This window comes from Haemaphysalis longicornis, unplaced genomic scaffold (assembly GCF_048455015.1).
Source record: "Haemaphysalis longicornis isolate Haplotype H1 unplaced genomic scaffold, Haemaphysalis longicornis Haplotype H1 scaffold_9, whole genome shotgun sequence".
NCBI classification, from domain to species: domain Eukaryota; kingdom Metazoa; phylum Arthropoda; class Arachnida; order Ixodida; family Ixodidae; genus Haemaphysalis; species Haemaphysalis longicornis.
Genome location: NW_027526460.1, coordinates 82,421,917 through 82,494,005, shown reverse-complemented (window position 1 = coordinate 82,494,005; position 72,089 = coordinate 82,421,917). Strand labels below are relative to the sequence as shown.

Genomic DNA, 72,089 nt, shown 5'->3' with positions numbered 1-72,089 from the left:
GTCTCTACACTTTTAAATGTAACACGCATAATAATGCATCAATGAGGCTCGCTTCTTGATCGTTCGTTTTGGTGTTAAATCTGATCTGCGAAAAGTTGCGTCTTATAAGTGCGTTCGACCGGCAATGTATTGTGCAAAGACTTCGCGGGAGAGGTATGTTACATGAGTCGCTCTGTTCTTCCACTAAGTCTGTCTGATTTCGCAGTTAACTAATATTAATCATGAGCCTTCTTTGCCAAAAATTATAGCCGCAAAAAGCATACCTTGTATATGAAAGATAATGCGCAAATGGCGAAGCGAGGACACTCAGTTGTTCTAGTAGTGTATGTAGTTGTTTCTCCAAGGGGAAGACAAAAGCTAAAAGTGAATGAACGAAATACCAGAGGCTTATCTAAAGCACCGCGGTTAACACGTAAAGAAAAAAAAGAAGAATCTGCCATGAAGCCCCAAATATATAGCGCTTTGTAACTGAACAAAAATACCTAATCGGCGAAGCCAATTAATAGGTACAGTAAATAATGGCGCAGCGGGCAGAAGTTATTTTGGGTGAGGGGGTGGACCTACCTCCAAAAATGGAGGAGGGGATCTTGAAAGTAAACTATCAGAGAAAAGGAAGATCAATTCACAATCGATTCATAATTAAAAGTAAAAGAATTGGGGATCATTTGGTAAAAAGTTACAAACAAACACAACCAAACAAAGCGAGAAGTCATGAAATATAATTCAAGGGGAACTGATTACGACAGGAAGTCTCCCAGTTTGCTACACACAGCCACATCTCGTTATAATACTCAAAATGATGCAATAAAATCCTCAAAGTACGTGTCTGGTTCAAGACCTTCACTTCATCAATAAAAATATTGCACAAGATACCACCACAAAAACATGGGGTTTGTTAAACAATGAAGCGGCAAGTATACAGTGCCCAGTTGTGGGCAGTGCAGCCTGCGATACAAAACCAAAACAACCATTCCGACGAAGCAAAACGAGCTTCTGGACACGTTTATTACCAGCACGTGTGCGCTGTGTCGCAGCCTGACAGCAGAACCATCGTTTGTAGCATGAATTGTTGAATGCAGACACGAACACAATAATTAAAAGGAAATCAAAGAGACCGTGAAATACTTAAAGGGTACATATATATACGCAAAACTGTACAACACACAACTTTACAGTTTTCTAGTTACAATATCAAGCTAGAAGTCTAGAAAGTTCAGGGCAAGTTCACTTCTGCGCACGTCTTGCTTGCATTGCCATCCACTACTCTTTCAAGTTTGCAGTCCACTACAGTCTCCTTTTCGGCTCTGTTGGAAACTTAAACATTCGCCAACTATTCCTGCAGTGGCTTGTGCACTGAGGCACGCAGCATCCAGGCATTTTGAGCCGCTAATCGCGGTCGGACAGCTACAGCACGTCGGCCGCTGCACAATTAAGCGGTTTCGCCGCAGGAGCGGGGTTCGTAATGGCGGTAGGTGGTTCCGAAAACCGGTCGAGGCAGCGAGGGACCCTGCAAAGGATGTCTCCACCCTTCACGGAGGGGCGGGCGAGGAGGAACATCCAGGCACCATAATGTGATCAAGCTTGGGAGCAGGGGTACTCCGCAGGGCTCAGTTCTTTCCCCGTTTCTTTTCAACGTAGCCACGATGGGGCTTCCCGAAACACTAGAAAAGATCGATGATCTCCAACACAGCCTCTATGCGGGCGATGTCACGCTTGGGGTCAGAGGAGGCAGTTATGGCCAAATTCAGGACATCTTACCACAGGGTATTGAAGCATTGGAATGGTACTTAAGTCCCACGGGCCTCAGTTGCTCCTCACAAAATTAAAAATTGTTGCTCTACAGACCCACTTGTAGGGGTATACGTAAAAACACCAACCTCCCGGTTGTGTAGATTTTCGCGTATGGAACGCAGCCCATTCCCACAGTGTCCAGTGTACGGGTTTTCAGTCTCCGAATACAAGCCAATGGACACAACGCAGAAACCGTCCTCATGCTCCAAAAAGTGTGCATCACACTGCTCCATTCATGTAACGAATCGTTACCCGGCCTCACGGTATGAAGGCGTACAATCTTGTTCTATTAGTTGAAGCCTTCGTCCTCAGTAACATAACCTACATCACGCCTTTTCTACACCTCATAAAGGACGAAGAACGAACTCACAATTGACGCCCTTATTACACGGGCCTACAAGCAGGCCCTCAACATCCCGATCACTGCTCCGACTTAATGTTTCGAAGCGCTGCGGCTTCACAATACCCTCAGAGAACTAATAGAGGAGCAATGGTTAGCTCAATGAGAACGGCTTAGCTACAGCCAGACTGGTCGGCATAATCTTGGCTCCCTGGGCATCAACCACCAGCTAACAGTCTTGGCTCCGTTGGCTCCCTTCCCTCCCAAAGGTCGTCAACAAATTCACATCCCACCAATCCCTAAAAACATGCACCAGGTTTGTAATCTGGAACGCAGGCAGGCAAGGGCGGGAGCCCAGCACAAATTATTTGGAAATTCGGAGGACGCGGTGTACGTGGGCGTGGCTGATTACCTGGGTCCCATGGTCCTTGAAATAGTCAATCACCAGGGCAATTCCATTAGCTCCGGGTCGGTCCGCACGAGCTAACCGTAGGCAGGCTGAGAGGCGGCCGTTGTCCTGGCAATGACGGCCTCCACAATAATCAAATATGTGGCGAGCGATTCGAAATCTGCTATTACAAATTACAGCAGGGGGCGCACCTTGGCCGGGGCGTCTGAAATTCTGCTGACTGGGCTCAACATCATTCAGCGTTCGGGAAGGATATGTGTAATATTGGCACCTGGGCGCTCTGGCCTGGCTGGGAATTAATGCGGGCACGACGCCGCTAGAGGATTTTCTGACCGAGCTGGGGACGAATCAAACGTTAATCGCTTCACTGTTCGGACAGGGATCGCCTCGTGTCCAACAGGGACATCACTAATTGCTACAGGCTGGAGCGGGCCCACTTCCCCTCCGCTCATCCTACCTACCCTCTGTAAATGGCAATCCGTTGCATGGCAACTTGTGCAGACGAACTCGTATCTCAACGCGGTTGCGTACAGTCACTGTTACCCTGGGCAATATTCTGACAAGTGCTACCGGTGTAAGCACAACGCAGACTTAGCGCACATGCTGTGGGCCTGTCCACAGATGACAACGCTATATCGCAACATCGCTAGCGTAGAGCAATGGGAGACCGTATTGCTCAGCTCCGACCCAGCGGGTCAAGTACGGGCCACTCAGCTGGCCGAAGATGCTGCTAGAGCTGAAGGGCCCTTGGCCAAATCAAGGATTACTGGCTGTTATGCAATAAAGTTTTTTCTCTCTCTCTTAAGCCGCGGTCACTAAGGGGTGGTGGCCGCTGGACAAAAGCCAGCCGCCACTTCCGTAGATCTGCGGACCAGGGCCTCCAGAAACTCCTGGTTAGATTTAACCATCACCTCTCGCCATTGCTCGCTACTGGATATTTGGGGGAAGAGGTCATAAAAGAAAGGGCACAAGGAAGGTTCTAGAGTGGCAAGTTGGGTGCACTGGGGCCAGTTGGGAGCCGGGAACGAAGATGACTTAATGGGGTGTAGACAAGCTCTCCATGAAAAAAAATCCGTTTGCAAAAGGCGCAAGCAATGGGGTTTCTGAAGGTTGAAGGAGGAATCGGAGGGAAAGTGCGACGGGAGAGTCGGTGGGGCGTTACGATGTTCTTGAACATGATAAGACGGACTGTGGAGGAGCGCGCGTTATGTCTGAGGACGATGCTGACACCAGCTGAGATTGCGGTCAATGGCATGGACAAGTGGGATTCTCGGCAGGGGAGTTCGAGCCGGGGTCCACACGAACTCCACCATCTTTCGAGGTGGGTTATAGTGAAAGATGTGGAGGGCTTCAAATGAGAGATTGTGCAGCTTGTGAAATTCCTCACGGCCACCTTCAGGTTCCTGATGAGCCTAGGTGGTGTTGGTCGCTCTGTGAGGGCCAGCATAATGACCGCTTCATCTGCAGCCGTGTGAGTGATGATGATGAATGTGCGGGGTGAGTCGAGTTCCACGTGACCGCCAGAGGGTGAGCGTGTGACGGCGGTACTCTGCCGCATCCCAGTACACCGCTTGCGGGCATTTCGCCAGGTGCCGGTTCAAAGGTCGTGTACCGGTTTGGCGGCCGTTGAGTTGTAGCGGGACAGAATGTGTCAGGGGAGGGGTCTTGTGAACACCTTTTCTCGAATATTAACGTGGTGGTCTTGATAAGGAGATTGTTGTGGTAACTCGGGCGAGTCAATTGCGGTATTCTTACACGCTGCGAGACGCTGCCGCTCTTCCCATCAATTGCCCAACAAGACAATGGGAGATGTTGCTGCACAGCGCCTCTCTGCCTACCCAGATTCAGCTGGTAGACAGAGCACAAGCAGAGCGGACTGACTGCGCGGTGCGCACTGGCAGGCGGAGCGGACTGAAGGAACCAGGCCCCTGGGCCACCCTCTCCGCCGATCGGAAAGCTCCATAAAAGTATTTCCTGCTGCTCCTCCTCGCCTTTTCACTTTGTTTAGTGGAGCCGCCCTGCGCAGCCCTTTTTCTGAAAAAAAACCGGACCCTTGGCGGCCTTCTGTCCACTTCGTTTTATTTTTAGTACTCATAAATACTTGTTTTCTGTTGAACCGTTGGGCAATAGGCAACGTCAGCGTCGCGAGTTCTACTGCAGGTGGTGTGGTGTTTCTGATTTGACTTCCACACAGCCAGCTTATTGTGCCTACAGAGCGCAGGCAGCGCAACTTTCTATTTACGTCACGGCGAAACGCGGAAGTTGCGTACAGTGCATTGGTTTTTCACATAGGCCTATACCAGACACCACATGTAGGCCAGGATAATATAATCAGTTCTCGGGTCAGTGGCAAAAACAGTCCGTACGACCTTTGACGTTCTCACCTGACCTGCCCACAAGACAGCCCTCTTTAATAGGCTGTCAAAGGTTCCAGTTTGGGAAATGCCTGCTGGCACTCGTCTGATGACTCTACAGGCGAAGATGTACACTGGTGCGACGACAATGCAAAGTGGCGAACTCATCAGCTAATGTGGCCTACAGAGGGTTTTTGGAAAAGGCCTTACGGACGTTATATTTTCATAATCAACTGCCGCCCTGTCCCCAAGAATGGTTTCCCATTATTGCTTTTGTTCGTAGTAGCGAAGCCAGTTTTAAAGGAGCTCTTAAGGAATTATCACCTTGTTCAGGTATTTTGCAAGGCGAAGGCCTCTCCCATAATACTCCAGAGATTCCAGTATTGCAATGACCGAGTCTATTCTTTGCCATCAATTTTTCTACTTTCCTATCTCTATCAAAATAATGGGGTTTCTTGGCTTCTAGAATAGTTTTCGGTAACCCTCTGTTAGGTTGATAATCCACCAGTTGTCAATTTTCCGCATTATATAGGCGCGGACGAAGTCCTCTTATTTTTGTTACTTTCAGTATAATATTGTTGCGCTGAGCCGGGACCATAACTGCAATGGCCCCGGCGTATATTTAGGTCCGTGACCTTCAATGTGCATAGCTTTTTATTCTTTAAATATCTTCATCGTCAATCCTCTCTGAGTACATGGAAAGCCGCAAAACAGTGTGTTCTACCGGGGCTTTTTCACTGGTTCAGAACACTCTGAACACAAATGACCCGAAAAGTTAGGACGTGGCTTGCCGCATAACTACATCCCAAGTCGAAGTATCCTATACTCCTTCTAGTGGGAGTATCACCTTACTCTCATTACTTCCGGTGTCTATTTAAAGGTATATAGGAGTAAATGTTTACTGTCACGAATGTCGGACTTTTCAAGGGGAGCATTGGGAATTTATAATTTCCTCCCACTAGGAGTTTTAAGGAGGCGCGTTCGGAGTACTTGTGCTTTTTATGCGCTTTATAGAAGCCTTGCAGCGGAATTATTGAGCGCATTTTGTGGTCGTTATAGATGCATAGCCAGTATTTTAGTTTCTTTTAGAGTGTCCAGGAATTCTATTGGGCATAATTTCTACTTTTTTCGTACATTTCTATGCAAAGCGTGAAAGGTATCTATTCTACGCACACACAATTTATTGCAGACCAACCGAATAAATACAAAAAATGCATTTGAACGCCTAGATAACAACACCATAAAACGCTTAATAAACAGAAAACGTGCATCTAGAGTACAAGGTATCTTCGTAAGAACGTTATCTACTACAACTCACTACAACGAAAACTTTCAGCCACTTGCCTACAATGTGGTCAGCCAGGCAATCATAGCTGCGCTGTTCGCTTGCACTTGCTTTTTAAACACTGACGTTTCCGCCACGTCTTGGTACGTTGTCCACGAACCACGGAAACAGCGGCATTACAGTGAGAACAGAACTGTTTAAGTATAAAGCAACAAAGGCAGGCCCATGTTGTACAGCCGACGTACAAAAAGCAACAGCATTGTATTGAGACGGCACTTGTCACTCTGTGCTTAACTTTCCGTAATTTCGGAATTTGTTTTGAAGGCTATGCAAAGTTGCACTGTCATCCAAGATACTTCCACTCACTAGATGCTCAAGACCACGGAGGTAAAGAGAACGAGTTGTTCGAAACGTACTGTGAGCCTTGTTGCGACACACTTCTTAAAATACTTCTACATCTCCCTCTTTCCGTTTGTAGAGTGTTGTGCTAGCGGGCTTTAGGTTTTACCCCCCGCACTTCCCCCTTTCCCCCTAAAGTTTCAGAAAAAGATTCGTACTGCATTGACGCGTCCTTTAAAGATGGTTTCCAGCGCTCTCAAACAAAACATACGTCCGTCGACCGTACAGGAATGCTTAAACAAATGGCAATCGCTGGTTCAATTCGCACCCACCTAGCGAAAGGAGAGGGCTCTGTTTTGACCTCCCGCCACGGCGCCCCGATTCTCTACCTCCACAGTGAGAGAGAAAGAAAATAAACTTTATTTAGTGACAGGAGTCAAGCGGGCGGTTTCCTCAGTTCAGGACCCCGTTGGTGCGTCCAGCCGCCTCAGCCCGGTGGATCAGCCGAAGCTGCTCTTCGAGGCTAGAGCTGGCCAGCACTTCCCCCACTGCTCAATCGAGGGATTAGATATCGGGGAAGTGAGGGGTTAAGCTGGCACTCCCACACCATGTGATACAGGGTGCAGGGCGCGTTGCAGAATTGGCACTGTGAGTAGTATATTGTTGGCCAGAATAAGTGGAGTTTGGTCGGGTGGGAGAACGTGTTAGTTTGGAGGAGACGCCAGGAGCGCTCCTCTGCCTGGCTGAGGGAGGGGTGACCAGCGGGTAGCATAAGCCTAGTGAGCCTGTAGAATTGGGTCACCTCCTGGTATGAAGTTACGGGGTCGCTGTCTCTAGCGAACTTTCTCGCTGCGCTTGGCTGGTTAGACCTCGAGCAGTCTCATGAACAAAGACATTACCGCAGAGGGAAGCGTGAGCTGGTGTCGAGACAATCGACACCCTTTTCTTCGGAGGGTTCTGGCTGAGGATCTTCATAGCGATGCACGAGATGCGGCCTTGGAGGTAGCTCTATAAACGCTAACTGTGAATCCGTGATTATCACTTCCACTGGAGTCTGCGTTATAGCCAGCGTAATAGCTACCTCTTCGGCCTGTAGCGTCGCGACTTTGTTGAGAGTGAGGCTCGTGACGTGGCTATCCTTCTTCGTCACAGTCGCTACCATGGATGCTCGTCTTGCATAATCTGCGGCGTCCGTATAATAAACCATATCGTTTGAGCCGTAGTTTTTCTCCAGGGCTCTAACTCGCGCCTCTCTCCGATCCTCGTGGAACTGCAGGTGCATGTTTCTGGGCAACGGGGCCACTCTGATGTTTCAGCGTAGTTCGCGAGGGATGTCTACTGTGGTTTCAAGAGGGCGATCAGAGATGTTTATGCCCAGTCTTAGCAGAAGGGCCCTGCCTGCATCCGTCCCTGCTAGCCGGTAGCGCTGACTGCGCAGGTGGCCCTCAACCAGTTCGTTCACAGTATTGTGCACCCCAAGCTTGAGGAGACGATCCGTGGAGGTGAAGGGGGGCAGACCTAGGGAGTGTTTATACGCCTTTCGCAAGAGCGTATCTAACTTGTTCTTCTCTGCCTTGTTTAGTAGTGCATAGGGCGTCACATACCAGATTTTCGACACGACAAACGCCTGGACGAGGCGAAGCGTATCCGCCTCCTTCATACCTCTTCCCTTGGTCGTGATCCGACGGAGCATGTGGGCAATCTGACAAGTCATGTGTTCCAATTTACTTATCATCGTGGTTTTAGCGCGATCTGCTTGAATTATCATACATAGAATCTTCACTTGCGGAGACGGGGTGATGGTAGCACCGTCCAGCGTGATCTCCATCGAAGGGACATCTGTTTGCCTACCGCCCTTTCTGCGCACTAGAAGCAGCTCAGATTTTTCTGGGGCGCACGAGAGTCCACAGTTCTTAGCATACTCGTTCATGGTATCAGCCGCCATTTGAAGACGGTCCTGCATCTCCCCAACCAAGCTCATACCGGTCCACACCGTGATAGCGTCGGCGTAAAGACCGTGGTGTAAGCCCGGAATCGACGCCAGTTGTTTAGGCAGGCCGATGAGGGCAATGTTGAATAGGAGGGGGGACAGAACCGCTCCTTGTGGCGTGCCGCGTCCGCCGGTGCGAGTCGGTTGTGTCTGAGTGTCTCCAATATTGAGGGTGGCTTGGCGCCCGGAGAGAGTCTCTGACATAGGTGTATGTGCGACTGCCACACCCGAGCTCGTTCAGATGAGTGAGTATGGCTTCATGGCTGACGTTGTCAAAGGCCCCTTTTAAATCTAGAGCCAGAATGGCCTTAGGTGTGTGGGTGTTGGCCCGTTCTATGATGTTCTCCTTCAGTTGCAGCAACACATCTTGCGTCGACAGGTGCTGTCGGAACCCATACATGGTCGGTGGGAACTGCTTTGTGTCTTCGAGGAAATTCTGCAGGCGGTTGTGCACGACGTGTTCGAGCAGCTTCCCGATACACGACGTGAGGGATATTGGCCGGAGGTTTTCGGTGCCGAGATGTTTGTTTGGTTTAGGTATTAGGCGCACCTCAGCGGATTTCCATTCAAGTGGGATCGCTCCTCTCTCCCAGCACTGATTGTAGTAGCCTGTGAGGGATGCTATAGAGGGTACGTCTAGGTTGGCCAATGCTTTGTTTGTGATTTGTTCCTGACCTGGCGCGGTATTTCGGCGGATCTTCTGAAGCGCAGCTTTCACCTCAGCCATGGTAATGGGTGCATCCAATTGCGGGTTTGGATCTCCCTTGTAGTCAGGGGCCGCATAAGGTGGGTGCATGGGCATGTATTTCTGCTGCAGTTTTCTGAGCAGATCCTCTTGGGATCCCTCAAACCTGTGAATAATGGTGTTAATTTTCTTGCAGGCTGCGCTTTTGTAATTTGTTGGATAAATGAGGTATCTGAGCAGTTTCCGTATTTTGGATGCGCTGAGGGTACCGCGGAGCCCGTCGCAGAGCTGGAGCCAGTTCTTACTGCAGAGCTCTGCTGCGTATTTTGCGGCCTGCTCAGAGAGTTTGGCTATTCTCTTCTTGAGTTTTCTGTTGTGGCTCTGACGCTTCCACTTCCTGATGAGGCTGCGGCGAGCCTCCTACAGGTGTAACAGCTTGGGATCGACACTTGGAGTCTGAACAATGGTCTTGACTTCTTGTGTTGCCGACTTTATGTCTGTTAGTATCGAGGAAGCCCAGTCACTGATGTCGTTAATTTCTGAGGCGGATTGGATCTCTCGCTGCTCTCGGAACTTAGCCCAGTCCACGATGCGGGCTACGCCAGTATGTGCTCTGTACTCCTCCCCAACGATAGTGGTAGCTATAATAGCGTGGTCGCTACCTAGGTGTTCCCCGGTGTTTTCCTCCGCCGCTGTTGGCGTCCGCACCTAGTCCGGACCGGTAGCTGGGTCTGGAGCGGGACCTGGAACGAGCTCGGGTTTCGCATTTGGCTTCCACTTCGGAGCCATTAGGCCTCAGGTCGGTTTGCGATCTTGAGCGGGACCTGGATCGCCTCTCAGCTTCCCCCGTACATCTCTGTAGAGACGGCCAGCGGCTGCAGGAATTGGAGCGGGATAATCGTTTTCGTCTTGACCCGTCGTCCCACGAGACCAAGTGTTCAGCCGAGCGGTTCAATCTGTCCTTGGATGGTTCTCTTCGGCCACTTCAGTGTTCTTTACTTTTCTCCCGAGCCTTGCGGAGGATGATGTACGGTTCCCGAAAACGTTTTGGGCATTCTCTACATGCCGTGATGTGCTTCCCATTGCAGAGATCGCATTTTGGCTCGCATGGGTGGTCCGGCGCTGGGTCTCTCACGCCGCACCTCTCACAGGCGCGGATTCCGACGTTCACGCAGACGTCCGCCCTGTGTACCGTACATTGGCTGTTGGTGCAGTATGGGATGGTCTTCTTATAGATGAAACATTTCATCTCAAAGCCCTTATAATAAATGTAGAAGGGTACCTTGTGACCTTGTATCGTAACGAGAACAGAGCCTGACATTCCCAGGCGGCGGCAGCTTAGGAATTCATATCCTTGGCGCCAAATGTCCTCCAACACTTGCCCCATCGTGAAATGCGTCGGGATGCCATGAATAATATAACGTGAAGAGAGAACGACATCCGCGTCTTAGTGCATGGAATCTCAACGAACACTACTTTATTCTCTTCTTCTGCTCCCTCGGTCGCCTCGCGCGTCTCCCCGCGTGCCACCTCCTCTTCCTCTTCCCCTGCTGTCCGGGAGGTGTGCCGGTTCCCGTCAGGGAGATTCAACAAATAACTCCTTTGCACGAGTCGTAAGGTGACAGTCCGTAGAGACTCACCGGGTGGACGTTTCCTTGGACGTTAAGCTGAGTAATTTGGCTGAGGGCTCTCACTGCTTGTTCGTGTGGCGTGCTGACGGTGAGGATGTTCTGCGTCGCGTCAATACGGACACGGATTTCAGCGTGCCTTCATGACAGGCGGGCCGCGTTGAGGAGGCTCTCGGCCAGAAGTGCCGGACTGACCGCGCTGAGTCCGAGTCCATTCTTTGGTCGCATCACCAGCTTGTAGGCTTCCTCCGACAGTGGCGGCGGTTTAGGTCTAGACTCTTCCCGCCGTAGTTTCAAGGTTGACTTCTTTGGGATTGAGTCCAGTGGTTGCTGAGCAGCCGAAGTGTTCGCCTTGTTTCGTCGTCTCGCCGACTTGCTCATCACTTGCATCCACTTCTCCCACCTTTCATCGTAATTGGAATTCTCTCCTCCGTCGCAGCGGCCTTGCATCTCCATCTCGTCGTCTTGGGCCCTGGCCTCGCCGGGGATGGAGCTAACAGCTTCTGCTGCCGCGCCCGTCGCCGCTACGCGCTTCATACCCGTGGTAGGCGCTGACCACGGGGGTTAGGGTTAGCGAGGCGGCGTCCGCTTCGGATTTTTAAATCGTTGTTAAACAGCAATTAATGCACTCACGAACTTCAGAATTGGTTCTGCGTGATCCTTGCCGCTTCGGAAAAACCTTCTTCTTGTCTTCGCTGCCGAAAACTGGGAATTTCCGTCTACTTTGGAAGAAATCCGAGGAGCTCATATGGGACACGCCTGTTCTCTTGAAGCTTAAACCAATGTGGCCGCCAGGCGCATGCCGGGATGATCTGCCACGTACCAGTTGCGGTAGGCACCGCTCGTTCTTCTCAAGCAAATCAATTCTGAAACGATCGCTTGGACAATTTCAGCTGCTCTTGAAATGATGAGGCACGGATACAGCTTAACAAAAAGATCGGCTGCAATCCACGCAGGGAAGGTGGTTGGAAAGCGAAGCTTTAAAGGACACCCACAACAATTGCCCAAGCGACATCACTTGAATTCACACACGTTACTCTACAATGAGTGATACCAGAGATTCTGCCAGCCGTTACCTGTAATTTGCGGGGGCGTTGACCCGAACGCAGCAGCGTCGGTCACGGCCGGGCTATAGCGGCGGACGCCGCTGCCATAACCCAGCCGTGCGTCGGCGGAAAGAAAACCGAGCGGAGCGTCTTTCGAAGGGTGAGACAGCGCAACCTAGACATCCTGATGTGCTAGCTCGGTGCTACACCACCGCAGGACACCAGCGCAGACAACGAAAAAATTTGGCATGTGAGCTTAGTGATTCCCATTTATCCCTATTTAAACTAGCTAGTTCAGTAAGTTTGAGAATTGCGAGAAAGCTGAGAGCTTTTATAATAGCTATTTATAGGATCCAGTTGTTCCTGTCGCATTTCGTAATACCTCTTAAAGCACAACCGAGGTGGTATTCACTAATGTAGAAAATGGAGTCCCATTTGTGGCAAGCAGTGCGGGAAAGCTAGCATTTCCCTGGCGGCCAGATGCCTGTATGTGGTCTCTACATTTTGTTTTCCCGCCCGCCCTGCAAACCGATCATTAACGTATATATGCCGTATGCTCACCTAATTCCGTCGGATCGGAGTTACCCAGAAAGTGCTGTCGAAAACGTTATTGAAGGCGTGCGTTGGAAGCGCGCAATGTACGCGAAGCAGAGCCAAAACAAGCGCAAAAGCACTGTCGCTAAAGCAGATGACAAAGCCGTCCCGCTGACCCGCCCGCCGTGTACGAGCAGTCACCTGCGTGCGGGGAACACTGGATAACAGCGCCCTATGGCCGCGCCATCTTCACTCTGCTCCGTGAGTGAAAAGCGCCTTCCCCATCCTCAGCCGCGTAGTGAGTTTTTTGTCCCGTGCGCCACGAAAGAAACGTTTACAGGTAATGGTACAAAGCTTTGCTTTAAAGCCCCTACTAACCTTACTACAGCAGACTCTCGATGAACGGAACTTCAAGGGACTGGAAAAATTACTTCCGTTTAACAGGAGTTCTGTTTACTAGAGAGATGTTCTAAGGTGCAAATTTATGTGCGTACCCACTTCTAAAGGCATTTAATGGAACTCTAACCACTAGAAAGTGACTGTAGCTGATAGTTTTCAGAAAGCAAGAAAAGTACAAGAAGCGTAGGCACAAAATTCACAAAGTTGATTTGGCAACAATGAGTCGCTGTGCACTACAAAATGCGTAAATTATTTTTGTTTGAGTCCTTGCAACTGCATCTTCACGGAGGCTAGAGGCCTCAATTTCGCGAGTGCTTACGAGCCACCGAATTTAGACGACGGCAACGTGGTAATGAAGGACGAATAGCACAACGACGACAGGAACGAGGTGACAGGAGGTGAGCCCTGTAGCGTCGGCGTCTCGAATCGAGACCGAACGACCGGAACAAGAACTGCGATGTTGCATTCGTTGCGCTAACACGGCTAACCACTTACGAGACGAGGCTTACGAGGCCAACAAGGCTAAATAAGCATGGAGGAAGAAAAAAAAACAAGAACGAAACAGCCGGAACCGTAAAAAGCTGATTCTCATGCCAGTGGATTTCACAAGGAGTTCCATTTCTGGTTCCGTTTACACGGTGATGCGGAAATTTTAGTTACGATTACCGAGAGTTTTTTTACGTTATCTGAATACAAAACCAACCAAATTCCAGGCAACTGTTCCGTTTAAGCGGCGATTCCCCCATGAAGCCCCCATTGTACCAGATGTATTGGCTGCCTGCGTAAGCCGTATCCGGTCATTGCCGTTCAACTGGTTAGTGCGTACTTTCCTTCTTGCTCTAAACGCACCGGCACAAAATCGGCAACAACGTATGTGCGACACGTTCGATGCCTGATTTGTGACGCCCGGACGAATTCGCCAGCGATAGGGACGTTAAAATATGACCTCCATGATACATTTCTTGTTCATGCAGCTTTTGCCGATTGCAGCACCCAAAAGCATGCCCTTCGACATTAGCGTTCAGGTAACTCGAAGAAGCTGGCGGTAGGGTTGCGAATCCGCTGTCGCCCTCGAATCCAGTCGAATCCAGTTCAAGAAGTAACCGAACAGAAAACAATGTTCTTAGGGGCGAAGCCTCGTAGTGGCTTCTTCTGTGGTTGTGTAATGTCTTCGTCGTAACCGTCGTGTTATGTAGTCACGGTACTAAAACACCGGAACACTCGTTTACGCCTCGCGATGGAACGCCTCGTAACGCGCCCAGAAGAGCATTTTGACAATCGTTTACGCCTCGCGCTAGAACGCTTCGTGGGTCAAAGACGCGAAACTTACAGCCAAGCTGTATACCTCTAGGCACCAGCGGTTTCTTTTCCGAATGGCAAAAAGGCGAAGGCACTAAGAATACATTGATACACTTCATGCTTCCCCCTTCCCAATTTCCCGTTAGTGGAGATGACGCGGAATTTTTTCTTCATTCGGCCAGTGTATTTGCTGTCGAGGTGGGGGTGTAGAGTTCACTGTCTCTGCTGCAGTGTGTCGTGGGGCATCAAGGACAAACTGGCTCGCGGCCTAACAGAGTTCAAAGATGCCGTCGTTGCGGTAAGGCCACCGCCACAGAAAGTGAAGATGACGGGTTTTTTGCAGGCTCCCCGCAAATAGAGCAACGTGTTGAAGTTTTTTCGGGCATGCAAGTAGCCACTAAGCTGGCAATGGCGAATAATCTGTACACTGTTTACTTGTGTACCTAATGTGGTTCCAGACCGGCTCCGTATTAAAGGAGTTTCACTGTAGCTTGCTTTCTCTATTTCTGTTCACAGTGCGGATACTTTTCATTCGGTTCGCTGCCGGTACGCGAAACACTGAAGCTGAATCTGCCCGCATGGTTTTTACACTGTTCGGAGGGGCATGGAGCCCTCTCTCACGCAACTGTAAAAAGAAGCGGTACATGGTAGTGAAGCCAGCACTGCTGTGACTTGGTGTTGGAAATATTGGTTTCCCATATGAATATAGCGTATTCCCGCGAATTCTTATTACAATAAACGAACCACGTAACAAAGCCTAGGAAAACTCTGCGAAAGTGCGACGGATGTTTCTTAAATGCGTACATACGATCGGTGAATTCTTAACAGGAGTTTCTTGAAGAATATTGGCCTTTCTAGTGAAAACAATGCAGAATTATATGACGACAATCATACGTCGTACCATTTAGAGACTGCTTTTCTGGTCCTATTTCTTTCCGCAGTATTTTGGATGAGAAATCAAGCATCTGCGTCACATAATTTATACCGTGCGCCCAGTGTTCTTTGCACCCAAGCAGACAAGAAAGGTTTAGTTCATATATTTTGGGAGTATGAAACCCGAGAAGCATACATTTTTCAAGTTACTTTTTTCACTCTGGTGGAATAGAATACGATCGTACACCTTCGGCAAAAATGTTTGCCCGTTTACGTATACTGCTGAAATAAACACCTCTATCGTCAATACCCTCTCAATAAAGGCGACGTAACTGGATTGCTTTCAGAGTCCTAAAAAATTAACCATCTCATCGTCAACACACTTAGCTCGTACGTCTTAATAACCGACTAGGATGTCTAAATTGTAAGCGGTACGCGGAATTTTGACATACCACGTGGCCTTTCTTTGGTGAATGCGACCATCCATACGTGAGGTGCACGACATTTAGAGAAGAAAAGGTCATCGCAAGCACAAAAAAAGTAAATGCACCTGGAAAACAAACGCCAAAACAAAAAAATCCCGGGTCCGTGGCGTATATATTAGTTCCATACAACCAAAAAGGACGTACGACTGTCTCCTAGAGATTTCTTTACAGCGTATAGTGAACACAATGAGGGGCGTCACTTTGGCCCTTTTTGTGGCACTGGCAGCAGCCGCATCTAACGAACGGAAAGTGCCGAACTTTAAGGATCTTTTGGAGGTAAGAAAGTTGTTTTATCGCATGCGCGTTTTGTGTCAAGCTTATGGTGCACAGAGAGAAAACGTATTCTTTGTTGCACTGCTCACATTATTTTTTATCATACTTCTGCTTGGACCATGTCTAAATAAAGCTCTGCATTTTGCTGTTCAGTAAGAGTTCCTGACGCCGAATTCTCACACTCACATAACTCTCACCTCCGGTAATCATACAAAAGCCGTGACCTTGTTTTAAGTTGCAAAGTACCATGCACTGGACCCACAAAGCATAGGAAAATGTAAAAAGATAAATATTAAGTGCGATCTGTTGCAGATCGGTCGCTCAAAAGCGGAAGTTGAAGCTTTGTGTGGCAACAGTTTGTAAAAGGTTGACTGCAAAAACTCTCGCTGCTGTTGGTTGAGAGCTGAACCTTGCAATCAGAACCCAGCCCGACAAGAACTGAGTTAGCTGCGCATCACTCGCAGCGGTGGCTCAGTTGCTAAAGCGTCGTGCTGCTGAGCCCAAGGACGCGCGTTCGATTCCCGACCCCGGTGGCCGCATTTCTGATGTATGCGAAAAGCGTAAACGCCCGTGTGTTTGAGATCTCGGCGCACTTTAAAGATCCCCAGGTGTTTTAAATGAATTCGGAGCCCTCCACTACGGAGCGTCTCATCGCCTGTGTAGAGTCGACGCGTTAAACCTCATAATGAATCAATCAAAACTGCGCATCACTGAGAGAAAAGCGAACGGACGTGGCGATATCCACCAAGGCTCATTTTCTCGCGTGAGCGTGCAGATGGCGAGAGCGAAGGGCATTCTCAAAAGCGCAATTCGGGTAGGCTAGGCATTTTTTAGGCTTTGTTCAGACGCTTTGATTTCAGTATTAAGCCTTGTTTTACGCCATTGTACGTTCATCGTCTGGATTCATCCTTGGTGGTGCAGGTTACTTTACCGGTTGAAAAGCGAGCACGCAAAAAGTGTGGCGGGAATATTACTGTATGTTTAAAGGAGCCATGAAGACAAAATACAAGTTGGGTTTATTAGAAAGACTGCTTAGTCCCGATAACAATGATACCAATACAATCGCAATCTTCGAACAAATAATGGAGATATTAAAGAAAACGTGTGAAGCAGTCGCGACCCCCTAGCCAATTTCCCGCAACTTTCCTATGACGTCACGGAACTTTGTTTATGCGATTTGCGGCCGCCTAACTGACCTGTCGCGACGACACATGCCTGGGCGTCTGTAATGGGGCCTCTAGTTCCATTTGACCGCATCACTTGTGCTAACGTGCCGTTAACGCACTAAAAATAATGTTTTTTTGTTGGCCCGTATGACGTCATTCTTACTCAAAACACGTCACTGTGGCGCAAAATTTGAAATTTTTAAATACTTCTTGCTTTTTTTTCGGCAAAAAAACATCTTTTGTGGCTCTAATGGAGCTGAGGGAGATACTGAATCCTAGTTCTTTCAAATTAAACGAAGTTGTATTTTCTCATCATGGCTCCTTTAAGAGTGGGAAAACGAAAGCTTTTCAGGCCTTCTGGGGGCCACCAGGTGCTGGAGAGAGACCCATCACTGAATAGGAGGAAATTGTGAAATATCGTTCGTCCAAGTCCTTCCTACATCGCGTTTTTGCAAAAAAATGGTTGTACAAGAAGGATATTTCTGTAAATGCGATTGTAACCCGCAAGTGCCGCAGCCCACCGTAGGAAATGCGAAGTGGTAGGGCATCTTTCTAGGAACGCCCTAGCAGTCCACAGCAATGACACGAATGACACAATTGCGATGCATTGCGTTAAATAGGCAACAACGCAAGTTGGGATTTGAGTTTGCGTTCTGGTGTTCGTATAACTTGACAGCCATTGAGCATGTGTAATTGTGGCCGAATGCACGATAAGCGCTGTCCTTTGTCAATGCAGTGGTGGATGGCGCCACGGGAAGTGCGTTTTAACAGCGGAGCTGTTTAAGCTTCTGCTTTGTCCGTTTGGGTTACAAAAAAGTTACAACAAAAAAATTCTCTCCATCTTCCCGCGAGGGGAACCCTAGAGTGATGCAAGGCATCTCACGGGGTTCAATTCGCTGGAGCCGGTTGCGTCAGCCAACGCGGTAGCAGGCATGTTAGTGTCCAATTCAACTCATCGGAGCAGCAGGTGGAGCAGCAGTCGGAGCAGTAGCAGCGAGAGGAACTGACGGAGCGACTGAGGCAGCGGAGTGAAACTTCCTATACCTTGCATGGGACGCGATATTCGCTCGCAGCGCCGGACAAACCCCTGGTGTTTGGGGGCGGTACTAAAAACATGGCGGCGCGTTGCAGACATGCACTTGGAGACGCCATCTTAATGAGGACTGAAAAGCCGAGGGGGTGGGGGGGATTTAGCACCAAATTCAATTGGGATGCACATGCAAGGTAAATTGAGCGAGTGGAATATATTCAGATGGCCAGCGCACGACCTCGTTCCTGTTGCGCAACCCGCCACATTATCTAAAGGGTAATTGTTTTGTTCTGATTGACGAAGTTTTGCGCGTCCACTTTTTTTTGCACCACTTATTCTAAGTACGACTTTGTTTTGGTTTGTTAGTACACACAGTATAGACAAGAATAAAGAGTACAGGTATTTTTAATTTTTATTGCCTAAATGTAACATTCATACAGTAAAAACACAACTTGGATATTTTGCGCTTTTAGTCGCAAACAAAAGTGTATGGCACATGGCCGCATGCTAATAACTAGGTATCCAGCCAGTGCATATGTGTCCAGTGCGTTGTTTGTCCAAGGTCCACATAGTATCTGCTAATGAAATGGGCAGGACAGCCGGTAGCTGCAGTAGATCTGCCTTGGTGGTAAAGGAACCAGGTCCTGCCTTCTTGCACACTGCAGCCAAACGCGAGATCTGGAACATAAAGAAGCACGTTTGTATATTTGGGTCAGAATGAATACTAGCTTTAATGCTGCTTTCAGGCACACATAGTTTTGAGCGAGAACTGGCATCTGTATTCGAAATAAACGTGATCTGATATATTTGGAATCGTTCTTTCTTAAATAATTTTGGCTACAAAGCCGACTTGTGACAACACCAATCATAAAGGCACATTTTAAATTATAATTAGCCTTTATTATTAAAAGACGCGGATACGTTTTTTTTATTTGTGCGATCGTAATTTTCGGTGGCAACGATCCACCTTTGCTCCTAATCTAAAATACATTTCTGCAGACAAAAGAAGCCACCCCACACTAGAATCGCTGATAAAATATTCATGCATATATACTTTCGCGCACTGTGTATTCCTCAAGTATTTCTAGGGCCGTGCAGTAAACCGGTTATAAATACCTTATTTAAGAACCTCTAATAAATTACCAGCAAAGGTTAAGCCTGCATTGTTGGCTTTTTTTATCGGCTTATAGCTGTAACAGCGTTTTTCTGAATATATCGTTCTTGTACTTAAAGTTGAAACTCGATGCACGGATCTGAAGTGTATATTACAAATTATAAGTGGCGGAATTATAGTTATGATTGTATTATATAAACATATACAGTAATTGCTTAGTTTGTATATTTATTGCTATAAATTCATTCTTCTATGTTCCGTTGATTCATGTGAAGAGGAGATGCAGAAGACACAATTGAAAGGTAATAAAATAATGTATGTAGTCACTACTGAGTTAACATAGTGCTAACAACACGATATGAACCTATGGACCCACCCTTTGAGCCCAAAGTGTAGGAAGATGTCTTCATCCCACTGTAGACATGCATAGGCTGATAATAATAACGAGAACAATAATACTGGTAATATTTATAATATTGACAATATATATAATAATAATAATATAATAACAAGAACGCAGGCAATCAAAAGCTAATAAAAATTGCAGATAGACTCACACTGTTCCTTTAGTTATTGTATATGTTGCCTCGTATAAATTTTCCTCATACCGTGCATTTACTTGCGCTAAAATGCAAAACACACAATCTAAACACATTAAATCAATAACGCGCGTATAAACAAACGTTTGTAGTTAATGTAGACACTGGATTAGTTACCAGACGCTCTGCCACGCATTTTATGCGTAATTAAAAGGTCAAAGAAGACAACCTGAGTGTAATAAATAAATAGTGCACGTGTATGCTCTCTTAAATTATAAAGCTACTGCTGCAACCGCATCCTGCTATCTCGTGCAAGCGTAGAAAAGCAAAACGAGCAGCATGCAGATCGTACCTTTCGTCCACCAGCATCCAAAATAATTTTATGCGGCCTGGCGTGAAGAATTTTGACACCACTCAGTACAGCACGATCTGTGATGACGGCGCGAATCTATTCATGCGTCTGGTTCGATGAAACGAACTTTACGGTTGTAAAAACGGCCCTCGGAACACCGTGGATCGTAGCATACCCGTGGGCGCTACAAGAAACGCCCCTTTTCAGCGGTGCGAAATAGAAAGGCGCTGTTCCCGTTTTCCACTCCGGGTGGCACTCGTATTTTCGCAATCTTGAACTGCACCTTTTAAGTTCACTTGCATATTAAAAACCCCGTAATTAATAAATAACCTGATAATGAATATAAAATGCCACAACAACGTTCATTTATGCTCGTATGTAGTACAGCCCCAAACGTTACGATTGCGGCAGTCACCGGACAGAAAAACGGCGGAGTTTCATCCCCCTGACTGAAGTGCGCGCCGCAGATACCGCGGTTATATAGCCACTCCGCGAAAGGGAGAGTGATGAGAGAGAGACGCGCATGCGCGCTAACGCACATCTGGCATGGCGAGGAGGACGAAAGAGAGTGTAGCATACGCGCGTTAACGGCGTGCTGACTCACAGCTGGCATGGCGAGGAGAACACGGTAACGCAGCTGGCAGTCGAGGGGAAAGGAGGAGGGTTGCGGACGCATGCACGCCGGATGGAAGGACAGGCCGAGTGTAAGAGATGCCTTGCATCTAAAAAAAAATTCGTGGATCTGCATAAGCGCGGCAAACCCTGGCCCACTTTAGACGTAGCCCCGGGCGCCGGCACCGCTCCAATTTGGGGAATCCTCTTCCAAGCGTTCGTGGCGTAATCTCTCGCGTGCTCTGCTCCTCGCAGTTTACGTGCGTTCGCTCGTAAAATGGGAAGTACAAAACAGCTCGCGCTACAACCGCCGAGTTCGCGAAGCCGGTCGTTGCCGGTTCTGGTGTGCGCTAACGCGATACATCTTGGGGAGTTGTAAAAGCTTGTGGCCAAAATGATCCGGGCCGGATAGTATGGAGAACCTTTAGCGGCAAGTTTAGAAATACATTTGAGGTGCAGCAGCCGGTTCGGCGATGAAGGAAGAGCGTCACTCCTGAAGAAGTGGAAGCGCAGGGGTGAATGCTACCCACCACTACTCGTAAACGGGTGCTACTAGTTTGGTCGAAACCCGCATATCGATTCGGTTAAGCGGCGGCGAAATGTCAGTGAGTTGCAGAACATCCGGAGTTACGAGCACGCGTATATTGTTCATACTTTATTTAGTAGTGTTCATTGCTCCTTGGAGGGCTAACTACGACACCACGCAGAAAACGTAAAACGGTCTTAAAGCATAACCGCGTATAATATTAACCAAACAAAAAGTAAGCTAGTTGGCGATGCCAGCTCTGCGGTTTATTCAGCCTTGCACTGCTAGTGCAAACTCAGATAGCCTTTTTGGGCTAATCAAACCCAAAAATTTCGACCCATTCACCCTCTTGTCTATTCCATGATTCAGTTACGGACCCAAACGATCTAAGAATTGTTTTGCGGCAAGTTTATGCTGGCAGAATTTTTCCAAACCACTAAAAGTGCTATCATTCTTCATACTTATCGACACTGTTGAGCAAAAGGAAGATATTAGGCATAATTTAGGCAATACAGTAGCCGACCGCATTTAGGACTCCGAAAATGTGGACTTGCTGTATATTTTTGAGTTTCCATAGTAACCGCTAGTGGTCCAATAGGAGTAATGACCCACAAGTTTTAGGGACTGCTGAGGTATTCGTTCTATTTTTCGTTTCCCTCCAGGTGCGAAAAATCGGTCGGCTACTGTACATGAATACATAACTGGTATTCGAAGTATTCTTCTGATTAAAAATAAGCGTGAGCTTATTCGCGATAGAAAATACAAAATCCCCACTGAACACTATATTTCTACCCAAAAATGCAGAAACACCTCAGGCGAGCCTGAACTTCTTGTAGTGTACCTAATTGATCGGTAACAAGAAAGGAAGGTCCGCTCATCTTCAGCACACCTCTACCGTGTTAATCGTGGGAGGGGCAGAACAGGAGGGGAAGAGCGGGAGGGGAAAGAAAAGAACGGCATTTAGTTGACAGGGGCGGCCGACGACTCTAGTCATTCGAAAAGATTTGCATCGAAGTGAACTGATACGTGGCCATTTCTTCATCCTCAGATGGGGTATACGACAAATATGGAGGATGTGGGTCCTTCGTGATGATTGACCTTGGTCTGTGCGAAGGATCTAAATTGACGTGAAGCGACACAGTGAGCGTGAAGGAGTGGGAAGGGACACGGTTGAGGTTTCATGCTGCTAGAAAGGGGCACAAATTTGTCGTTTGAGTCTCCTTTGCAGATTGCGCGGGGGTGACCAATTTCTTACAGTAAATGTTTGATGATCGAGAGTACCTCGCGGTCGCTTACTTGTACGTTCACAGACTCGCATACACTCGTAGTATAGGTTGGGGGAAGCGGGGGATGCCAAAGAAGAGAAAACACCAGTAATTAAGCAGCTATTTAATGAAGTGGCTTCACCTGTGCCCGAACTTATTACCACCCGGAAAGTATTGTCTTTGCATCATATAGATACTTTACGCCTACTAACCACGAAAATGTGTGGCCGGACGGACAGAAACACTAACACCGCGATGGCTGCTCAATAAATGTAATTGCTTTTCTTTTTTTTTAGTGTTCACCAAAACTGTGGTTAGGAAGTGGCCTGCTCAGCTCTCTAAGTGCTTTCGTGATGTCATCGGTAGACTGGGCAGCAGGCAACCGGCCGATATTTATAAATGTGGATGCTTATACAGGCCGTCGTTTGAAGCAGAGCAGCAGACGAACAGTTTCCTTCATAATTTGGTGTCTACTTCACGTTGCCCTGTTGCAAAAAAATGTTTTTTTGTGTGTCAAAAGTTTTACCATGCAATGTAAAAATAAAAAATTCCGGTAAAACAATGTTATTTATGTTTGCAATGGCATTTCGCTAGTTTAATGAGGGTAATTGTTCATACCACCCTTTATAATAGCAGTAGCTGATGATTGAACTTTTGCCTAATGAAGAGGTACTCAATTTACTACATATTTTCTATAATATGAATAACCACTTCCTAATTTTTGCAGTCGCTGAACACTACCGAGCCATTTTGGAAAAAGAAACAGAACTATACTCCAGAGTACAACTGCACCTTTGCTATGAAAGTTGACCTGAATGACACAATGTACATATTTAATCAGACTTACAGAAATTATAGCGAAGAGTAAGTTTTTGCATGGCCTATAGCATGATCAAATAGGAGCGTGAAGGGAGCGAGTTAGCGGGCATATAATTCCCTAAGAAACACAGCAAATAACCCAAAATATTGATCTTGTCGGAAAGTCATGCGAAATATCTAAAATTTACAATGGTAAAAGATAAATGACTTTTTGAGAGAGTGCTGTACCAAGTACAAAACAATGCCGTAAACATGCAAAGTGTGTAGGCAACGGAGCTATTTATTAAGAAATTATTACACAAGCGCCAAGTAAGCAAATAATTTAAAGAAAGTTTTGTTAAGGTATACCAAAAACACTTCAGAGCGCTAAAATTGTCACGGTCTACCTGAGAAACGATCAATCAGGTGATAGAGAAGTGCGCTGAGTATACTAAACCCCTATATATAGCCTTCATAGATTATGAGAAAGCATTTGACTCGGTCGAAACCCTAGCAGTCATTCAGGCATTACGGAACCAGGGGGTAGATGAGCATTATGTAAGAATACTAGAGGATATCTACAATGGGTCCACAGCTACCATCATCCTCCATAGGGAGAGCAGTAAAATACCCATAAGAAAGGGTGTCAGACAAGGAGACACAATCTCTCCAATGTTATTCAGAGCATGCTTACAAGAAGTATTCAGAACGTTGGATTGGGAACAGGTGGGAGTAAATGTTAATGGAGAATACCTCAGTAACCTCAGATTTGCTGATGACGTTGCCTTGCTAAGTAACTCGGGGGACGAATGGCAAAGCATGCTTTCCGCACTGGGCAAACAGAGTAGAACCGTGGGCCTGAAAATTAATATGCAGAAAATAAAGTAATGATCAATAACCTCGGGACAGCACAGCAGTTTGAGATAGGTGGCGAGGCAGTGGAAGTGCTAAGCGAATATATCTACTTAGGCCAAGATGTGACCCCAGATCCCAACCATGAGGCAGAGATAATTAGAAGGATCAGAATGGGGTGGGGTGCATATGGCAGACATTCTCAGATAATGAATAGCAGCCTACCATTGTCGCTGAAGAAGAAAGTGTATGACAGCTGCATCTTACCGGTACTCACCTACGGGGCAGAAACTTGGAGGCTTACTAAGAGGGTTCAACTTAAATTGAGAACGACTCAGCGGGCAATGGAGTGGAAAATGATAGGTGTAACATTAAGGGACAAGAAGAGAGGGGAGTGGGTCAGGGAGCAAACTGGTGTTAAAGACATATTTGTAGAAATTAAGACGAATAAATGGACGTGGGCAGAGCATGTAATGCGAAGGCAAGATAACCGCTGGTCATTAAGGGTAACAGAGTGGATCCCTAGAGAAGGCAAGCGCTGCAGGGGGCGGCAGAAAGTTAGAGGGGCAGATGAGATCAAGAAGTTTGCGGGGATAAATTGGTCACAGTTGGCACAGGACCGAGGTAATTGGAGAATAATGGAGAGGCCTTTCCCCTGCAGTGGGCGTTGATAGCATGGTGATGATGATGATGATGACCTGAGAAATTCGAGGAAAAAGCAGTAAGCGTTCTCTCGCGTGCAAGAAACAGCATCGGTTCATATGACAAGAATTGCGAAAAAATGTACTTTCCCAACCTGAGAGTTCAGATTTTTTTCCGGGGGCATGTTTCCTTAGCCAGCAGCGTGTGTACTTTGAACCACGCAATATAATTTCTATTTGACCAAGTGAAGTACGGGCATTAAACTTGTTCGATATCTTTTTAGGATAAAAAAGACCTTATTTGCCAGCCTTAAGAATGGCCCGCCACCAGTCATGAACGTCAGCATGACCCCAGGTAACGTGCTCATTTCGTACATGTTTGCGACTGTCTGGGCACACTCATTCGACTTTTCTTTTTACTCTCACTAAAACACTGCTCTGTCATCGCGATATGAAATGAATATTTGAGCATGATCTAAGCGAGGATTTGTCATTTGCGTCCGGCTTCCGTGCCGTAAATCGGTCAACGAATGTTTCGCGGAAGACTGCAAGACGGAAGAGTAGAGCGAACGTTCATTTGTTCAGCACTCATGGCATGACACAGAAAACCCTGTACTTTTACTACTTCATAAGAGTGATAAACTAAAAAATGTAAAAAAAAACCTTAGGTTTGTTGTGGCCACACAAAAGCGTAGCTGCTCATACTTAGCAATAAGGAACAATTAATTTCGCGAAATAAAACCGTGAATTCACCGTGGATGTTCGATACACATTACTTCTTATATTCCCAAATTACGTGATTGAGATAGGTCTGTCTGATATAGTCGCTCGCTGGTTTCCCAACTGAGTACGTGGCGAGACTACCAAGCGGCACCCTAAGCGTAACTCTTGAATCATGCAAACCACTCGGTCTTTCTAAAATTTAGTAAGATCGGCTATGTTGGGAAAGCGCGAAATATACTTGGACATGGAAGAAGACAGGATGGCGCGTTTATAATTTATTAACTATTTACTAGAGCACTCGGTCCTGTCTTATTTCTTGCCCAAGTATGGTTCGCGCTTTTCCCAAAATGAACCTTTATCAACACACTGAACTCGCAGTTCCTAAGGTGGGGAGCTTGTGCATTATTCTGTTTGAACAAAAAGAGCTAAAATGAGACGGATGGAGAACAAGACAATTTTAATTTCGTAGGAAAACGTACACAAATTTGTATGACAAAAGGGAGAGTACAATAAACTTGAATGCAATGATGATTTATTGAATGCAATAAACTTGAATGCAATGATGACCTTTTGTGCATCGAGGCTGCTCAGCGACATGGGGTGGGGTCACTAGTAGATGGATCACGAACTCCAAAGATGCCTCAAGAACTATGCGAATTTTCCGGCAAAAGCGTCGAGGACGTGCTTGCGAGATTACGCATTCATGGGGCCAAATGTATGTGTTGCCTACGGGCCATTGCATCAGCGATTCATGCATCGGCTGAAGGCACACGCAGTCTTTCCAAAATAGGCACAAACAAGCATTTTAGTGGCTGCCTCTGCTAGTCGGCCTTTCATGGCACCATTATATAGGAACCTTGCCACTGTTGTACGGCAACACAATTGCTTCAGCGAACAACGCCGCCCGTGGGAGTTGCTAGTTAGTGGAATGCCGGTGGAAGTCGGTGGGGCGCGCTGGTGCATGGCACTCTGCCATCGTACTGCGGTGCGACTTCCAATACCCGAGATAACCACGAGAACTTTTAACAGCGAAGATGATTAGCCAATCGTTAGAGTTTCGTGTCAGCCGTTAAAAACACAAAGAAAATGCCGAGAAGCGCGTTTCTCGCGGCAACGACCAGGAGGAAAAAAAACACGAAAATGGCGACCGCTCTTGCGTGCGCGCCCCACGGCGACAGCCTATCGTCCCCGGGACACGTTTGTCAAGCCAAGAATACCCCCTCAGGGAGATTGGCCAAGATTGGCCAAAATAACTCCAGGCTTTGCCGCAATCATGGCAACACTTGCTTGGAACACGTCATAGCGTACGCCCGTCCAAGACAATGTCTAATCATTATCACTTGCAAAAAAGAAAGAAAGCTCAAACTTATAGCAACAATGACTGGTCATTGCGGCAGCGAAGAAGCAGCCAAGCGGCTGCAATCGTGGACTGAATCCGTCGTGAAGGCAGTGACGGTTGCGTAGAGCTGCGCTACCTTCAAGCCTCACGCGTTATTGTGAGCTTCCTTTAAATTTCATATTGGAAAATCGTGAAAGTGGAGGGGACTCGTGCAATGGGAATGATTTCAGCACATACTCGGTAGCTGCAAATCACAGACGCCGCGCAATGCGGCAATTTGAACTCAAACTCGCAGTTCAAGTTGTATACAATTGGTAACTTCCTCCGGCTGTAAATACATAGACTCCTACAGGAGGTTTCTGGTACTTGCAAAAGACTGGAACTCGTGTTTAGTAGGAACCACCCCCCATTACAAATTGTACCATTATGGTGCGCTCAAACTTATACTTACTCATGGTGTTATCTCAGTCGGTATGAGTGATACTCACCAGTCACAGTTCTATGGTAAATAACGTGGGCTCCTACGGGAGGTGCGTGGGTACAGAAACTCCGAACAGATGGCGAGCGCTATGCGAACCAAGGAAATTGAACTTTATTCTTCGCCCACAGTAGTGTAAATTAAAAATCGCGCTATCCTTCTCATACGAATGTTATGACAAAATCCTGAAACTGGTTTTTGAACAAGTATATGGGCAGCATTTGCAAGCAAAAAAAGATTTCGATATATATCAACGAGATGTATCGTTATTGAGGAATGTATAAAAACATGGAGTTTTCCTGAAATCATGATTGTCTCTTAAAGATGGGTGTTACGAAAAAATGTTGAACCGTTATTGATATACCTGAGTAATTTACCGATATAAACAAAAATAAGCTCCAAAACTGAAATGGCTTGTGATGAAAAAATAAATACGTTAAAAATTGTTTCACCACTTCTCACCCTTATCGTGTTGTAATTTCTGAAAATACAGCAATAATGAGCTCCTACAGCATATTCACGATGCGCTCATAAATTGTGAATCCTGTTGAATGAGTAGTTTGGGTAGGGGTTGACGTCACCTGTTAGGCCTTTTTGACTATTCAGGCGTGGCATTTGAAAACATTTTTTTCGCCCTTTTTCTGGCGTAACAGGGCGAAAAACCTACAATTGGTTTCGGGGATTTTTTATGAATAACATTTATAACTAAAGGCAATTAGATAAATGAATCAGAGAAACATTTATTAGAGGAGCTTCAAGAGAACCCTATTTGTTCCAAAGTTCAGAATCGCTAAAATAAAGCGGGTTAACGCACAACACTAAAACTACTTTTTAGATATTCTTAAGGGCAACATATATCAGTAAAACGCTCTTGAAAATGTGAACTGGGGAAGGAAATAATCACGAATTTAAGAAAGCACAATTTAAACCTTAACCCCAGTAGCACAATTTCTAAAACATTCCGCCCTAATGAGCCTCTACGCCGTGACGAAAATCTACACCCGAAATTTCAAGTCTCCAGATCTAGCAGTTTTGGCTGGGCGTTGATGAGTCAGTGTGTCGGTCGGCCGGTCGGTCGGTCGGTCGGTCCGTTGGTCCGTCAGTCGGGCTCTTTTTTAGGTATAGATGGCACGGGCTCCTACGGGAAGCGCATGGTCGCATAAAGTGCGTTCAGATGAAGAGCGCTTTGCGAACGCGTGAAAATTCAACTGAATTCCACTTCCAAAGGGATGTAAATTAAAAATATCGCTGGTGTTTTCTATACGCATGTTAGGATAAAATCCTGTAATCAATTTTAAGGCAAATGGTTTGGACCCATTTGCGTGGAGAAAGGGATAGGGTATATCAAAGAAGCTCTGTAGCTATTTAGGAATTGTACGTCACTGTTGCTAGATCGCTATGGCGATGTAGCAACAGTGAGGTACAGAGATCTCCCCTTCGTTTCCAAAGACACACGTGGGGTCACAGTAGTTCCTCCTCTCAACCCGCCCTAGGGGAAAGGATACCCCGGTGTTCCTTCTGCCCTATTTCTCTAGGCCCAAGCAGTCACTGACGCAATCTTATCCTTAGTCACTCTTTGTAACCACCTGATCCTCAGCAATAGTCACGATGCTATCGGCTTTTTCCGCGAGCCGTTGCTTCCCGCTAATATGATACGCACACTCCACAATCATCTGGCCAAACAAACTGGTATTAGCTGCGTGCTCGACTTGGTTTTTGATAACGCAGTCATAGCGGCCAACGGGCTGCCGCATCAGTTCACCCGTGGTCCGTCACAACCGGAGGATTTGGAGTCGTCCTACCCATTCTTTTCCACACACCCACGCAGACGCAAAAAGCCCGTCTATATCAACGACAGACTTTGCAACAGTCAGTCAGGGATAGATAGCAGACTGTTCCGTGTCCCTCTCGCGAGTTATTTCGGGCATGTCTTATCCGGCAAGCGCAAATGCAGAGCCTTCCAACCCCACACATACTACATCGATTAGAAGGCCATCGCAGCCCTGCACGGTGTTCTAGGTATTCTCCCTTTCCCAAAACGCCGCTTGTTCTTGGGACTGTTCTCCTTTGCAACCAATACTCTCAAACCCTGTTAAATATCTTTCACCTCTACCCTCTTCTCTGCAAAAGTTTCTCGCGCCGCCGAAAGAAACCGGCCGTGCGGCCTGGTGGTGAGCTTTGGTGGCTCTCGTTCGTCAGATTCTCGCATTTGTATAGATAATGTTTTTTTCTTTTAGTACCGGGGCCTGTAGGGGTCTTTTTTGGTGTGTGTCAATAAAGTTTATCAACAACCTAGAATCTTTGAATGGCGTGTACTTCGCCCTTCAAAGACACAGAAAGATGGGTGCCTTCACCGTACGTATAGGGCGCCGATCTTTCCGTGTTTCGCTGTGGTCCTCGAATTTGTGAAACAAAAACCTAAAAAATAGCAGGAAAAAAGTCTCGCAGCAGTAAGGTGCAGTGATATTCTAATATATAAAATATATTTTAAAGATTTTAAGTAAAAACATAAAGCTTTATTTTTTATCTACAGGGACAGCGACCTAAAAATTGTGAAGTACAGATATTAAAAGAGATAAACTTAAAAATAATATATGAACACATTTCCGCACAAAAACCCACACGCGAATAACCACCTCCGTTTCTCGGCATTATGGCAAATATTCCTCCGTCCCGCCATTAAAAGTGATTCGGTTGCGGTTACGATACCGCTTAATGGGATATATGGGAGCAGCTGTTCAGCTGTTTTGGCTGTGCAAATTAAGCTCAGGCAAAAAATTTCAAACGGACATATTTGTATCGGTATAAAAAACTTGTATTTGCAATGGCTTGCGAAGCACATCCCTGTCCCTAACGTAGAACGTGTAGGACAGCTGCATCTTACCGGTATTAATCTACGGGGCAGAAACTTGGAGGCTCACTAAAAAGATTAAACTTAAACAGAGGACCCTTCAGCGAGAAAGGGAACAGAAGATGATAGGGGTAACAATACGGGACATTAGGAGAGTGGAGTGGGTCAGGGAACAAAGGCGTGTTAAGGGCATATTAGTAGAAATTAAGAAGAAAAACTGGGGATATTGTTGAAATCAGTCGAGGAGTTCACCCTCATAAAAGGGCGATGACCCCGCGCCGGCGCCGGTGCCCGCGGAGGCCGCAGATGCGGCCGCGGAGACGCCAGCGCCATCTTTCGCCCCCGCCGCAGGTCCTCCCGCGGCGAAGTGCGAGGAGGTGGCGCCGCTCGTCGGCACCCCAGCAAAGAAAGAACTGAAACTAAAGCAGGCAAACTGTTCGCATGGCGACGCAGTGAAACATCCCCCTCGCGAGGGGCACGATCAAATGCAGAGCATTTCCGGGGGCGCACGACGTTAAGTAGTTTGCGTTACGTTAATGTTGTTGCACTTGTGGCAACTGCTGACGAGAGAGCGCTCGTCAGCAGTAATTTGAATGAGTCAACGATATAAGGCGCGTTCGTAGCGTCCCATTCTGTGTCGGCTTTGTGGCGCAGTGGGTAGAGCCCCATGTACATTGCGTTCCGCCCGCAGGGTCGAGGGATCGAAACCAGGCGCCGGATAGTATTTTCTTTTATATAGTGTAGGGGGAGGGGTGCGGACAACGACGGTGCGGACTACGACGGGACAATGCGGGTGACATCGTGAGTTACTGAAATGCTCTGCATTTAAAATTACGCGCACCTCCCCTCGCGGGAACCCTGGTGTGATGCGACGCTGAGGGGGGTTCAAGCGCAAGCGGAGAGCAACCGTCGACCGAAAGGCCGCCGGAGAGCGGCACACCGGTTATATGCGCAGCGCGCCCGAAGGAAAGGAGACCGCGGGGAGAGAGAGTACTGCACATGCGCAGCACAGCGCGCAGCGCCGCCCACCGGCGGAGTGAGAGCGCGCTGGGCCGCACACCCGCAGATGTTGAGAGAGTGTTCGCTCTCACCTGGGCACGCGCCGGCGCCAGTGCGTCTGCCGCGGCTATGACGCAACGCAATCCAACACAATCCAGTTTAATCCAATCCAATCCAAATCGAATCCAATCCAAGCCAAGCCAAGTCAATCCAATCCGATCCAATCCAATCCAATGCCCCTCGCGAGAGAGTGTTCGCTATCGGAGAGGAGAGGGGTGAGCGGAGGAGATTGCGGACGCCCACGACGATGACGACGACGGACGCACGCAGGAAGGACGCGGCTGCCGACAAGAGATGCTTTCCTCGTCGCATCTAAAAATGGACGTGGGCAGGGCGTGTAATCCGAAGACAAGATGACCTTTGGTCATTAGGGAAACAGAGTGGATGCCTAGAGAAGGCTAGCGGGGCAGTGGGAGGCAGAAAGTCAGACGGGCAGAGGAGATCAAGATGGTTGGGGGGATAAATTGTGCGCAGTTACCAAAGGACCGGGATAATTGGAGAATAATGGGAGAGGACTTTGCCTTGCAGTGAGCGTAGATAGGCTGGTGATGATGATGACGATGACGAAGCACATGCACCGGTTGCGTGGCTCATTGTTCAGCCCTCACTCGGGGTCCTGTCTTTGGCGGTGCTGGGGCTTCTCTCTGGCAGCTTGTTTAGCTGTAGGGGCTGACAAAGCGCATGACCAGTTCAGCACTTCGGCAGTTCAGCACACACTCCTAATGGTTGCAGTGCGCTGAGGGAGCACTCACTCATGAGTTCTCTCTAAGGCAGCAATGGGGAGCCTCTGCGTCGGCGGCGTGAAGTGCGTCTCAGGAAGGGACCGCGAACCGCGTCTTAGGAAGCGAGCGCACATCATCGTCACGCCCACCCCGCCCTCACACTTTCTCCAAGCGTCGCGCAGTCGAGCGCCACGTGCGGGCACAGCACATTGCCCCATTTCCCCCATACAGCTTCGGAGAAACGTCTCGCGTTGACACAGCGAACCACCCTCCCCTCGCAGTTTCTCGACAGTCTACGGCACTGCTTTCTTTCACTCTTCGGACTTGCCACCGTTCGCCCGATGACACCAATGGCGACGCCCTTTAGCTAACGAACGGGCGCCAAAGGGCTGCGCCCTAAAAGAAAAAAAAACGGATGTCTTGCCGGTTGCAGAGTCATTGTTCGCATTTACTACATAGCGCTGGTGCGGCTGTCCAAACAGAGGCCTCGAAGCACCTGTATTGTCCTTTCTATTGTCCCCGAAAATTCAATTCATTTCCCTGTTCCTGACAGAAGATTAAACCCCGTTGAATTCACAGTATTAATGTAAATTCAAACCAGCACTCCTATTCATAAGACGCGATGAAGACATATACATTAGTCAGCGAAAAATTGGAAAATTATCGTCAGCGCCAAGAAGTATCCAGTTTCTTTAACGCAACCTGGGCTTCTCAGGCTTCTTGACGAAAAGCCGAGTTAAAATGTGAAGTCTAATGCAGCCAGCTAGAATGGCTTTACGCAGGTCTTTCAAGGCGTCATCACTCGTGATGTGATTTTTGGCAAATGCCTATTTTCTGCTTTGCGCTCGTATCGCCTCATTTTTATATCTGGGCATAAAAACGCTAAGAGCTTTTATAGTGGTTTTATAACGCGTATAAATGCATATTTATGATTTTGTGCCTGAACTCCTATAAACACTTATTTTCAGAATCGGTGCCTCTATAAACAGTATTCAGCATAAAGTTTACCTTTCCAGTGCAGTTTGTGGTCTTTGTTCATAATACCTGGCAACATTAACTGTTCAGAAGTCAATGGGGTTCAGCCTATCACTCTAATTCAACCAACTCCTGAAACACAACCGCTAGCATATTCGAGGATTCGACGAATTGCGTCTGCTCAGGCATGGGAATGAAGAAATAAAAGCGAACACTGACAAAGTAAGAAATTATATTCGACGTTTTGGAACCGCATAGGGGTTACGTTTTCACTGAGTAAGACAACAAGTCGCCGTCATTTATTTAGCCAGCACATGACGTAAACATCATGCGCAGACGGACAGTGTAGGCCCATCCGTTCTGTTCATTGATGTTGTCGTTCACTGCATCAAAGGCAATTCCAGCCGAAGCCGGGATGAGGAGTTCTTTCGCCGAGCAAAAATAGCTGCGTTATCCCAGTCACTCTTGTAAGAATGTGTGCGCGTATGTTCCGCAATGGCGTTCGTCGAGATATTTTTATTCCTTACTTTTTCCTTATTTTCAGTTGGTGTTCGTTGAGCAGTCGTGGAACATTTCCCATTTCGCCAATGTTCGCCTGATGGTAACAGCTCGTGGTATCTTGTGTACTACTTCTTGGAAAGCCTCATTCGACCATCTATCTCTTATATTTATAAGGCGGTTTCACCCGCCGTGGTGGCTCAGTGGCTAAGGCGTTGCGCTGCTGAGCACGAGGTCGCGGGTTCGATTCCCGGACACGGCGGCCGCTTTTCTGATGGAGGCGAAAAGCAAAAACGCCCGTGTGTACGAGATTTCGGCGCACGTTAAAGATCCCCAGGTGGTCAAAATTAATCCGGAGCCCTCCGCTACGGCGCGCCTCATCGCCTGCGTTGCGTCGGCGCGTTAAACCTCACAATCAATCAATATAAGGCGGTTTCAGAGCTTACTTGTCCGGTACATGGGAAATACGCATGTCGTATTTGGAAATACGCGCGACAGTGCTTCCCTTATTCCAGATACGTAGGAGATGGCTGCGCGGGCACGACATGTCCTGTTGTGCGTTCTTGGCAGCAATATCGTATTCTCTATTCTATTCTCCATGACTATTAATATTGCCGCGAACCATGCATTGGGTTTGTTTATTTGTGTTTTGTTTTTACCGCCCGGCTGCGCCGGTCTGTGTTATCTCTGTTCCAAGGGAAGAGCGTGTTCCATTCCTTCTTTCTTTGCCGCATGTGTTATCTGTTCTGATAGGGAGAGCATTCCGATCTAACGTGAACAGCACGGAATAATCTTCTTGGATCTACAATGTTCTCGATGCGAATCGACGGTTCGAGAACCACGCGTGCCGAAAGATAAAAAGCCTGCAGAGCAGACGCCGGGGTATTCTGCGTCGTCCAACAACTGCGTCCAACAACTGCGTCGTCCCTGGCTTCGTGACATCTGGTGGAGGTATGGTTACGCACCCTTCATGCCCACTACAACCTCTGAAAGCCGCCAAGCCAGTTCAACAAGAGCCAGCCTCCGCCGGCAAGATTTACCACCCGAGTTCGGTCTACTACCGGAGAAAGCGAAGAAGAAAGACGTAGCCACCAGCACTATGGTGAACCAAGACAATCGTCCCGTCGTTCTCAAGCAGCCACGAGATCCGCCATCATTCCGAGGAGCCCCCGCAGAAGACCCAGAAGAATGGTTGGAGAAACTGGAGCGCGTCCGGAAATTCAACAAGTGGGACGACGCAGAAACGTTCCGGCATGTTTTATTTTACATGGAAGATTCGGCTCGCACTTGGTTCGAGAACCACGAGAGCTCCTTGACAAACTGGGCTCAGTTCAAAAGCGAGTTCCTGAAGACCCTTTACTACCGTGGTCAGAAAAGAACGCGCAGCGCAACGCAGCACCCCAACGAAGGGGTCATGATCTTCGTCGAGGAGATGAATCGACTTTTTCGCCGTGCGGACCCAGAAATGACGGAAGAAAAGAAACTAAGGTTTCTGATGCGAGGTGTGAAGCAAGAGCTCTTCGCGTGCCTTGTTCGCAACCCCCCCAAGACCGTGTCCGAATTCGCGTCTGAGGCCGCCGCGATGGAGAAGACGCTCGAAATCCGAACAAGGCAGTACGACCGCCCCATCAATGCGCTGGTTTCGGAGACGATTTGTGCCGGCGCTATTAACTCCGACTCACTACGCGACACCATCCGTGCAGTGGTGAGGGAGGAGCTGCGGAAACTTTTCCCGACGACGACGCCACACCCTCAAGTCGCTTCCCTGACTGACGTGAACCGGGAAGAAGTACAGCCGGCTTTGGGAACTTCTATGCCCTCCGAAGCACCCCGCGAGCCAGAGGCTGACTTACTCCGCGGCTGTTCGTCGACACCGCCCTGTTCCAACACGTCGTCAAGAGGCCCCGCCCTACCGCCGCCGACTGTCGCCCGCCCGACCCCCTGTAGTACGAAACCAGACGCCGAGGAAGACTGACGTATGGCGAACACCGGATAAGCGTCCTCTGTGCTACCTCTGCGGAGAAGTCGACCACATCTACCGTCGCTGCCCATACAAGAGACTCGAACTTCGTGGTTTCTCCGTCGACGCACCACGCCCCCAACCCGGCCAGCACCTATCTGACATTGAAGAATACCTGTCAAACACCAGCCGTGGACCAGCCCGTTTCAACCGGTCGCCGTCGCCCTACCCGTACCAGTTGATGCCTTTCGGGCTGTGCACGGCGCCAGCAACGTTTCAACAAGTCATGGACACGGTGCTAGCTGGCCTGAAGTGGCACACCTGCCTCGTATACCTCGACGACGTTGTCGTATTCGCCCGGACTTTCGACGAACACCTCGCAAGGTTTGAGTCTGTACTCGAGGCCATTCGTACGTCGGGGTTAACGCTGAAGCCTGAAAAGTGCCGTTTCGCGTACGAGGAACTCAAGTTCTTGGGACACGTCGTCAACGCCGCGGGAGTCCTACCTGACCCAGCAAAAACTTCAGCCGTTGCGAACTTCCCAAGGCCGAAAGACAAGAAGGGCGTGCGAAGATTTCTCGGACTGTGCGCATACTACCGGCGCTTCGTCGCAAACTTCGCACGCATTGCAGAGCCGCTCACGCGCTTGACGAAAGATAGCACCCCTTTCAGCTGGGACAACGACCAAGAAAAAGCATTCTGCGAGCTGCAAAAACGCCTGCAAAGCCCGCCCGTGCTCGCTCATTTCGACGAAAACGCAGAAACGGAAATAGACACGGACGCCAGTGATATAGGCTTTGGTGCCGTCCTCGTCCAAAAACAAAGCGAGTGCGAAAAGGTAATCGCCTATGCCAGCCGTGGTCTGTCGAAGGAGGAGAAAAACTACTCTGCCTCTGAGAAAGAGTGCCTGGCAATTGTATGGGCGATTTCAAAATTTCGCCCATACGTGTATGGAAGACCATTCAAGGTTGTGACAGACCACCACGCGCTGTGTTGGTTCGCCAATTTGAAGGACCCCTCTGGCCGTCTTGGGCGGTGGAGCTTGCGCCTGCAGGAGCTCGACGTTACAGTCATTTATAAATCAGGCAGGAAACACTCCGTCGCCGACTGCCTGTCCCGCGCCCCCGTCGACCCACCAGCACAAGACTCTGATGAAGACAGCGCGTTCTTCGAAATCGTGACGGTGAGCGACCTAGCCGCCCAGCAGCGTGCCGACCCTGACTTACGCGTCATAATCGACTACCCCGAGGGATGCAACGTAGCCGTACCTAAGACCTTCAAACGCAGCTTACCAGCATTCAGCCTGAGAAACTCCGTCCTCGTGAAGAAGAATTTTAGCCCCGGAACGAGAACGAATTACCTTCTCGTCATCCCCGCGGACCTTCGTGACGAAATTTTGGAAGCGTGCCCCGACGACCCATCTTCCGGACATCTCGGCACAGCCCGCACAATTGGAAAAATCAAGGCGAAGTACTACTGACCCCGCCTTACATCCGACGTCACCCACTACGGCCGGAGCTGCCGTGACTGTCAGCGACGAAAAACGCCACCGACGAGACCTGCCGGACTTCTGCAGCCGATCGCCGTCCCATCAAGGCCGTTCCAACAGATTGGAATGGACCTTCTGGGCCCGTTCCCTACGTCACGATCCGAGAACAAGTGGATTGTAGTAGCAATAGACTACATGACTCGCTACGCGGAGACCGCCGCTCTTCCGAGGGGGACTGCACAAGAAGTCCCCAAGTTTTTCATAAGACGAGTTGTGCTGCGACATGGAGCCCCTGAAGTCCTCATCACGGACCGCGGAACGGCCTTTACTGCGGAGCTCATACAAGGAATCTTACGCTACAGCAACACGGATCAGCGAAAAACAACGGCGTACCACCCCCAAACGAACGGACTAACGGAACGTTTAAACAAGACGATTGCGGATATGCTGTCCATGTACGTCGACGTTGAACATAAGACGTGGGACGAAGTGCTGCCGTATGCCACGTTTGCGTACAACACGGCTATCCAAGAAACTACGCACATGACACCGTTCGAGCTCGTCTACGGAAGACGGCCGACTACAATGCTTGACGCCATGCTGCCACACGTAGAAGACGACGACCTCAACGCCGACGTCCAAGGATGCCTTCAGCTTGCGGAGGAGGCCTGCCAGCTCGCTCGAGTTCGTATAACGGACCAGCAGCTGAGATGCGGACTGAGTAAAAAACTTCTGCGACGGTATTTCGGACCCTACAAGATTCTACGACGTGTTGGCCAACTTACCTACGAAGTGATCCCGGATGATGACTCCGGCACATCACGAAGGCACACGTGGCCCGAAGTCGTCCACGTGGTTCGCTTAAAACCTTTCTACGGACGATGACGAACATTTATTTTTATTTGTTCGGACTGTCGCTTATGTTAGGATCGGGTCGATGCACTCTTAGAGGGGGGGTAATGCCGCGAACCATGCATTGGGTTTGTTTATTTGTGTTTTGTTTTTACCGCCCGGCTGCGCCGGTCTGTGTTATCTCTGTTCCAAGGGAAGCGCGTGTTCCATTCTTTCTTTGCCGCATGTGTTATCTGTTCTGATAGGGAGAGCATTCCGATCTAACGTGAACAGCCCGAAATAATCTTCTTGGATCTACAATGTTCTCGATGCGAATCGACGGTTCAAGAACCGCGCGCGCCGAAAGATAAAAAGCCTGCAGTGCGGACGCCGGGGCATTCGATTCGACGACACTCGCCTGTGCAAGTCACTTTGTTGACCGCTGCTTCGCCGCCTCTGTATTCTTTTGAGTTGTTAGGGGAGCACAAGTTCGCTCCAATAAACTTGTTTCTTCTCCAAAACAACTGCGTCGTCCCTGGCTTCGTGACAATATCGTAAAGAGGCCGTAGAGGCGGAAATATGTAGTTACAGTAAATTCAGAAGGGATGACACCGTGATAGCTGGCATCACGTAGCTGAAACGTTTCGCGAACAAGCAACCTCTTTACCCGCTTCATAACGTTTCCGGTGTGTAAGCGCCAGCGGGTGCAACCTGTAAAGCAGCAACGTCTGATGTGTAGTACAGCTTGAGGTATGTAACCTGCACTACATGACATTGTTGAGAATTGCTTCATTTGGTCGGAACACGGAGAGAGATTTCATATGTGACACTAGTCACCTGACCTAATACCCGAGGCAGAAGTTTTTTGTATAGCCGCACATGGTGAGTCGTCCAAAGGAAAACGTCAGTCCCAGGAGAAAAGCGCACTGGACAGTGCCAGCGATCATAAACGGATTTCGGCCGGCATGGTGATGCAACTAGGCGGGCAGGGGCAATCTGGCAGGCAATGTCAGAGCTTGCAACGGCGCCACTGGCGTATTGGGAAGTCTACGAAGGGCTGCGAAAGGTGGGACCAGAGTGTCAAGAGTCGGGAAAGAATCACGGCAAAACAGCCCGTAAACACAGGGTATTTGGTGTTATGGGACAAAAAATGGCTGCCGAAGGTCGCATAAGGCAAAACAACATTCCAGTCATGATGTTCTGCATAGACGTGCAAGGAGAGCATATTGTTCAATGGGAAATTAAGGCGCTTGCTCAGCCTGTTGTTCTCTTTTTAATTCGTATTTTTGCCATGTGGCGTATGAAGAAGGTGTAAAGATGAGAAGAGAGAAAAAGGAAGCGAGGAGAGGAGAAAGTGTAGAAGGACGTAAGACAGCAGGAATAAGAGAAAGAAGGGGTACAGAAACAACAAGTAGCAAAAAAATAGATGGCCCAGTATAAGTCTAAAGGTAGCATGCAGTGCGGTTTCATGTAAAACGTTCAGCAGCGACCTTCAGTAGCGGTGTTCTTGCCCCCACTGGTTTAAGTCACCCGGTTTATCCCACCGAAAACCAACCACTCTCAGCTTATTGCCCCGAGCGGTCATAGTTCCTGTGCACGTCCACAAGGGATGCTTGACATCAGCTTCAGCCGCCGGAGCCGGACACTTGGAACATGTTCCTGGGTCTTCTGGTGGTGCTCCCGAAGTCCAGGTGACGGAAAGTGCAAGAGCCACCCCAGCCCGAAGCCTCTTAAGAAACTTCCGCCACCCGGGAAAGATTAAGGAGGAGGTAGCAGGCGCATGGGGGAATTAGGACAAGTGTGTCCTTTTTCAGGAGATACTTCATGGCTAAAAGGCGGGAAAGTTACTAACAAGTGAGGAGGGGGTGGATTCAGATTCAGGTGGGGCAGCAGAGTGTGACAGATTGCCTGCTAATTCGATCAAGAAATTGTGATTGTACCCCTGCACCCAGTGCTCGCGTATCCTTAGCTGTGATGTCTAGTGGAAGCTGTCAGTGTGCTGGAAGACCAGAGTAGTCCTTTTCACTTGCTTCACGTGCTTCATAGCCCTGATCCAGCCTGTGTATATATGCGCCTCAGTGATGTTAGGGAGTGCACTTGCAGCTTTGTGAGCGTTCTTAGAGCCTGGAACTCCAGTAGCAGTGGGCCTGGCGCGTCGGTGGAATAACAGCGCGGGCCTTTTAGGTCCGAGTGTGTTGAACGGAAAAAAGTGGTCCGTCCTCCGTGCGGTAGCCGGGCTGCGTCTGTGTACAATACACAGTAACCTTCGGGGACTGTGGTATCTGACGATGGCGCTGGCTGGTCTCGGCGATGAAGCTTCGGTCTGTTATTGGTTGTTAATGCTGTGTAGCGCCATGGTGGAAGGTCGTCTATAGTTCAAGCCATGGGGGGATCATAAAATAAATTGGAATTGAGTGCGTTGTTCATAGGTGCATAAAACACTTGAGCTTTCTTGTTCCCTCACTTTGATTTACGAGCTCCGTGAGCGCATTGAGCTGAGCATGCTCCTGTAAAATAGGAATCGGGTGAGACGAGGAAGGGCCGTGATTGTGCGCATGGCCTCTTTTTTGATAGTCTAAACCATTGTTCATTGTTGTACTTTGAGTGCGTGAAATTTGAGTGTGTGAAGTAGGGCTGTAGAAGAGCAAGTACAAGTCACTGAGCCACCTCCGTGTGGCGTCCTTAACTATGCGTTGCGATCGGACGGATCAAGTGCAAGGTCGTGGAGGATTCTTTCCGTGCCTTTCGGAGCAATAGATACCCGAACCCGACTGGTGAATCTGAAGTACGAGCAACCGCATCTCTTCCTTGGCGGGTATTGTGGCTGAACCAATTTTAAGTTGAAAGTTAGCCTTGGAGGCTAACTTCCTTTTCGCCTTGTTAGCCTTTTTGTACATACCCAAACTTCTCAGCCTAAGTTTCCAGACCTTCTGATTGCACAAAGTATACAAAATGTCCCGGGCTCCCTGCAGGTCGGAGGTCTCGGTTTGTAGTAAATGTTAAGGAAATGGGTCGAAGTGTATTATTATCCGTCGGCGGTTTTCGTGGTTTGGGGATAAGCACAACCACTGAGTGTTTCCACTCCGGTGGAAGGACACCTTTGGCACATATATGTATTTAACGAGTAGAAGAGTGCTTCCAAGGCCTCCTCCTCCAAGGTCTTGAATAGCTCGTACAAGATTTCTTCACACCTCCAGGAAGAGTGTTGCTTTGATTCTTCAATGGCCGCGATGAGCTCAGCAATCGTAAATGGTTCGGTCATTCCTGAGACGTCCGATAAGCCAACAAAGGGTGGTGTGGCCGAGGGTTGTCGGCAGTTTGGAAAAATCTCATAGCCACTCTGTCCGCAACGTCCTCTGAGCTGATGGTGAGAGCCAGCGCACCAGCTTCAGCAGGTCAGGAGATAGATGTGTTAGTACCCCATCAATTTTTATAACTGACAAAGAATTTTTTTCTGTGCAACTCATTGCGATCGTAGCTGTTTCTTGGATTGTTATGGCTTCGCTGTTGTAATGCCCTTACCCTTAGTTTTTTGCGTGTACACCCGTATGTATTTAATCCTATTAAGAAGTGAATTTCATGGTCTTATCTTGGGCAAGACGAACGCACCACGTTAGATGTTGAAAGTATATATTTGTGTTTCTTTGCAATAAACAAACAGTTGCGAGTTAGCGCCCGTGTCGTCTATGTTTTTTCTACTTTCATCCCTGTTTTGTGGGCGCTTCCACCTTCAAGATGAACAGCTACCAACTGGCCCAATGGGCCGTTTTTCTTCATACCCAAGCCCAACAAACCGCTCATTACAAAGAAACTCCGCCCTATCTCTGTCCCTTCGTGTGTGGGAAAACAGTTTGAGCAGATGGTGCACACCATACTATCACCCCACACCAAAGAGAACGGGTACTTCCCACATACAATCTACGGCTTTCGTCCCCACTTATCTTCACAGGACATCCTACTTCGAAATAAAGACGACGTTCTGGATACCCCGAACAATCAGAGCAAAAAATCAATACTAGCCCTAGACACCCAAGGGGCATTTGATAACGTAACAAACCATGCTATCTTGCAACGTCTTGCCTCTACCAACTGTTGCAAACGTACATTTTCCTACATCGCTTGCTTTCTGAGCAACCGCACGGCAACGATAGGCATTGGACATCTCCGTACCGACCCTTTCCCAATGGCGCCCAAGGGAACCCCTCAAGGATCTGTCATTTCACCATTGCTATTCAACTGAGCTATGAAAGATCTGCTGGCGCTCCTCGCAGCGATCCACAATTTACGCCATGCGCTTTACGCTGACGACCTCACCTTGTGGGGCCCCACCGGCTGCACCGGCGCCCAGCAAGACGCACTTCAGGAGGCAATAAACGTCACTAAAACATACCTCCGAGCTCGTGGACTGGAATGCGCTCTAGAGAAATCCGCCCTCCTCACGCTCTGTCCCCGTCCTTACAAAAAAACGAACAGACCCATCCCCAATCCGGAGTTAACGATCAACAACCTAGAAGTACAGACAGTCCACGACCTTCGCATACTCGGTGTCAGCATACCCAAAAATGGAAGCGGCTCTCAATCCTTACCTGCAATAAAACGCAACCTCACACAACTAACGCACCTCGTGCTTCGCATCGACCGCCGCCGCTACGGCCTTCAAGAGAAGGACACTCTGAGAATAACGCAAGCAATACTGATCAGTCACCTGAATTACCGAAGACCACACCTGGCTCTCAAATCCGTTGAAAAAAAAAAACTCAATACTTTTATCCGCCAAGCCTACAAACTCGCCCTAGGCCTACCCCCCTTAACATCCACGCGCACGTTGCTCCAACTAGGGGTACACAACACTTTGGAAGAGTTGCACGAAGCTTATCGCTGTTCCCCAATCACCCGTCTCAAGCTGACAGCTACCGGACGAGACACCCTTGCACGCCTCGGATACCCGGTACCGCCCAAAGACCAGCCCCAACGTGCCCCCCTCCACCTCCGTCAACACATTCGTGTAGCTACACATTTGTTACATATTCGTGTAACAAAGCACGCCGCAAAGCACGGGTCGATGTGGTTACGAAGAAGCGCGTAAGGAACCCTACGACACGCTACGCGGACGCCGCACGCTACACCCGCAAACCTGCCCACGCAGTCATGGTTGCAGACCACCAGGGAACCAAAGTAACCGCCGCCACGATATCCACCACCTCTACAAACGCCGCTGAGGAAATCGCCATCGCCCTAGCAGCCAGCACAAACAGTGAATACCTTACAAGCTTACGGACTCGCAAGTAGCATGCCGTAACTACCAGGTTGGCCGCATATCACCTTTCGCCCTCAAAATCCTTAATTTCATCCCGTAGCTTCCCGACATCCACATCGTTTGGGACCCTGGACACGAGTCTCTCCACGGAAATGAGGCGGCACAGGCTGCTGCCCGAGTACACACCGTCCAGGCGATTTCCAAAGACAGCCAAGACACGGACAAGGCCCCCCACACACTGAATGGCTACGCGGACATTCTCTCTCACTTCAGAAACGAGCGTCAACGGTTCCCTCCACCCAACTCCCACCTTTCCAGAGCCGAAGGCACCACACCCTACCGGCTATAGACCAACTTCTACCCCCACTGTACCCGCCTCCACCATATCTGCCCAACCCAGCATCATAGTACCTGCCACTTTTGCCCCAAACCAAGCACCCTGTACCATCTGGTTTGGGAGTGCCAACAATCCCCATTCCTTACCCCCAATTCCTATCCCACGTATTGCAGTGGGTGGACCATCTGTCCAGCTCGGACGTCTCGATCCAGCGCATGCTGATAGAGAGGGCACGAGCAGCCAGCAGGACCAGGGCAATCCGGACTAGCGGACGCCCCCCCACCGGTGCTCTCACCATCCTGCACCATTAGGCTCGAAATTAAAGATGTTTAGTCTCTCTCTCACGACTTTTAGAAGCTTATGACAATGTAAACCGCTTGGATTTCGAAGCTTTTCTGGGACGTCGCGATGGAAGTCGCTACGACGGAACGCCGTGGGGCTCTACTTGAGTCCAGAGAGCGAGCAACGACGACAAGGCGAGCCCCTAAAATGCTCTGCACCTAAATAGAGGGAATGTACTAAGAAATCCACGACATCTGTAACGCAGGTTGTTGGAAGTGCACGCGTGATAGCTTAGCGGATAGTGTAGAATATAAACCAGACGATTTACCTGGTTCCTGCCCGGTAATGTCGGAAAGGTTCAAGTAGATCAATGTCAACGCGGCAAAAACGTTCGGCCGGAAAGTCAAGTGGCTGAAGCAGACTCTCTGAGGTGGCGGGCGTTTTGCGCCGTAGGCAGATGTCGCATGCCGCCACGTACCGTCGCACAGAGCAATGGAAGCTGAGCCAAAGGAAGCAAGGCGTTAGCGATCGTGCGTACGACAAACAGCGAGATGTCCTGCTGTTGGCATGTTCATAAAGCTATTGGAGGACAACAGCGCGAAGGCGTTGAGGCAACACTAGTAGAAGTTCTGGGCGTTCATTGTAATCTTTAGGAGAAACCGATAGATCCACTGGGTGACGCGACAGAGAGTCTGCGTCCTGATATAAAGTACCAGGCTTCAAGAAGATGCCATACGCATACTCCTGTAGGTGCAAATCCCAGCGTTCAATCCTGCCAGCTTCGTCTTTCTCTGAGGACAACCAGCATACCGCATGCTGATCGGTCACCTTAGTGAACGGTCGGCCATAAAGTTAGAGGTGAAATTTCATGAGGACAGCTGAGTGGGTACCCGACCAAGGCGTGATATCCGCCTGAATACAAATTTCCTACCATACTACTGATGATGGCGTCAATGCTGAATCTCTCCGAAAATTTCTGACACTAGAGTACAAATCAGCGTTACCCCTGCTGGAATGTATGTTGAATTGAATTGAAAATAAGTTTTATTAAACCAACATGACATGGGTACACAGTTCCTTGGCTTTTGCACTTTTTCGTTGACAGATTATAACGGGACAGCGAAGCGATGTTTTAAATGCCATAGACATAGTCATGTCGCTAAAAACTGCAGAGAACCAGTACGTTGTACAATATGCTCTGGTGCCCACTCACGCAAGGACTGTAGCTCCCGGACCCAAAAGTTAGATTTCGCCACTCCATCTTCTTGGTGAACGATGACACAAAATAATGAAGTTCGTTTGATGCTCGAGCCGAGAGCACGATCTCAACTCCCTCCGAAGACCGACGTCTGATGCCTGAAGCAAGTGAGGGATGAGGAATGTCTTTCGTGCTGGATATTAGGTTTTTTACACAATTTACATTACTCCAAGTATTTACACCAGGACATTGTCACTCTGCCTGCAGCATCCTGTCCGGCCAAGATCGATACTGAACTAGATCCCTCTCGACCGACCTCGGACCAAACCCAACACTCCGGTTTTGATTCCAAAAACCACGCCTCAAAGGGGGCGTTCAAGAAAGAGCGAAATCGCTTTTTAACACAATTCATACGAAGCACACATTGGCCACAAGAACCAACCAATCCTAAACATGTCCCCGCCTGCGGACAAATGATCTAGCACTCTTGCTCTCATGCAACTCCTAGTACATTTTCCGAGTACGTCATTGCAACCGACGAGCAAAGAGAAGTCATCTGCTACCCGAAGTCACTGACCGCGCGAAGTGGCCACCCCATTACGTTGAGCGGGCGGCATCTGCTCAAAAGCCAAAGTCGAATGCTTACAGCGGTCCTCGCGCGGCTAAAATCTTACAGTGTACTCGCCCTGCCGCCCCGCATTTGTCTGCACGCGCTCGCCGGCACAATGAGAGAGTAGTGGCAAATCATTTCCCAAACTATGGAACGCCGTTGGCCGCCGCCGACTCGCGGGAATAGCCGCCCTAAGCCCTCGCGACCATTCACGAGGCGAATGACCCATCAACGAACAGCACCGACGCTGGCTTCGCAAATCCTCAAAAACTACGCCGCGCGCCTTTTCGATACTAAGAGAGGGCATCCTTTCTCTTCCCGTCTGCTCGTCCACCTTGATGACGAACGACTGAGCCACTACGCAATATCCGCAAGCCATAATAGCGTCATGCGCGCAGTCCGATAGGGAACCCCGCGCCGGGGCTCGTGTCACTGCTGTGCACCCATCCGCCATTCACTGAGACTACCCTGTCGAGCTGACCGCATACCAACGCAACAAAGGCACTCGGGCTAAGTCCTTTACCGCACAAAATGAAAAAACACAAAGCATGCACATGGCGGTCCCCAACTTCGCCTCCCTGCGGTTGCATGAAAGTAGCGCAGCATCACAGATACCAGCGGAGGCGACGCTGATACATGAGCTACTGGCGGCTGTTATTAATGAAATGAGGAGCCCGAACTGAACACCTCCGCACCAAGAATGTTGTTCGTACACCACCTGTACGTACAGCATTAATTGTCACAGCAGGTTATGTGTAACTAACGCGTAAGAGCTAAATAAAACACACTCAAGCAGGTACGCGAGTTGTACGCGCAACATCCCACGTAACAGTCACGGTAATAACATTCCCCGTCGCCTAAGACATTACCACAACACTACGGCACACACCAACGCTACCCAGACTAACAGCCGGCCGACTGCACCAACAACGGAGACCACACGGCACACTTAGTGCCCTGGCCTAGGTGTGCCTTCTGCAATGACAAACAATAAACGAAAGCGCTCAACCACGTGTGCAGGGCCCGTTGGAACTAATTCCTGCCACCCTCTGTAAAGTCAACCAACCTCACGAACGGTGTAAATGTTCAAACTTGACAACTGAATGAATAACACCATCCACTCTTAAACGTTAAGAGCATGCAGGAACATTCTATCCCCCTAAGGAAAGAAAAAGACACCCAAATAAACCCAAACGTACAAAGTGAGGCTACTCCTGTACCAACAACAAAACGTTTAAGAAAGCTCAGCGCCTCTTTACTCACTCACGGATGCCTATTCTTTCTGAATGCGCAACAAATTGTCCATTCTCACTGCGGTTCACTTTCTGTCCACTTGCGATGTACTGAATGTTCCTTTTCCGGTACTTCCCACACTAGGTCGCACACAAGCACCACAAGGGGGCCCTACTTGTACATTCTATGGCCTACCATGACAACATGCCAACGAACGCAAATAATGGGGGACACTCGCTTTTGTACCCAAAGGCAAATTCCCTGCCGTGCTGTACCAGCAGCTGTACTTCTCAAGAAGACAGCGTTAAAACCACCAACCTGTGCTACTCGTAAATCACACGACTTACGACAGCTGAACGCAACCAACACATGCAGAAAAAATAACAAGGCGGAGAACGACAGAACAGGTAAAACTAACAATAATCTTAATCTGAGCGATACCTACACACCCAGAGCAAAACACGCTAACTAAGTGTGCGCCGAACAACATTGACCCTTTCTGTCTAGCACTGCATACAATTCAGCGCAAACACCCCTTTCCACGGCCGCACAAGCTGACCGTCGCACAGTAGCTGATTCCGTCTCATGCACCACAAGCTGATTCTAATCAAACTCTGGTGTGGCTTGTGGTGTCCTGTGCTCCCGGGAGAAAAGGAATACCTTAGCCGGAGGTAACTCGCACGACGATGTCGCACCTGCGCCGCCACACCTCCCGTTGCCTTCCGCGTTCTCGGGCCCGTCGGAATAGACCTACGCGCAACACGCCAAGGGCCACCTGTGCATTCATACTTCCTGCACGCAAGCTCAACAATTAGGCGCACTGTTCTGGTGCCATTGCAAGACCCCTGTGCAACCTGAGCTCCTCTGAGATGACCATGCTTTCTACAGCTTCGCTCGACCTCTGCACCAGATCATCTACGAGGGGCTCCTCGCGGTCGGCCGCGGACTCTATGTCGGCGCATGGGGCGGTGCTACTCTCAACACTTCCTTATGCTGCCTCGGCTACAGACAGCTGTACATTTTCCGCCTCCACACAATGAAATTCAGCAGCTGAGACATCCGTCTCGCGAGATCCCATGATCTCATCAGTAGCAGAAGAGACGCTAAGGTGTTGCTCAACAACTGAAGTTGCTTAAGCCACCTCAACGGCATTCCTACTCTACTTATCCTGCGGCATATGAAGGGCCCATGAGGGAACGAACACTGAAAACTTTGGTATACTGTTCGAGTTTACCAATCTTGCGGAGCTTCGCTTTCTCCTAAGGAATCTCAGTTCTTCCTTGGGCTAATTGAGCGCTAAGCTCCTCAGCCGTCCATTCGAACGGGCTGCCGTGCCCCGGCTACCCGCTAGCCGTGCTTTTTCTAAAGCGTGCTGAAAATATTTGAAAGCTAACTCAGCTCTCAAATCTTCAATTTCGACCAATATGGCACTAACCTTTCGGCCGCTGGCGCGATAGCATAGTCGTTATCATCGCGTTATCGCGTTAGCATAGTGGCCATGGTGAACCCGGAGAAAACAAATCAGGGCCCACCTGTACTCAATCCGGGTTCGGCCGGGTCGCAGTGTCACTGATGCAGCAGCTCGTAGACCCGATGCTCCGCTCTCGCCGCTGGGCTGTTGAATCGCGGCTGCCGCCACCCTGATCCGGAGCTCACGAGGCCTCCTGCTGAAATGCCACCTCGTCAAGTTGCGGTTTCCGCCACCCTAAGCCGGAGCTCACGAGGCTTCCCGTCGAGGTGCCGCCTCATTGAATCGCGGCTGCCGCCGCCCTGAGCCGGGGCTCACGAGACCTCCCGCTTTAGTGCCATCTCGTCGATTCGCGGCTGCCACCGCCTTAAGCCGGAACTCACGAGGCCTCCCGCTGAGGTGTCGCCTCGGCGATGCTTGGAGTCTGGCTCGTCGTTGGTCGGAGCCGAACCTTGCGTTGAAGAAGTCTCCCCGCAATGCCTCATTAGCTCTGGCAAATAGTCGTTGTCATTCTGTCGACTGCGCTAGTTAGATTTCATCACAACATCTTCTTGCTGAATGATGAAGACAAAATAATGAAGTTCTTTTGATGCTCGAGCCGAGAGGCCAATCTCGATTTGCTGTGATGAACGACGTCCGATTCTTGAAGCAGGTGAGGGATGAGGACGGCCTTTCTTGCTGGATATTTGGTATATTTACACTATTTACATTACTACAAGTATTTACATCAGGACAGAATGATGGTTACATTGTCACTCTACCAGCAGCGTCCTGTCTGGTCAAGATCTATACTGAACTAGATCCCTCTCGACCATCCCCGGACCAAAATCAACACTCCTGTTTTGATCGCAAAAACTATGCCTTCAAGAGGGCGTCTGAAGAATGAGCGACATCTCTTTTCAACATGATTGATATGGAGCACAGATTGGCCTCAAGAACCAACCAATCCTAAACATGCCCCCACCCGCGGTCACATGAACCAGCACTCTACTGCAACTCCTAGTAGGTTCCCCGCGTACGTTGTTGCTACCGACAAGCAAAGACATGACATCTGCTACCCAAAGTCACTGACCGCGCGAAGTGTTCACACCATTACGTTGAGCGGGCTGTTTCTGCTCAAAAGCCAAAGCCGTATGTTTAGAGCTGCGCTCGCGCGGCTAACATCTTGCAGTGTAGTCGCCCTGCCGCCGCGCATTTGTCCGCACGTGCTCGCCGGCACAATTAGGAAGTAGTGGCTAGTCCCCACCCAGACCAAGGGATGCTGCTGGCCGCCGCCGACTGGTGGGAGGAGCCGCTCTAAGCCCAGGCGACCATTTTCGAGGTGATTGAACCAGCAACGAACAGCACCCACGCCGGCTTCGCAAATCCTCAAAAACTACCCCGCGTGCCTTTCCGACACTAAGAGACGGCATTCTTTCGCTTCCCGGCAGCTCGTCCACCTTGATGGCGAACGACTGAGCCACTTCCCAATATCGGCAATCCATAATAGCGGCATGCGCGCGGTCCAATAGGGAACCCCGTGGGGGCTGGTGTCACTGCTGTGCACTCATCCACCGTTCACTGAGATTGCGCGGTCGAGCTGACCGCATATCAACGCAACGAAGGCACTCAGGCTAAGCACCGCCATTTTTTACCACACAAAAGGAAGATACACAAAGCATGCACTCGGTGGCCCCCAACTTCGCGTCCTTTCGGTTGCATGAAAGGAACGATGCATGACAGATACAAGCTGAGGCGATGCCGATACATGAGCCACTGGTGGCTTTCAATAATTAAATGAGGAGCCCGAAATTAACACCAACCTGAATGTGAAAAGTGCGGAGGCCTACATCCGTAGTCGCATAGAGTTTGCCCCATGAAAAAGGCCGCTACTCTTGCTCGCAGTGTCTAGCAAATCCAGGGCAAAACTACCAATCGACATAAACCACCACCGAACCCAGAGGTTGTTTTTACAATGGCGACTTCCTCATCGAAAGACGCGCCAGTTCAAGGCTCACCAGAGATCAAGTCATATGCGCGAGAACTGCAAGAACGGACACCGCACAAATTTGCTCAATGGTGAACATTTTGACAGACTTCTGTCTGGTTGGGAAGTTACTGAACTGAAGTTTAATTATGCTCCAACCAATACATAGACAAAAACACGACATTTCAAAGCCCGCTCGGCTTATTCTTCAGGGGTGACTGGGGCCACGCTGGAGCTGCGTCTTATGGTCTTTCACTTTCGCTGGCCTCGCACAAAGCCCCTCGCTGCGGCACGTAATCCGTGTGTGTACACCGAAGTGAGAGTGCCAAGCGAGTGATTAACGTTCCCAGGAGTGCGTTGAATGTGCCACGATTCCAACAAAAGCTGCTTCCGCCAGTTGGTTTCCCTTTCGAGGATGGCCGTTCCGGACAAGTCAATTTTGTGGTCGGCCACTTCGCAGTGTTCGGCGACTGCGCTGCGTTCTGTATTCTGTTTCCGTACGTCGTTCTTGGGTTGTCAAGCGCTACATACGCATCAAGGAAGGCATCTCCGTCTTCAAAACTCATCTTGACTTCAATCGCACCTGTAGAGAAAGGAAAGTCATCCCTCAGAGCCGGCGCCTGGAACGGCCCGTGTCGACCTCCGAAGGCATGAATATCATCACTAAAGACGAACATCGACTCGTCAATGCCCGCCTCCACGAATGCAACACCGCCATCAGGAAGAAAGAACTGGACCTATTCTTTGCCAAGCGCCAACTGGAGCACCGCATCCCCGGGCTGATGGCCTCCGTGGACGAATTTGCTGACAGCGTGGCGGATCGACTGCGGACAAGCACCGGATCATGCAAGACAAGAAACTTTCTTGTTGGTCGATAAGACGCTCACCCCAAGTTGCCCAAGATCAAGGTTTTGTAACCAACCTGTCATCCCGCACTCTCACTCAAGAGCAAACTTCTGTTCTGGCCAAAGGACACAACTACAATGTGGCTATGAGCCCCCCCACTCCCCCCTTGCAAAGATCGTTGCTGCGGTAGAGGATGCCGTTCAACAAGTACAGCCGCATGCCCGAGATGAAATAAGACTCAAATCGCTTGGCCTGCTATCGACATTGCCGTTGAAAATCGGCAAAAGTTTAACCCCAGAGGAAAACTGTGCACTCCAGGAACTTCGAAAAGACGAAAGCATTATCATCCTACCTGCCGACAAGGGCAACTCGACGGTGTTGTTAGACCGCCAGGACTACGACCGGAAGGTTTCGGCTCTCTTGGATGGAAACGCGTATACGAAGTTAAAGAGGGATCCTACAAACCAAACGCAAACGCAGCTGAACAAGTTACTCGCGGCGATTTTTAAGCCCCACCCGGAACAAAACATGCTATACCTTCGTTTGATCTGCCGAAACGGCTGTGCACCTAGTTTCTATGGATTACCGAAGATCCACAAACCTGGCTTCCCCCTTCGCCCGATGGCGGACTTCACATCATCTTCGCGCCGAGCCCTTCCAAATTTTCTGCACCGCATCCTCTCCCCCCTCGCCGGGAAAACGTCGACTCATGTAGGCAACTCCAGCCACTTCGTGCAACTTGCGTCACAGGTGTGCATTGACGAAGACGAGAGCCTGGTCTCGTTAGACGTCGTGTCATTGTTCACAAGTGTTCCTGTACCTTTGGCTGTATCCGTGGTCCGAACTGCCCTCCAAAATGACGCAACCCTAAAACAAAGGACGCCGCTCACTGCTGACGAGATTTGCCGCCTACTGGAGTTCTGCTTGGCCAGCACATATTTTTCGCAGAATGGGCAAATCTTCAAACAAGAAACCGGAACCGTAATGGGGGCCGCCATCTCTGTAACAATGGCCCACTTGACGATGTAACACGTGGAAGGGAAGGCTTTGAGCTCCTTCCTGCCGCAACCTAAACTTTGTCTTCGGTATGTAGACGACTGTTTCTGCATAGTGAAGACCTCCGCAGTTGACAGCCTGGAAAAACGCCTAAATTCCGTTCACCCCGCCATCTAGTTCACGGTTGAATGTGAGCGAGACGGCTCCATCCCCTTTCTGGACGCCCAAGTGACAGGAGGAGGCAAGAGCCTGGTGTTCTCCGTCACAGCAAGCTGACGCACACCGGCCGCTACCTTCATTTTAATTCGGCCCAACCCGCTAACCACAAAGCCTCTGTTGTGTCGTCTTTAATTAACAGAGCTGATGCAATTTGCTCGTCCGAATCCGAACGTAAAAAAGAAGTAAGCCGTGTATTTGCGGACCTCCAGAAAAACGGCTACCCGAAAAGGTTCATTCACTCCGTAACCCGCCGCAAAGACCAGAACAGGGTGACAAACTCTCCAAGGACATCAACCGTCGGACCCCTGAAACGCGTGTCGGTTCCATATATCCCAGGAACAAGCGAGGCCTTGGCCCGCATTTTCAGAGGTGTTGGAGTGCGTATCGCCCACAAGCCTTCGACAACAATAGGCCGCTTAATCCCCCGCCCAAAAAACCGCCGATAATAGAGAAAGCACCCGAGGAAAGCATTCCGTTCGCTGAGTGCAACGCCTCGCACATCGGTGAAACCAAAAAACTACCGGAGAGGATTAGGCAACACAAGAACGACGTACGGAAACAGAATAGAGAACGCAGCGCAGTCGCCGAACACTGCGAAGTGGCCGACCTCAACATTGACTTCTCCGGAACGGCCATCTTCGAAAGAGAAACTAACTGACGGAAGCGTGGCACATCCAACGCACCCCTGGGAACGTGAATCGCTCGCTTAGCACTCTCCCTTCGGTGCACACACACGGATTACGTGCCGCAGCGAGGGGCTTTGTGCGAGGCCAGTGAAAGTGAAAGACTATAAGACGCAGCTGAAGCGTGGCCCCAGTCACCCCTGAAGAAGAAGCCGAGCGGGCTTCGAAACGTCGGGTTTTTGTGTATGTATTGGTTGGAGCATAATTGAATCTCAGCTCAAATTTGCGCAACTGTTACGTGCTACTAAGGACACAATCTTGTCTTCACAGCGACGTCATCGCAAGAACCACGAAAAGACGGCAAATCAATCCACACCGCCAGATGTTCAGAGTCTTCTCATCCCCATGCTTTTCCCGGCTCTCAAGGCTCTGCTGCACAGAAACTTTTCTTCTCGATGTCTCCCTGAAGTCGGGGCCATCTTGGCCTTCGAGCCACTTATGACGTCCTCCTTCAAGGTGCTGCAGCTAGGCTTTGTAGTACAGCAATGACGGCCAAGTTGGTAATCACCATTTTGAAAGTGTCTTTAAACGCCAACCTCAAGGACGTCAAAATCTTTCGAGCGCTCAAATCATGCAGATGTTGGTCAACTTGTGCATACTTACCGATTCCCATTTCTCGTAATCTCACAATCCCGCGTTGAAGATCACTTTCGGCTAAGAAATTATTATTTACTTCATTCGCACCTCCTAAGACGAGTAAATCGGTTTTTCATTGTTTTCGGAAAGATGTACAAGCTTCAGCCATACCCGTCCAACGTCACGGCACTGAGGAATGCGTGTGTGCTACCACTATACTCGGGACCCAGCGATTCACATTTATTGCTGCCTCCTTGGCCCCAGTACCTGCATTTGATGCTCACAGGCTTGAAAATATATTATTGTAGGCAAACGCCAACATCACATTATATGCGGTGATTTCGATGCACCTAATGAAATATGGGATGTACATACCAATTCTCGTGGATCAAGGCTTGCTGATCTATTTATCAATCGCGGTATCGAACCTGTCAATGGTGGGAGAAGCACCTACCTAAAAAAAATCCAGGGAAACATGCAATCATGTGCAATAATTGAACCGTGATGCCGTTTAAGGTGAGCATTGCTGGGCACATGGTTAGTTTTAGTACCACGCCCTGCCTTTCGGATCACGGCCTCTTTCTCGGCCATAACAACTATCCGCGGACTGGCCATGCCGAGAACTGCGAAGACGCTGCACGCGAGTTCTCTCCTACGATACTGAACGTATGCGCACGCTCCTCTCGAGTGTTGCGGCGGCCGCTATCACGTGTCTTTTTCTTGTCGCGAGGGTATCGACATCTGCATGACGCCTACATGATAGCGTTCCTCGCGGGGAGTTTTCGGTGCGCACGAACCCCGAACATATAGCCAGTAAAAGCAGCTCCGCTGTTAAAATACAACAATCACCAGCTGTACTGACCTTTCCGTCGTGTCAACCAGCATCACCCAAAAATGTACTGGACATACAGATTGAGAAACGACAGGCAGCGATCACTTTCCGGTTTTATTATCTTACAAAGACGCAGCTTTGCGTCGACGTCAAAGCAATGTCAAGCGCGCAGATTGGGACACCTTCAAAAACTGCACAGACGTAGGAATAACTACAGCAAATCATAACAATGACATAAAACAAACTATGTTTGTTGTTTAACAGAGTCAATTGTCTGACAGAGTCATAGATCGTCGTGAGAGAGCGCCTAGATATTAAGACCGATCCAGAATATGAAAGGCTGCGTGCCATCGCTAGACGTGCTGAGCGTAAGGCGCGACGTACTAAAAACTTATAGCTCTTGCGAAAGGCTCACGAAGCGCAAAGACACTTGAGCCATCATATAGAATAGTTAAACCGGCAACGGTGGCGTGATTTCTGCACAAAATTAGGTGTCCACAAACTACTATCGAGGATATAGCGCATTGCAAGCGGTATGCGTAACAACAACCAGCAACTGTATGCTTTCAAGGCGCTGTCGTTACACGACGGCTCATCATAAAAGAAGCTGCAGAGGAGTATTTCGGGCCCATATCTCCAGTAACCATGCCTGAAATATACCCTCAATGTGTCCCCGACGTAGCGCTACCACACGCTGTAGCCGCAATGAACCTTCTATTTGCTGTTCAGGGGCTCGACACGCACATCTCAAATGTTAAAAAACGTTCTTCTCCAGGTTAGGATGACATCCCTTAGAAAGCGATTTTCCATCTGTCTCACCATTTCCGCCTACGCCTTCTCGAATGATTCTACTTAACCTGGTTCCGTGTTAGGGTTCCTACAGAACGAAAAATTGCTTAAATTACTGCAATTATAAATCCTGGGAAGCAACCGACCAGATTCAACTCATTCCAGCCTATCGCCTTGCTAAGCTGCAGTGGCAAAATAATGGAAGAATTACCTGGCACTTTGAAATCATAAAGTTTTGCCCACCGAAAATGAATGCCTTCCGGGAAAACAGATCCGCTATTGACAACATAATTGCTCTCGTCGCTTCAGTGGAAGAACTACAAAGTGGACAAATGCCGACGGTAGTGTTAGTTAACAAAGATAGCATTTGATTGAGTCTTGCAGACGACATTTCTAGAATTTCTAGCTGTGTTTGGTTTTAGTGGAAGACCGTACGCCTGGATTGCGACTTTCTTCAAACGCGGTGAAATTTTAATGTGCACGCCAGAAGGCCCTTTCCATCGCCGCACACAGAAATGAGTGCCTTGAGGAGCCGTTTAAAGCCATCTGTTATTCAACCTTACGCTTATCTAACTAAAGCGTGTTCTCCTTCCCGGCGTCAAGGCCAGAATTTATACAGATAACATCTGCATTTGGAGTGCGGCAAAGTCACGTTGTAATACACAACAGCGACTACAGAAATCTTAGTGAAGTGTGTCTGCGTACCTTGCCTTCAAGGGTTTCCGCCTTTCTTCCGGGAAAAGCGCTGCCACAGCGCTCAACCGCAAGGCGATGACCCAATACCCTGTAATCCTTGGCGTTCGTTGTCTCAAATACGTACGAACGCAGAAATACCTTGGGATCATCGTGGATCGTAGCCTATCCTCGGCGCCCGAATTCAAGCGATTACGTACTCGTATCTATGCGGTGGCACAAATTATAGGACCCCTTGCCCGACGTCGACGGGCAGCAACTGTACATTTATGGTGCTACTCTGCAAAACATTTGTTGACGGCTTGCGCTACAGCCTACCTGTACTGCAAGGACTGCCGCCAACATCTAAAAAAAACCTCAATGCGGCCAGGAATAACTGTCTGCGTACCTGTCTCGGCCTCCCTAAGGCTTTACCGTGTATTGGCACTGTCGCAGCGGCTGGTGCCTTGCCTTAAGGTATTCTTAGATTGCAGAAAACATTTTGAATATACTGCAGGCATGCGCTGCCCGGAAAATCCAAATTCTTGGAAGGTATTATACAATGCAACACAATTTGAGCTTTGCAGAAACTAAAAGTACTATAAATATTTTTATACCTACCCCACAACGACAAATTATGCCATGTGATTTCCCGCTTTGGACGCCATCACGCATACGCCTAAAATGTAACATACGTGGACACACCTAAAAAAGTTATGCCTCGAATTTGCCTCCTTCAATTAACACTTGCCCTTAGAAGGAGCCAATACTCTCATATGACCCACATTTTTACTAATGGCTCATCTATGCCTAAGGGCAGTTCTTCTGAACTCTTCAATTCATCAACCGACCAAGCACTCTCATACCGTCTTGAGCGCCCAACGTCATCCATATTTGCTGAGCTTCATGACATTAAATAAGCACTTCGCTACAGTCTCCGCCCGCAACTAGCACAGCGGCTTATCCTTAGAGATTCGAAGACAGTGCTGCGAGCTCTTCCGCGTGCCAGCTGCTTCAGCATTCACAAACATATATGCCGTTATGTCTCCTACCTAAATCATCTAGAATGCGTCACCGGTGACCGCATGATAGTGCAGTTGATCCTAGCCCACTGTGGCATAATAGACAACGAAAAAACAGACAAGGCTGCCAAGACACCAATACGACTATGGACCGTTAGGAACATTTTCTTCAGAAAGCACGATGCCTCGAGACCAGCAAATGAGCTTGTTTCCATAGAAAGAAGCACCTTCTGGTGTCTTCTGGAAAACAAGCACCCATTCCTGCATCATGTCGATCTTACTTTGGGCCTGAGGTTACCGGAGGGACTTCCACGTCGACTAGAGACTTACGACTCAACGTAGCGCTCAAAAATACCTTTCGGTACCGCCTTGTTGCGGCAACTGTACCCTGTATGGGGACGCTATGATTAACCGGAAACAGTCGAGCATATTTTCCTGGATTGCCCTACATACAGTCAAACAAGAAACGACCCCTCAAAAAAATTCACAGCATATCCACGGGGTGAATGATGATGAGTGGGCGAAGCTCCTGAGGGGAAATCATCGGTAAAACCGTGACTCTTCAGTGAAAGTTCGCCCACTACATCTGTGTCCGAACGTAACGTCTAGAAAGTCTCGCTTAAACCGCGCGTCGGCACCTTGGGGCTCAGCTCGCCTGATGCGTTTTGCAGACGCCTCACGAGCTCTCACTGCATCGGGGTCTGCCTGCCGATACGCGCGCTTTCTCGCCGCTTCCCGTTCTCTGACGTTTTGGAGATCCTCTTCGCGCCGCAGCCGTGCCGCTTCGCATACGGCAGGGTCCTCGCGCCGTTGCCGTGACGCTTGGGCCTCTCGTTCTCGAACGCTGGGATCTTGGCGGCGTCGTCGCGCAGCCAGACGACACGCTTCGGCCTCCCGCTCTCGTACGGCAGGATCTTGGCGGCGGCGTCGCGCAGCTTCACGGAGCGCTTCTGCCTCGCGGGCTCGCACATCTGCAGCCTTATCCATCGGGCGACTCCGAGCGCGCGCCAACAGCGAACGGATTTTATTACAACGCTCCCCGCCATCTAGTAAACAATCCAAGAACTAAACTAGAGGTAGCCACGCCATCTAGTAAACAATCCAAGCGCATCTTTTCATCATATACAAGTACCGCCATCTAGTAAACAATCCAAGAACTAAACTAGAGGTAGCCACGCCATCTAGTAAACAATCCAAGAACTAAACTAGAGGTGGCTACATATGTACGTCGAGGATGGACAGACCCACGCCCTAAGGAGCTTCGCCCCTAAAATATCGAGCGCCTCAACCACAGTTTCCTAACTTTGAATGCACATCTGTGACCATGCCCATAATATCCTTCGTCTCAGCGTAAAGCGCTAACCGCATCATTTGATTACCCCAATGACATTGGCGTCCCTGAGATGATATAGGACCAAAATGTCTTGAACTGTGCAACCGTTTATGGACATTTCACGTGTCGCACTGATGGTCCCCAACATACACGGTACCTCATTTTGTTTCACTTTATTTACTTCTTTCATCTCTGCCTTCCGCCTTCCTATGTCAACTTTATTCCATCCTCCGGTGTCCGCAAAGGAGGACGTAGGGGGCAACATACCGGCCAACCTTTCTGCTTTCCGCTAATAAAGAGAATTTTCTCTTCTCTCGACAGGGTTTCCAGCGCACACAGATGGGGACACAGATGGAAGAAACGCAAGGACAACACCTTGCAGATGGGGACACAGATGGAAGAAACGCAAGGACAACACCTTGTCTTGTCGTTTCTTGTACCTGTGTCCCCGTTGTGTGCGCTGGTAACCCTGTTAAAACTTTAACGCTTTCACGATCATTTTTAACAGGAGAGCTGTTAAACGTTTAGTTCCGCCATCGAGCATCACGATCATCATCACCAGCCTATCTACGCCCACTGCAGGGCAAAGGCCTCTCCCATTAATCGCCAATTATCCCGGTCCTGTGCAAACTGCGACCAATCTATCCCCGCCATCGAGCGGTACCAGAGAACAGCCCCAGCGCACAAAAGTGGTTGCCTCGAGAGGAGCTCCCGGAAGCGTCTAGGATTGCATGTGGGCTTGCTCAACGGGATGAGCGGCACAAAATTTGCCAAGAAAAAATCCCAAGCGCACGTGAACGTTCCGCTCATGAGAAGCGCCCGGTGTTTACCAGGGCACCTTTGAGAACCCTCTTCCAAGCATTCATGGCATGATCTCTCCCTTGCTGTGCTCTCGGAAGTTGATGGGCATTCCCGCATGAAATGTGGAGCACAGACACCCAGATCGCGCTACAGACGCCATGCTCGCGTAGCCGGTTCCCGCGGCTTCTATTGCGTGCTAACACGGTATAGTTTGGGAGAGACGTGAAAGGCTGTCGAAGAGATGAGCCGAGCCTGCCAGTCATAGAAAACGTTCAGCGGCTAGTTCTTCAATCCATGTGGGGTGCAGCAAACGAAGACAGACGAGCCGCCAACCCTGGTGTTTCTCCAGGCTTGCGCCACCGGTGCAAGCTGCGCCAACTACTTTCACGTAAGAAAAAAATGCAGAGAAATGTGCGATGAAAATAAGATGATTCCGCCTGTTACTATACATACGTAATTTTAAAGAAAACGTTTCTAGCTCTACCAGCCAATGGTTCTTTCGTGGCATGCGGGACAATAAACTCTCAAAGCGGGGAGGTGGCGATGGGGGGGTGGGGGGGTGGCGAAGGGTTGCACTCAAGGTGCACAGTCTAGATGGCGCGGCAAATTTACCCAGCGTTCCTGGCGGGTGTAGTGTCGGCGGCACGGCTTTGTTGTCGCCTTTAGCGACGGTTGTTTGGGCCGTTTTTTGGCGCAGCTTCCCGTCCATTGCGCGCTGCCTGGCAGGCGGCAAAAGAACATTTAGAGACCACATAGAGACACATTGCCGCTAGAGAAACGGCACGTTCTGCTCACTGCTTGCCTCGAATTTGACTACGTTTTCAAAATTGGTGATAGTGATTCAGTTAGGTTTTTGATTCAGAGGCAGAGGAGGGAGAGGGTGATTTTTGGCGCGAATTACAGGTTACGGCTTGCAGAATCTCTGTTTTCAGCCTACGTAGACCCACGTGTGCGAATTCAATGGACGTCACATGGCCAATTGTTGTGGTGGCGTTTACAGCTTTCCTTTTCAAAAATTTTCACATCGTGGATTGAAACCTTTTTTAGCTTCTTTGTAACAAGGCGTAATTCGAAACCGTAAAGAAAACGGAGGCGACGGCATAAGGCCTGTGGAAGGAGCTCCGCATACATTTTACCCAGTAACCTTCTGAAACCTGAACATTTCTTTTATCACGTCCTTGGTTATGCCGAGCACTTCCGCTGCCACCTTTATGGGTGTTGTATTTGAGGGCGCATAGGTGTACGTGATGCATGAGCCCAGACTACCGTGTCGGCTGTACGCGGTTGTTGTTGTGGCTGACTTTAAATCGATAATTGACGCTCGTTTTTTGTAATTAACTTGCTTTCACAGGAGGCCAAGGAATTCCATATACTCTGCAGTACTGGAACTCGACTGAGAAGTGCGGTATTTTAACATTTCCACGTCGCTCAAAAGGTGAGTTCAAATGTGACGTGTAGCTGTTTAAAATATAACATGCGTCAGAGATGTAACGAAAGATCGGAAAACCATTGATAATAATAAAAATACGTTAAATGCCGCTTGTTTTTATATTAAACTACAATGATTGGAGAAACCACTATCCCAGTTATCTAAGAAATACGGAACTTCGTGAACCGAAGGCTCACAACGTGACCTACATAAAAAATAAGGTTTTGTAAGCCCATTTTCGTGTCATGGTTCGCTTCCGTTGCGTATCAGCGACACTCGGGTGCTACACGACGCCATTTCCTTTCGAAGCAAACAAAGCAAGCGGCCCGCCACCTCATTTTTCAGGTGGAGGCCGCATCCTATGCCCTAGCTGCTTTTACACGATTAATGGGTCAGGACAGGGTTCATTAAACTATCTGTAGTGCGATATTGACTGCCGTGAACGCGAATGCAGCGCAATATTTGTAAATCATCTTTGCTGATGATCTTTAAAGATTAATGGCGCAGGGCCAACCAGGGAAAAGAGCGACAAGAAAGTGTTTTGATGAATAGGTGACAACTGAAATTGGTTAGAGTGAGCACAACTAAAGTCAAATAAATATTATGAGGACGGCTGGTATAAAGGGCCTGGATGAAGACCAAGCGCGGTTAAAAGATAAATAAGGTGGCTCGTGTATAGGACCAGGGGTAAAACTATGGGTGGTATGAAATGAGCGGTTAGAAGTGAACCTCTGACAGAAACTTAAAGGTGCCTGAACAGAAAACATGGCATTGTCCCCTAAAAAGTATGACGAATGTAATAGAATATCTTCTGTAGACTTCTCTGAGCTGTTTTTGTGGTGTAATGTCGAGTGCCTTGCATTGAATGAGGATGTGCATCCCGGATAGGCCCTCCCCACACCTGCCACACAGTGGTATTGGAGATCCAGTGAGCAGGTGCGAGTGTGTCACATGTGTATGGCCTATCTGTAACCTAGCCGAGGTGACTTCAAGGTGCGTGTTTTGTGAGTCAGTAGTGTATGATCCCAAGTGTGGTTTTATTACGTTAACGTGTTATCTGTCTGCTCACTCCAGTGTGTTTGCCAGTGTGTTTGCCATGTGTTGCAAAGTTGGGGTCTGATGTGTGGCTTCATGTCTGTGTATGGCACTGTTGCTTATTTATGGCACTGTTGCTTATGTTTATTGGTTTCCCGTGTGGGTGTGAAGTGATGGTGAAGCATCCGTCTTTAGGTGGTCACGACGAGATTCGCTTGTATTCTCAATTAAACCAGAAAAAACAGCTAAACTTTTATATTTTGGCGCGTAGCCAAGTGAAGGTATGTAGAAGTTAACATGGATACCACGTCTGCAGAGGTATTTTAACATATATTCTACCCGATTTATATTTAGCAAGGTCTAAGTATACGTAAAAGAGACCGACACACGCGTTACCTGTTCGGGCACCTCCTGCTTGTCGTCTTTCTTTTATTGCGTGCTCACGCGCATACCGCCGCTGCCTGCCCTCTTCATCCTCTTCTCTAATTGAGCTGCGAGGCGCATGGCGCTTCCCGCCACTGCTTTCGCGCGAGAAACTCAACATCCTCCCGGGGTCCGCGGAGTGGTCGTCCGCCTCCAAGGGTATAACCGCTGAACAGCCCGCCGTACTTGTTGGCCGTTTAGGAAGGTGACTGTAAAGTATCTGTTTATGCCGTCCTTACCAGTAAAAGCCTCAACCACTCTGCCGAGCTTCCATTGCGGCGCCTTGTCGTCCTTGACGATCACCAAGTCGGAACACGTAGTCGGGATGATGACGAAGGTGGGCAGTGATGAAAAAGAGCGTAGAAGAAGCAAATATTTCTCCGTCTCGTGAGTGGGTCGTCCGCTTCTCCTTGTTACGCTTCGCCGCCTCCAGGATCGCACGCTCAATCTCCACGATGTTTTTCAGTCGGGTCCGTTCATTGATGTAGCTGATGGCGCTGATTGTGCTTGTCTGCTGCTGGTAGTTGAGTGCGTCCTGAACTTCCTTCAGCTTCCGCGCCACCTCTTCCATTGTCGGAAAAGCGACCCCTTCGAGGTTCATCACTTCTCTCCTCTTCTGAATGTCTGAGTCGGTGAAGTCATGGTTGGACACAAACTCGAGCCGTTAGACCCTCTCCTGCTTGCCATGCTTCAGCCTCAGGGCCTTCTTGGTGCGGGACCGTCCAAGGCCGTACACTTTGGCCGTCTCGACCCCGTCGGTGATCTGGGCGACCCTGTAGACGGCGCGCCCGTTGTTGGAGCCGATGCCGATGCGCACAAAGCAGGCAATCACCGTTTTGGCAAAGAACGGGGCATGCACCCAGCGCTCCACCTTGTGACGCGACAGACGGATCTTGCTGACTTCTTCCTTCGTGGCGAAAATTTGTGGCTTGGTCTCCTTCTCATCTTCCGATGATGAGGACGAAGATGAGGAAGAATGGTGCCGTTCTGACGCGTCGCCACCAGCCTTTTTGTCCTCTTCGTCAGTAATGTCGGAAGGGTCATCATCGTCGTCATCCGACTAAATGTCTCTGGCTTTCAGCTTTCTAGACGTCTGGGCCTGGGAATCCTCCCCTTCCTGTGACTTGCGCTTCTCTTTTTCCTCTTCCTCCTTCCGCAGCTGCTCTGGCGGATGTTCAAACCGCTGAAGCTGCCTTTTCAGCCTGCATTCGGCTACACTTCAGTTCGTGGATGACGTGAGCCAAGGTGTCTTAATCATGAGCGGTACTACGTAGCGTCCTGCGCTCTTGTGTACTGCGCTACGAAACTGTATGACCGCCGGGTGTTTGTTGACGTCATGCTCCTCGTCTGTGTCGCTTATACCGATGGCGCCCAACCGCCACATCTCCGACGGGTTTCCCGGTCGGAACTCCATGGCCCAATCGTCAGTGCAAGGCAGGAATAATGCAGTTGCACTGGTGGTACGTGGTGTCACACGATGGCAGACGTCAGTGTAGCTTCCTTGAATGACCCCACCGAATATTGTCTCCACGGCGCATAGGGTGTCGGTGAAGCGCTGAACACGTACGGTTACAGTCCTCAAGTAAATGTCAGAGCCGATCAACACGATTATCACGGAGTCCTGAGGTTTATCGTCTTGGGGCTCGTCGGCTAAGGGTAAATTCCGGTCACGCAGCACTGCAATAACAGTGCTCTCTATGGCCGTGCCCCTTACTGTACAGACCTCTGGCACTTCCAGAACTTGGAGGGTCAGCTCATTTGATTCAAAGCGGACACCGAGAGTTATGTTCACCCTTCGGCATTTGTACTGGCTTGGGCGGTTGCACTTGCCGATTGTGAAAACGGCCAACTCCTCAGTTCCATTGCTAGTCAGTGATAGGTGCTGCGACACGTCTTGGCAGACGAAGGACCGTTGGCTTCCGGTGTCAAGCAGTATCCGTACCCGCACGCGGATACTGCTCGGTGCAATCTGCACGTCCACCTACACCACTGCTAGACATCAAGTACTACGGCTCGCTCTCCAGACTCCTCAGAGTAACCGCCTGGATTTTGAGGTTTGTTTGCAACGCTACCCGAAGGCAACCAACCTTTTCTGGGCCACTGACGTCCCTTGAACTTGATCAGGGGGAGCGGTATTGGCTCCAGCTGGCTCAGCAAACCGCCTTCCCGCCTGATATCGCCGCACGTAAGGCTGGCCAGCCGTTGTTAGCGTTATGTTGGCCGGGATGGCTTGCTTAGAGTTGGAGGCCGCTTAAAGAAACTTGATGGGTCAGAGGAAGTTAAGCATTCAATTCTCTTGCCAAGTGACCACGTGTTTACGCGACTCTTGGTAGCCGCTATACATGTCCATCTTCTTCACGCCGGAGTTCAAGTTACGCTTCTTATTCTTCGGTCAAGGTTTTGGATCTTAAAAGGAAGGCGAACCGCCAGGAAGGTGCTCCTGTCGTGCATACCGTGTCGCCGTTGACGTTTACTTCCCGCGTTTGTCCCGGTGGCACTATTACGGAAAGACCACATAGCAGACACGTCACCGTTCGAAGGCGGGGTAGGAGACTCTTGCGGACCCTTTTACTGCCGCTCTACGCAACAGTCTGTGAAGCTGCACATCGCCGTTTTCTCCAGTGCAGTGGCGTGTGGAGTTCATTTAGAAATAACTTCAGTCGTGACGGCACGAGCATTCAACTTGCCTTTCGCCGTTTTACGTCCAGACGAGGCATCCCGTCTACAGTCTATTCTGATAACACCAAGGCATTCCACAGCTGTTCGAAACCGTTGCGATCGCTGATCACGGACACCATCCAGGATCACGCAAGTGCTCACCGCATCAACTAGAAATTCATCGCTGAACGATCTCCGTTGTGGGGTTGCTTCTGGGAGCGCATAATCCGGACAGTCAAGGGTGCTTTGAAGCGCTGCCTTGGACGAAGCAGATTGAGTTACGAAGCGCTGATCACGGTACTGGCCGGGGTAGAAGCGATTGTCAACTGCCGCGCTCTAACGCAACTGCGCGAGGATTGCGATGATGCAGTTGCGCTGAAGCCATCGCACTTTTTAACCGGCAAAGACGGGTATTTGAAGCTTTGGTAATTTCACGCGTAGACCCGGTGCTCGTGGCCTACCGTGAGCGGCGGCATTTTCGCTGATGAACTCCGTGTGAGTAGCTCCGATGCCGTTGCTGCACTCGCTCATAGTCCTCGCAAGCCTCTGTAGCTGGCCTTCAGTGACAGGAGAACCAGCCGTAGCACTTGCGTTCATGGCGAACTGAGCCTGCTCATTGCGTTGCGGATCTTCTCACGGTAATCTATGGCACCCGCGACTACTTCATCGCACGCCTCCCCGTCAAGGGACTCGGCGATCTGTCTCTCCATCTCATCGAGAGCGGCCTTTTTAAAGCGAAGCCCGTCGATAATTTCCTGGAGGTCGCCCAATGACGGTTGAGTGCCCTCCCGCAGGATATCGCTGGCCAAGGAAGAAGCCGGGTGGTTGAACCACGAAGGATGCCTCGCTGCCTGCGCAGCTTCTCCACGCTCGGTAACGTATCAGTGCGAGGGATGCCGGCCTTCTCTCGGGTTTCGGCACCCGAAATGTAGAGACAGTGAAGAGACCGACACTCCCGTTACTTGTTCGAACACCTCCTGCGTCTCGTCTTTCTTTTATTGCGTGCTCAGCACCCTCTTCGTCCTCTTCTCTGGTTGAGCTGCGAGGCCCCTGGCGCTTCCCGCACTGCTTTCCCGCAGGAAATTCAACATAAAATGTATAGGCGAGTACTGTCACCTCGCGACTCAAACGACAGGGGGATACACAAATTTGAAGGCCAATGCACCTCTTCAATCTGCCTTGACCCAAACCAGAAAGCATTTCACAGTGATTGTTGTTTGTCCCATTGCACAACTTCCTGATCGTACTACACTTCCTAGTGCATAAACTTTCTGCCAGACAAGATTTACTAACGATTACTCATATTCGTCAGAATAGCTGATACATACATACGTTAAACTTACACTTAGAATCGGATGATATCTTCTGTAGTGAATATCTATGCAATGATGTAAGACTACAGCAACGGTAGGCTGTTGGGACTGGGCATACCACCGCAGTCACCAATGTTAGGTTTCGCATCCAGCTTATCACCAATGTTTTGAATCAGCTATCCTGTCGCTGTCACCAATGTTTGGACTCGGCCCTCTCACCGCAGTCACCACTGTTGCGACTGGATATCCGAGCGCAGCCACCGGTGTAGCGGCGTTGCCTTGTTCCGTCCGCTATCGACACGGCGCAGAGCAGTGCGACTAAGTTCTCGAGCCGACGAAAAGTTGAAGCAACATCTATATGCAGTATGTACAAGGGTAGCAAAGCGTTACATGGCTCGACAAAGACGACAGCAACTCTCCACTCGATGCCTCGAAAAAGTGCCGCCGAAGAATGCCTCCGAGCAATGCCGACGATAAGATATTGCGGGCGGGTTTTTATACCCCCGAAGTCCGCTGTGGCACCGAGAAATTTGAGTCACTCCAATCAGGACTCTCGCTGGCCGAAGTTTGAAATCCGAAGAATGGAAATGAAGCGGTTGCGTCAGCCGAGCCGCCCGAATAGGGAAAGGGAGGGCGATGCCCACGCCATCTCTGCAAGCTCAACTCCAGGCGGGTAGTGAGATGTCAGTTGCCGGTTGTTCACCCGATACATTATTTGGCCGAGCCGCCGCGACCCGAAAGGATGAGGTGACCCTGCGGCGGTACATGTTTCCCCTGTCCGCCGTGGGCGGTCTGGTCTGGTTTTCACGAGGCGTGAATCGGCTCCGCGGTCGGCGCGTTGCCCCGTGGCCCCGTGCAACGAATTTGGCCGGGCGCTCTTGAACAATGAGACCCCATTTTTAAAGAACTAATATGCTAGCACAAAAACCTTTGAAGTTATGCCCACGCATCAATTTCAGCCTGTGGAAATAAGATTTGCAGTGTTTGTTTTTAAATGCAGAGCATTTCAGTAACTCACGATGTCACCCGCGTTGACGTCCGTCGTAGTCCGCACCGTCGTTGTCCGCACCCCTCCCCCTACACTATTTAAAAAAATACTATCCGGCGCCTGGTTTCGATCCCTCGACCCTGCGGGCGGAACGAAATGTACATGGTGCTCTACCCACTGCGCCACAAAGCCGACACAGAATGGGAGGCTACGAACGCGCCTTACATCCTTGACTCATTCAAACTACGTCAAGAAGCTGCTGATACAACGCATTCACTACCACCAACTCCCCAAACACTAAACGTTAACGCAATACACCAACCCCCTATGCGACGCATTTACTTGAGTCCCCCTCGCGGGGAGATGGGCCCAATTTTTCGTAGTAAAATCACCCATTACGGGTACAACAGTATTCAATTATTTTTATGCTGGTACTTTTAGTGACTACAACCTGTCTTGAAGTAAAACGCTAGTGGCAAGATTTGGAACATAACGTACATAGTTTAAAATCGCCCTTTTCAAAAGTTGGGCTAGTTGATACGCCATGAAAAGTCAGACGTGCCCAGTTACAGGCCACGGAAGAAAAGTACACAGGCGAGACTTGCTCTTAATAGCAATAGCTATTGTCAGGCACAAAATGTATGCAAAACCCATTAATCAAAGCTTGCTCGACCACACAATCGATTGGCGCGCGGTCCTTTTAATGAGGAGAAACACGGGTTTTGGTGACGAAAATGTTCTGCTTTATACCGAATGTAGGCTTCTTTTTCTAGATCCGTAACATTCTGGCCCCTAAACCGATTCAGAATGGTAGCATCAGTTTACAATGGGTTACAGCCACAATTTCTGCTCCGAGGGAAAAGGTTAGCTCTTGTGAAATTCCTTATCAGCAAGAGTTTCACTCTCAAAGGTACGTGCAAACCTAGTCCGGTTGGATCAACCTAAAAAAACCACACGACAAGGGCATATATTACATCTCACCAGTCACCTACAGAACAAAAAATTGCGGCCCAATCAATCCTGGGGAGGTGGTTGGAAAGCGAAGCTTTATACACCACCTACCGCGGGTGACTACGGGCCTCTTGCGTTAATCACACGTTACACTGTGCCCGCCACACGTTCTATTTTATTTCCCTTCAGCACGACGTTAAGGACGGCCTTGCGATCGGTTTGATACACACTCAGACTTTGCGTTTTCACCGCAGTTATAATCTTCGTGAAGGCTACGTCAATGGTCTTTCCATGGATGGTAGTGAATTTTTTGGTACTGGCGTTGAACAGAAGTACAAACTCTTCGAGGGCTAAATCAATGAAGCACGGGTGTTCACACACCGGCTATAGGTGATGCGGCCTAGGCTTTCAGCAGTGCGAGAGCTCGTGTGATGCTAACACGGGCATTCAGCAAGGATGCAGGGGGTAAACCCGCAGCTGTGCTCGATGAGTACATCGTCGGTCTCCCTTGTCTCCGAGTGCATTCGTAGTTCGATTGGTAAGACAACGGGCTCTCTCCGTTCCCCTATTTGACCCACGTTCAATTCCTGGGGGTAGCGGGAGTTTTCTGTTGAAGCCGACGGTCGTGACGGAACCCTTGGCTGTTAGAGGTACAAAGCTTAGCTTTAGAATGTACTCATGATTCATGCTGCGCGTTGGCTTCCCCCGGCTCAGACAATCCTTATTGCTAATAATGTGACACAGTTTGATAATCCTTCTCTTGTTGTTGACAGCAAACCCTTGTTCTTTTACCTTCATTACGTCCGCTGTTACTATGCTTTCTCACTTTACATTGTTACGAATTTCTCACAGGCATTGCCACTGAACGTTTCGTCATAACAATTGCGTGTGCTTAATTTTTAGAAAATGCAGGTTGCGAGATGCATGTTTGGGATTCCCGCATCGAGAAAGGTAATGAAGATTGCCAGAGAAACTACACAGACATTTGTATAAACCAAGAATACCCTGTTTACTACGAAAGCTGCAAGCTAAAAAAAAAGTGAACGTAAGACAGAAGGTGTGGAAGAAATTTGATCTGGCCCATGCACTGTAAAAACGATGAAAACAGTGTTTGGGACAAAGGGAAATAAAAGCTTGGTTCCGCAAATTCAGTTTTTGTGGTGTTCTATTTTGCAATGGCGGGTTGGAGTTTGGAAAACCTCGACACGTTATGTTAAAATACATGTCTTCGGACGTGCCAAAACATGTTAAAAGTCATGTTAAGAGACTGTTTGAGTATAGCAACCCCAAGACAGGAGGGGCAGCTCTTGCTAGTCTTAATAACTAGTTAATTGTGGCATGCTTCACCGGAGCACTCGCAGCGCTCGGAGGCCGGACAGTGAGTAAACCCGCCTTGATCGGCCCTTCTGTGCCACCTATTTAAAATTTCGCGGGTGCTACGCGTTGGCGTACAGGGCCAATTGAGGCTTATGAGCAGTGGTTATTCAAAACAAACAAAATAGATATGTCAGTTGTTGCGAATACCGTCAGCCCCAATTTGTAAATTCAGTATGTTTAATTGGAGAAAAATTTAAGGAAATTCTGCTGGGAACCCCAGGCTGAAAGCTGTCCCAAAATAGTTTGACAAAGCCAGTGCTCCTGAAAAACCCAGAAGTAGGGACTGAATATCCTTGCAATCTGTCGCGTAAGCCAAGCTACTTCTGCCGTCACTACCTACTTTGTGTGCTAAAGCAGTGCTAATGACAGAAATTGGTTTGTAAATGACCTAAATGTCTGACCAGATGCAAAAAGTGACAGTCGTAGTCGGTGTTAACACGAATGGCCGCTGTTGGAAAATGAGTAAAAACACATTTGGGTTAGCGTACGACTGCAACCGGGGCCCAGTGCATGAACCAGTAGCAATGCCGCAGACATGACTGTGCTTTTGAATACGCAACATTATTTCCCGGGTACCTCCACAGCCTGGCCGTATGACACTCTGCACTGGGCTAAAACTGGAGAATTGGCGGAAGTAACAGAGCCGGCTTCTTTACGAACTATAGAACCTAACATGGACCTTAATGTTTTAGTTACAATGATTTTTAAAATAATGGTTCTAAATACGTTAATGTTAACGGTTTCATCCCTGGAACGTTTACTTTGACTTCAGGCATTCCAAAAGATTCAATTATGGGCCCCAACGTTATTCTTATATATTAATGACCCGCCCAACAATCCCACTTGTCATTTACAATGATTGTGTAATCATCATCATTATCGTATTAATATTCATCACCCTTATCAGTTGCATAATCTAGAGTGGGGAATGGGCTGGTACAACATATTCTTGGCAATATTTTCGTCACCGATGAATATATACTACGGCAGCCCATTGAAGCTGCGGCTTTGACCTTTGCATATGTTGATATTATTGGTACAAACCAAATCCTCCTAACAGAAAAAATATCATCACCATCAACACCACCACCGTCATCATAACCATCATTAGCCTGTCCATGCCCACTACAGGGCAAAGGCCTCTACCATAGATATCTTATTATCCCGGTCCTGTGTTAATTCCGACCAATTTTACCCCACAAACTTCTTGACCTCATCTGCCCATCTAAACTTCGGCGGACCCCTTGCAAGCTTGCCTTTTCTAAGGATCCACTGTATTACCCTTAAAGACCAATGGTTAATTGCCTTAGCAATACAAGCCCGGCCCAGACGCATTTCTTCTTCTCAATTTGTACTATTATGCCCTTAACACGCTTTTCTTCTATGACCCACTCCACTCTCTTCTTGTCCGTTATTGTTAAACCTATCATCTTTAGTTCCATTCCTCGCTGCGTCGTCCTAAATTTAAGTTGAAGCATTTCAGTGAGCCTCCAAGTTTCTGCCCCGTAGGAGAGTTCCGGTAAGATGCAGCTATCGTAATCTTTTCTTTTCAGGGACAAGGGTATTGTACCATTCATGATCTGAGAATGAATTGCGAATGCACTCCTACTCATTCTTACTCTTCCAATTACCTCTACCGCACGGCTGGATTTCGGGGTCACTACTTGTCCTAAGTAGATATATTCGCTTACAACTTCCACTGCTTCGCCACCTATCTCAAACCACTGCGTCTCCCGAGGTTATTTAGCAACACTGTAGTTTTGTGCGTAATTATTTTCAGGCTTATGGTTCTACTCTGCTCGTCCAGTTGGGTAAGCATGCCTTGAAATTCGTCCCCCGAGTTACTTAGCAAGGCAGCATCATCAGAAAATCGTAAGTTACTAAGGTATTATCCATAAACCTTTACGCCAACCTGCTTTCAATCCAATGTTATGAATACCTCTTGTAAACATGATTTGAATAACATTGGAGGAACTGTGTCTCCTTGTCTGACATCCTTCCATATCAGTGTTACTGCTCTTATGAAGAACGATGGTAGCTGTGGACCCGTTGTAGATATCACGCAGTGTTCTCACATAATGCTCGTCTGCACTATGATTCCGCAATACCTGAATGACTGCTGAGGTTTCCACGATTTGTCTTAATCTGTGAAAGCTATATATATATATATATATATATATATATATATATATATATATATATATATATATATATATATATATATATATATATATATATATATATATATATATATATATAGCAGAACAGAGAGATACGGGACGAGGGACTCGGTAAAGATACATATCAAGGTTGCAGTCGTCATTGCCAGTGCTGTTCGGCTTTTTTTTTTTTTTTTTCGAAATATTTAATAGGGCCGAATGACGTGTGCTTGTCACGTTTCTTTTTGATTCATTGACAAATAAGCGAAAATATAAGTCGAGAAAAAATCCGCCGTTTTCCGGGAGCGGGACTCGAACCCACATCTCCGCATAACCGGTGCGGTGCACCGCACCGGTTATGCGGAGATGTGGGTTCGAGTCCCGCTCCCGGAAAACGGCGGATTTTTTCTCGACTTATATTTTCGCTTATTTGTCAATGAATCAAAAAGAAACGTGACAAGCACACGTCATTCGGCCCTATTAAATATTTCGAAAAAAAAAAAAAAAGCCGAACAGCACTGGCAATGACGACTGCAACCTTGATATATATATATATATATATATATATATATATATATATATATATATATATATATATATATATATATATAGCGAATCAGAAAATGGGAAATGAGGGGCTTCATGAAATAAAACAGAAAATAAGGATTGGCAGTCAAGAAAACCTCGGAAAGCAAAGGGGAGGTTGTGGTGGGTCATAGAAAGAGATGAAGAATTTTTTTAGTCGAAAAGAAAGTGGTGAAAAAATGCGCGCCGGGTGGGATCCGAACCCACGACCTCCAGAATACCGGTCTGGTGCGATAACCACTACGCTACCGGCGGGGCTGTTTCCCCAGCACTTTCTCGGGTATTTATGTTAAGGTGTTTTTGTTTCCTGCACTTGGGGGTGGTAGCCAGCGCCACTCGAACTACTCGGGGTGAAGGGTACCTTCTTTTCACCACTTTCTTTTCGACTAAAAAAATTCTTCATCTCTTTCTATGACCCACCACAACCTCCCCTTTGCTGTCCGAGGTTTTCTTGACTGCCAATCCTTATTTTCTGTCTTATATATATATATATATATATAT

At 48.8% G+C, this 72,089-nt stretch overlaps 1 protein-coding gene across 1 annotated transcript; it reads left to right on the top strand.

Moving 5' to 3' along the window:
* Positions 1-15,614: 15,614 nt before the first annotated feature.
* On the top strand, positions 15,615-68,542 carry LOC144152625 (uncharacterized). Its single transcript, XM_077683962.1, has 5 exons — positions 15,615-15,733; positions 23,062-23,198; positions 24,910-24,980; positions 60,022-60,105; positions 68,371-68,542. The coding sequence occupies exons 1-5, from the start codon at positions 15,644-15,646 to the stop codon at positions 68,508-68,510; spliced, it is 522 nt and encodes a 173-aa protein (XP_077540088.1). The 5' UTR covers positions 15,615-15,643; the 3' UTR covers positions 68,511-68,542.
* The last annotated feature ends 3,547 nt before the right edge of the window (positions 68,543-72,089 follow it).

Excerpts from the sequence above, each read along its gene's own strand:
- LOC144152625 (XM_077683962.1), top strand. The coding sequence starts at position 15,644 with ATGAGGGGCGTCACTTTGGCCCTTTTTGTGGCACTGGCAGCAGCCGCA. Across the intron at positions 15,734-23,061 it reads ACTTTAAGGATCTTTTGGAG|TCGCTGAACACTACCGAGCC; the intron begins GTAAGAAAGTTG and ends TAATTTTTGCAG. Across the intron at positions 60,106-68,370 it reads ATTTCCACGTCGCTCAAAAG|AAAATGCAGGTTGCGAGATG; the intron begins GTGAGTTCAAAT and ends CTTAATTTTTAG.